Source organism: Oncorhynchus clarkii, chromosome 3, assembly GCF_045791955.1.
Source record: "Oncorhynchus clarkii lewisi isolate Uvic-CL-2024 chromosome 3, UVic_Ocla_1.0, whole genome shotgun sequence".
Taxonomy (NCBI): domain Eukaryota; kingdom Metazoa; phylum Chordata; class Actinopteri; order Salmoniformes; family Salmonidae; genus Oncorhynchus; species Oncorhynchus clarkii.
This window is the reverse complement of record NC_092149.1, coordinates 26,788,744-26,849,691: the sequence shown is the minus strand read 5'-3', so window position 1 is coordinate 26,849,691 and position 60,948 is coordinate 26,788,744. Positions and strand designations below refer to the sequence as shown.

Sequence of the window (60,948 nt, the reverse complement as noted above, 5' to 3'; positions counted from 1 at the left end):
ACAGTTCTGACTTAGAATATGTGGACAACTACAAATACCTAGGTATCTGGCTAGACTGTAAACTCTTTTTCCATACTCATATTAAGCATCTCTAATCCAAAATTAAATCTAGAATTGGATTCCTATTTCACAACAAAGCCTCCTTCACTGACGCTGCCAAACATACCCTCGTAAAACTGACTATCCTACCGATTCTCGATTTTCCTGATGTCATTTACAAAATAGCCTCCAACACTCTACTCAGCAAACTGAATGCAGTCCATCACAGTGCCATCCGTTTTGTCACCAAAGCCCTATATACCACCCACCACTGCGACCTGTATGCTCTCGTCGGCTGGCCCTCGCTACATATTCGTCGCCAGACCCACTTGCTCCAGGTCATCTATAAGTCTTTGCTAGGTAAAGCTCTGCCTTATCTCAGCTCACTGGTCACCATAACAACACCCACCAGTAGCACGCGCTCCAGCAGGTATATCTCACTGGTTGTAGTTCTCCTTGCAGTTCTCTGCTGCTAATGACTGGAACGAATTGCAAAAATCGCTGAAGTTGGAGACTTATATCTCCCTCACTAACTTTAAGCATCAGCTATCTGAGCAGCTCACCGATCGCTGCAGCCTCCTTACTCCATTTCCTTACTCCATTTGCACACACTGTATACAGATAGTTCTATTGTTATTGACTGTACTTTTGTTTATCCCATGTGTAACTCTGTGTTGTTGTTGCACTGCTTTGCTTTATCTTGGCCAGGTCGCAGTTGTAAATCTGAGGAGTAGATAGAAATGTATTTTGACAAGTTGAAACAAAGTTAGGGGTAGATTTTCAGATTCCTTTTTCTGCAAGTTGAACGAGTGGATTACTCAAATTGATGGCACCAAATAAACAGACTTTTTGAGATATAAAGAAGGATTTTATCTAACAAAATGACACTACATGTTATATCTGGTACCCTTTGGATGACAAATCAGAGGAAGATTTTCAAAAAGTAAGTTAATATTTAAACGTTATATGTGAATTTTATTAAACCTGTGCCGGTGGAAAAACATTTTGATGTGGGGCGCCATCCTCAAACAATCGCATGGCATGTTTTCGTTGTAATAGCTACTGTAAATCGGACAGTGCAGTTAGATTAACAATAATTTAATATTTCAGCCGATATACTTATATGTACATAAATGTTTAAAATCCATAATATTTATGATTATTTATTTGAATTGCACGCCCTCCAGTTTCACCAGAAGTTGTCCCGCTAGCAGGACTCCTATCCCTAAGAAGTTTTTAACTTTTAACTGTTTTTACTACATTAATATTTTGTCATATTATCAAATATTAGGGTTGCAAGACTTAATTTATGAAATCCACTTCACAAATAATAGCATCTGTATTTACTATTCCAGCTGCTGTCAATACGAAATATGACGTCATCGCTTTACTCTTCGTGGCAGCTCGACGCGAGACATTACAGCGCGTGTCCTGTCCTGGGCTCGTTTACCACAGATGTTCTTGCTGTAACATACAGTTGAAGAGGAGGATAGTCATCATTATTAAAGTAACTTCAGCTCACGGTCTGTTTCTCATATAGACCAATCATGCTGCCGGAGGGAACTGAGCCGACAAACTGTACTCTGTGTTACTGTGCTCTGACCAACAAGATTTTGATGGTCGTTTTTATGGTTATCTTGATTTTTGCTATCTTGTTCGGCAATTCGGTGACTTTAGCCGTACTGTGCGGGACTAAGCACTTTCATACGCCCCAGGGATATCTGAAAACGTCGCTAGCGGTGGCTGACTTGGCGGTAGGGATATTTGTGGTGCCAGTCTCCGTTTACGCAGAGGTGTCGCTTATGTTGAACAACTCCGCGCCAGAATGGATCGTGAACAATTCACAAGCAACGGCTTTTCACCCGTGCAATTTAATTGGCCCCATTTTCGCTGGCTGCACCTTTGTATCCATTACGACTATATTTTTCCTTACTATCGAACGGAGCATCGCAGTTTTGAGACCGTTGCACAAAGAATCAGTCATTACGCGCAAACGGACCACTATCCTCATACTCTTCTCATGGGTGGGGAGTTTCTTTCTGGCAGTGTCTCCGATGATTTTCAGCAATGAAATTGCCCTCGAATATAACCTTTGTAGTAGAATGTGCAATTACGCACTAGGCACCATCGACACGTTTCCTTCCCAGGCATGGAACATTCTCCTGCTCTTTCCCGCGTTTGATTTCACACTCCTTGGTGGAACCGTGGTGATAAATATAATTTCATTGTCTAGCATACGCCAGAACTCAAAGCAGAGAAAACATCTGGCTGAAAGCGAATGCCAAAGCGGCTCCAGACCCACTTTCTCAGATATCAAGGCTGCCAAAACAATAGGGACCTTAACGCTGGCTTTTACCGCATCATTCACCCCCATTGCTGTCTTTGTCGTGGGAAATGTTCTTGGAAACGAATGGTGCAACTTTTCGCTTTTTGCTTTTTGGATACTGACTACGAATAGCTGTTGGAATGTTATAATATACAGCGTGAGAGACCAGAAGTTTAGGCTGCGCGCGCACAAGCTTTTGATTCCTTCCCAAATCAATAATGTCACCAAGACCTCAAAAACTGTGGACATTTTGTCTTAATTTTATTTCGACATATTTGTACATGTCGAAATGACGGACTTATTACATTGTCTTTGGTACCTTTATCATAACGAAAGAAAAGCATCCTACAGAGAAATGCTAGGTTATGGTATCTCTGTGATCGTTGCTTTACGCACACACATGTTCGGGCAGTGATCATCAACTAGGTTCAGCCGCAGGCAGATTTTTTCTTGAACGTATATGGTTAATTGAACGTAATAAAATAAACCGGTGCGCCTGGCAACAACTACCATTACCCGTTCAAAGGCACTTACATTTGTTGTCTTGTCCTTTCACCCTCTGAATGGCACACACACACAATCCATGTCTCAATTGGGGCGGCAGGGTAGCCTAGTGGTTAGAGCGTTGGACTAGTAACCGGAAGGTTGCAAGTTCAAACCCCCGAGCTGAACAAGGCAGTTAACCCACTGTTCTAGGCCGTCATTGAAAATAAGAATTTGTTCTTAACTGACTTGCCTAGTTAAATAAAGGTAAAAAAAAAAAAAATTGTCTTAAGGCTTAAAAATCCTTCTTTAACTAGTCCCTTCCCCTTCATATACACTGATTGAAGTGGATTTAATATAGTGACATCAATAAACTATCATATCTTTCACCTAGATTTACCTGGTCTGTCTATGTCATGGAATGGGGTGTTCTTAATGCTTTTCTACTCATTGTATATCTCTCAGATTTGTTTTTGAATACTTTGGAACATATTCCAAAAATGAAAATCACTTGGAGCTGCTTTGCTGGTGTTTTTACAGTATTTTATGTCCAACAATAAAAAAATCTAATGACATCATAAAAGCATAACACGTTTACAATATGATGGTATAGCAACTGTGTCTTAGGTTATGTCATCTTCAGCGCACACTTAGCCATTTTGTGAAATGATTGTTTTGTCAGCAACACTTGACTGCGTGTAAACTGCGTGTACTACACTTGCTCAAATATGTGGTATTATTGACACAATGTGTTCTCTGACTATTAAAAATAAATGTATTTTTTTGTTACAAATACAATTTAGGAAGCCTGTTCAGATGGGTGGAAGTTGCACTTTCTATTAACACCATAATCACAAGCGGGCGCTACACCTCACCTCATTCTGATAGGCTACTTTGGGGTAGAGCGGCGTGTGAGGGCGCAGAGGGTCAATCTCACCATTAGCAAGAACATGGCAGCATATTAATTTGTTTTGTGCAGCCATTATAGTAGTTGGATATTAAAATGGTAGCCTAAAATGAATAAATATGATGATGAAGATGTGTAATGCGTCTGTCCTGTTGTAGGTGACCTATAGGCAAGCCGTGTCATCATTGTCACTCTGATTACGCACACACCCACTCGTACAACACGTGCGCACTTGCACGCACATACAGGGAGCAAATATTCAAACGTTGTCAGTGGTAATCTTGAGCATATTTGGGATTTTTGTAAACCTGTCTTTAATTTCGTTTTGAGGATTATGGCTCCGCAGAGCTGCAGTCATGAGTTTCTTCTCTGATATCCAGGCTCTTTGTCGCGGCGGCTGACCATTCACATGAGCGCTATCGCGCAATTTAAAATGCTCGTTGCCTCCCACTAGTGCGCCAGCTGTGCGTTTAAAGGTCTCTGTGAATAATAGCTATTGTAAGGAAAGTTGAGGTTATTTGGAGTTTGTGTCAGATTCCCCTCTCTTTAGACCCATTGTAAACAAAGACAGGTTATTTATTAATTGTTTGTACTACACCTGGAGTAAGGAAGAAAGTCACAATAAAAGACCACTCTAAAATGTGCAGTTTTGTCACACAACACAATGCCGCGGGTGTCTCAAGTTTTGAGGGAGCGTGCTATTGGCATGCTGACTGCAGTAATGTCCACCAGAGCTGTTGCTAGATCATTTAATGTTAATTTCTCTATGTCTAGGATCTTTTATTTCACCTCATGAAACATGGGAACAACACTTTACAACTTTACATGTTGCCTTTATATTTTTGGTTACAACGTTATTTTAGAGAATTTGGCAGTACGTCCAGTCGGCCTCACATCCGCTGATCACGTATAACCACGCCAGCTCAGAACCTCCACATCTGGCTTCTTCACCTGCGGGATCGTCTGAGACCAGCCATCCGGACAGCTGATGAAACTGAGGAGTATTTCTGTCTGTAATAAAGCCCTTTTGTGGGGAAAAACTCATTCTGATTGGCTGGGCTTGGCGCAGATCCATTTTCATTACACTCATAACCTCAGAGCAAATGAAAGGAGCACATCCAGTCATAGGGTATTTCCATTTCTTCATTTGACACTCCTAAATGACAAAATACTGTTAGCATTTCAAGGGACTTGGTGTATGTGTCCAGTGCTTATAAAAAACAATGTACTATATTTCCCCATGTTTCTCTCTATTTACTAACGTAATTGCCTCTAGATATGAACATCTGAGAAGCAAGATGCCATGACTAAGGGGTGTATGATGTTTCTGTCTTTCTCAGCAAGTTGTTATGACATTTTAATGATACTGATTCGGTTGCCGCTTTTTTGACGCGTTTGATTTAGCATGCAGTCTCCTTCAGCGTTATTTACAGTATATTTAGCAGACGGTTGTTGTGATTGTCATTTCTATCTTGTAGGCTACATCAAGTCCATAATGTTAACCAAGTGTTTCCAACCAGTAAACCACGCAACAGTAGAACTTCATGAAATTCCCAAGTTCTTTGAATAAACCCATATAACCCTGAGGTTCTTATGTAACATCACAGTAATAACATAGAATAACATCTACAGTAGGTTGCCATGGAAAATAATAGAAGAGGAGAAATTGCTTTAAGAAGTACCTCAAATCTATGGCTAAAAGGATTGTAGTGTTTTTTTCTGTGCATGTGGGAGGGCTTTTCAGGTGGATTAAGAGTTAGTTCTTTACAGCTCCTCAGTAAACATCTATTGTGGGGGAACCAGGGAGTATTAAGTATTTCCCAGAGATACATTTTGTAATCTCCATAAAAACCGAAGGGCTTATTGAATCGAAACCCGGAACAGTGTGTCCAGCAGGATAAGTCAGAAATATAATTCTTATGCTACATAACATAGGATTCATGTATTCATCAAAATATTATTTACAGAAGGAGACCAGATGTTTTAAACTGCGTTCATGTAAACATGTCTAGGGCCTGAGTATGCAGTTTATTTGGACCTGCTTGAAGCAACAGAACTCCTGTGACTGGTATGGGTGATATGTTCATTATCTCTACCTGCCAGCAATTTCAAAGGCTAAAATGTGAATAGTGGACTTGACGAGAGAAAATATAAACTCAGTTCATTCCATGATCTATTCCCAGCATACTCTTCTCTGATGATTTCCCCTCTCTTGTCTCATTATGCAACCCTGCTGAGGGAATGTGGCAGTAAAAAGGTCTTCAATCTGAAGTTGGCATGAACGTATCTAGCATGACTCTGGATCCGTCGTGAACATTCCAATTAGTTAACCAGTCTGCCCCCACGCGCACACACACAGGGCAGAAGCCATCGTGCATCTTTTCAAGTTGGTAAGCATCAGGAGCCTCCCTACTCACCCACCACTTCCTTTGAAGAAGTTGAACAGAACAGCAGGAGTTGTTTACTAGTTACTCCTAACCCCTTGTTCTTCACACTTTATATGACAGGCACTTTCTCAATGTTGGTTTCAGCAGTCACAATAGATCCCACAGAATTAGATAACTGTCCATGTTTCTGGGTGTGACTGGGCATAATGTTCATATACAGAGGTGTCATGCCCAGAAAGGGCACAGGGGTACCTCAGATTTGTCCTGTTTTAATATTTGATTTTTTTAAAGTGTTGTTTTTCTGTAATACTACTAGCTACCTAGCATTTTATGAAGTTGGCTTTAGCTAGCCCAAAATGGAAACCTATCTGCCAACCTCATAACTAGCTACCAAGAAGCCATTTCAGGCTATCAATCAAGTTACCGTAGCTAGCTTGTCCAATTACAGATAACTGACAAAATAAAGGAAACACTAACAAAGTGTTTTAATAGGGTGTTGGGCCACCAGAACAGCTTCAGTGCACTTTGGCATGGATTCTAGAAGTGTCTGGAACTTTATTGGAGGAATGCAACACCATTCTTCCACGAGAAATTCCATCATTTGGTGTTTTGTTGATGGTGGTGGAAAACGCTGTCTCAGGCACCACTCCAGAATCTCCCTTAAGTGTTCAACTGGGTTGAGATCTGGTGACTGAGACCACAATGGCATATGGTTTACATTGTTTTCATGCTCATCAAACCATTCAGTGACCATTTGTGCCCTGTGGATCGAGGCATTGTCATCCTATGGGTACAGAGCCATGGTAGCCAAAATAATAGCAAAAATAATGGCCTGCCCAGCATTTTTATGCATGACCCTAAGCATGATGGGATGTTAATTGCTTAATTAACTCAGGAACCACACATGTGGAAGCACCTGCTTTCAATATATATTGTAACCCTCATTTACTCAAGTGTTTCCATTATTTTGGCAGTTACCTGTATATTGGCTGGCATGCCTGCTGGCAAGGTTGGTAGACTTTTGAAAAGCAAGCAATTACTAAATAAGTACTAGATAAGACTCACATTCCTTTCAATCTTTTACACAGATATTATCAGAGATGCAGAGAAGCATATTAAGTGTCTTAAATAAAAGAAACACCAGTCAGTAGGATACAGACAGCTCAAGAGATAAATGACAAATGGTAGTCACAACAGATACCTTTTTCTTTTACGGTATCTGTGACCAACCGATGCATATCTGTATTCCCAGTCATCTAAAATCCATAGATTAGAGCCTAATGAATTTATATGAACTGTAACTCAGTAAAACAATTTTAATTGTTGCATGTTGCATTTATATTTTTGTTTATTACGGAATGGATCGAGAGCTTGGATGGACCTATATTTCCTGCAATATGGAATTAGTAGGCTTTTGACTAGACAGGGAACCTTGTAGGGTTCAGCACACAATTTTTATTGAACCGAAATATGTTATGCATCACAGCAATTAATTTAGCTTGACAATCCCGTCAAATGCAATTCTGCATTTAGACACTAAATGGTTATATAACGGTAAAATTGGCATCATGTTGATGCATTTAAATTGTACCTCTAGACCACAGGTCAACATCTCCTGGATTAGTGTGCCTATTTTACTTAGAATAACAATTAACATCGTTAACACAAGTCTTTGTGTTAATCGTTGACACAATTTAGCAGTCTTGGAAAGATGAGCAGGTTTCCATAGCAACAGACCATAATACGACCAATTAATGACGCTTGATCATTAGCATTCTAGTTGGGGACTTGATAACTCATACCTGGTTCTCTCCTCCTTTGAAGTATAACAGGACCAGATGCTTTGTACCAGCAGCAGTGCCATACACCAATCGTTCTAGGTTCACACAGTTCAGTTAGCCTTGAAACACCCCACTGACATTCTAGCAATACTTAGACAAGAAAAGTGGCATCTACTGGAAGAAACATCTTTCCTAAGCATATTATAGGTCACCCTTCAGACTGCAGGTCACTTCCTTTACAACAAAGTCATCATTCCTACATTATTAAACAAACTGTTTTCAAGAGGACACATCGGCACAATGCAGGAAGTCAAACAGCGAGGCGACAATCAAGTTGGTTTAATTCTGACCCACTGGGCACACACTGGTTGAATAAACGTTTCCACAGAATTTCTACGAAATGACGCTGAACCCATGTGGAACAGACGTCTGTGCCCAGTGGGGAGAATCTTCAATTGGATGAGACCAACGTGTTCTCTCTCCGAAAGAGACAGTACTATAGAGAACTGACTGGCCATCACACACTGGTATCTTGGTTCAAAAGAAAAGGTACATTTGATTTGAGTCCTGCCTGTGTGCATGTTTGTATTTTGGCCATCACAGGCTTGGCGACGAAAAACATAAATACATTCTGACGATGCTCGCTCATCTTTGGTGAAGGTTTAAACCAACCTATCAAATATCCTTTGATCCTGGATGTCTCTCTTCTAGTCGCGTTCGCCCTCTCGCCGTCTCTCCCGTTAGAAGTACAAGGCACTTCTCATCAAAACATGGCACTTGTCCAGGACTTCACTGGGTTGCTTCAAGTGAATGATACCAACTTAATTTTATCAGTAGTCCATTGACTGCATCAAGATTGATGTTTCATCCTACCATGGCAATCTAACGAATGGCCACAGGTATTTGCATGTATAAGAAACAACCGTAAGCGGACAGAAGTAGCACAGAGGGTTGCTTGGGAACAGAAAACCCAATGAATCGTTGGAAGGCTACAGCTATTTGCAACATTGAGAACAGGCAGAAAAAGTGGGATGGGAGGACTTTCCCTTCTGTTAAGGGCAGAAGGGCTAGGGTAGCCTAGTCTGAAGAGGGCATCATCAGGGTCTGGAACACACTGACTGTAATGATTCATAACAGGGAGGAAAATACATACTATAATAAATAAAATACATTATTTAAATAAATAATCAAACTAACTTGGGTGAATGACCTGGCCCTCTCTGTGACAATCTTTAATTAGGTGAAGCCTTAGCGTTTCATGGTTTTGAAGAATAAAACCAAATAAGTACATAAACAGTTCAAAATGGCCCTTTTCCTTTCAACTCCACAACCTGGCATCTGGTCCAGATCAAAACAATCAACTGGAGGCGGACATTTTCTGGTAAACTAAGCACTATGCTAATTATACACTTGCATCCTACTTTGGCTGTAAATGGTTGTCAGGAGCAACAGTACCATATCATTTTGTGCTGGTAAAAGCTGTTGTGAATGTATACAGCTTGTGCCGCAAATATGGACAGTGATATTCACACTTAAGTCAAGTAAAAAGCTCTATATTTTCTTAAATGTCATCACAATTCAGAATGATATACATAACTGTTATTATGGTTGTGACATCTTTATTGAAGAGCTTTAAAAAGAGAAAACATTTAGACCATCAACATGGCTACACAATTTATTACTGAAAATATGAAATATATCAGGGCATCAGTTCAGTCTCCAGTACTGTAGTTATTGCTTTGCAATAATCTCTGTCTGTGGTCCTCAGCTGTCTAGTCTACAACAGGGAATAACACAGGTGAACTGGTTTAGATGGCAGAGGTATGTTTTAAATCAGAATCCTTTTCTGGGGATTGCTGACGTCATAGATGGAAGTCTCTTGAAATCCACTGTTGTAGATTGGTCTACTTAGAAACCAACATACGAGAGCAGGACTTTGGGAAATCGGATGTTGAAATCTGGTATAAATTACAATAGGGCTAAAGATAAGGTCCCACCATGCAGGTCAATAGGTCTTCTTCCAGGAGCGGAAATAGAGCTGGATGGGGATCAGTGGGTTTCTTTTCTGTAGGCTGGGATGGAACACATCAAAGTCTACCCGCCGCACCCTTTGAAGGTAGTCCTCCAGCACCACCTAGAACAGCAGCCAGAGAGAGGGAAACAGCATCCACAGCATCAACACACCTGTGTGTGTGTTGTGTGTGTCTGTCAGTCCTTATTCTCTACATGTGGAAGCTAGCGTGAGCGTCATCTCAGAGCTCAGGAATGTGCTTCCTCTTTGCCCTAGATACACAAAGCCAGCCCGGCCTAAAACATATGATATGATTCAGCATCTGAGAGGAAAGAGCCTTTAAGGCATCAGAACAGATTAACATAGTAATAGCACCAGCAGCAATAGAGCATCCTATTTGTGGAAATTGTCCTGGATGGAGAGGATAAAAGAGGAACACAGAATTGAGTGGATTAATGCTCTCTCTTTCTCTAATTACCATCATACCCCTGCTGGTTGGAGCACTCAAGCGTTGTGACCATCCACCCTTCAAAACATAACACACGACGCGGGGCATTTGTCTATCTCGAATTCTTCACCTGGGCCTCATTCTCAAGCCTCTGGTTAATATGTTCTGCCCTTCCTTTCTTGCGCTCTTTCATGCCCCTTCTCTGTGGGAATCAGACTGCTTTTGAGAGTGCCAGTGGTAAGAGCCCATAATGCAGTCCCTTGGTGGTCTGTCAGGTGCGATTTAAATTGGAGCAGTAAAAGGTGTGTCTGAGGCCTGATGGGGAGCATGCTGTGATGAGAGGGAGATTAGGCTAGACAGACAGCCATGTGAGGATATTGGGAGGTGGCTGAGGAAGAGAAAGGATCATTTAAGATGGCTGCTCCTCCTTACCTAGGTTCAGATGAACATGACTGGAGGATTCATTAAAAAACAAATGACAAGAGAACTTGAAGAGAAACTAACACGCAGACCTGGTCTCTTCCCTGGTGCCAGGACTAAAGAAGCCCCGTAGTTCAGTCTTGTCTTTGGTCAACGTTTTAGTAAATTAGACCCTTTTCATGATGTTACATCAGTCACAGTGACCACAACATAACCCAATCATTATTATAATAATAACAACAACCCACTGTCTGGAGGAAGGCAGGGAAAGCGGAAGCTGGTATGTTCTTGCTGAATGATCTGGCCTGTGGAGACAAAAAGGTTCAAACTGAGTAAAATGACTAACACAGGCTAATAAAGCTATAATTCGTTTAACAGAGATGGACGTGCATATAAAAACACCAGTAGCTACTACATTTCAGACTACTTCAGCTTCTCTTTTAAATTCCTTGTGTACAAACAAGCCTTAATTAACTTGAAGCTCACAATAAAACAAAGTTACAAGTATTCATCAACATTAAATGATTATGTATGTGTTGTACAGGTACAAAAAAGGCATTGTGGTAGCCATTCGAGAAAACGACTGAACACACATGAGAATACACTATCAGAGCCCTGCAAATGTAGAAATGTAATTGAATCAAATCAAGCAGTAAATCTGTTCGGCAAGAACAGCCCACCAAATAACATTGGAGGAACACTGTCCTAATGTCATCAGGTTACGTACGTGTTGTAGGTGTACGTGGGCTTGGCTGGCAATGTCATATACCACATCTCTCACATTCTGTTCCCGGCTTCCTCGGATGAAGTCCTCCTGGGAGGCTCTGTGCTGGTGGTGACAGACACACACCTTTGTTCACACCACTTATTCACACAGGAGAGATTTGTTCCTTCAAACCACTATTCTAGCCAAGCCAACCAATTGTTCATGCTGATAGCATATGGCCTCTAATGGGGCGAACAAAGTGAAGCTCTCGATAATTATCTTCATTATTCACGGTATGTATAGCGATTGTCAGATCTCAGTTCTCTCTCCTTTAAAAATTGTTATGGCCTCAGGCTGCCCTGAGGTGTTTACAGCACTGTGGCCGTCAACCCCATGATAGACAGAAGTTGTTTAGAAACTGAGTACAAGTCAGATAGTTTGACAGCAAAAAATATATATAAAACGGTTAATCGTAATCTTATTCCACAAATAAGGAGTTTAGTTTGATATAAACTCAGCAAAAAAAAGAAAAGTCCCCTTTTCAGGATCATGTCTTTCAAAGATAATTCATAAAAATCCAAATAACTTCACAGATCTTCATTGTAAAGGGTTTAAACACGGTTTCCCATGCTTGTTCAATGAACCATGAACAATTAATGAACAAGCACCCGTGGAACGGTCGTTAAGACACTAACAGCTTACAGACGGTAGGCAATTAAGGTCACAGTTACACTAGAGAGGCCTTTCTACTGACTCTGAAAAACAACAAAGAAAGATGCCCAGGGTCCCTGCTCATCTGCGTGAAAGTGCCTTAGGCATGCTGCAAGAAGGCTTGAGGACTGCAGATGTGGCCAGGGCAATAAATTGCAATGTCCGCATTGTGAGACGCCTAAGACAGCGCTACAGGGAGACAGGACAGACAGCTGATCGCAGTGGCAGACCACGTGTAACACCTGCACAGCATCAGTACATTCAAACATCACACCTGCGGGACAGGTACAGGATGGCAACAACAACTGCCTGAGTTACGCCAGGACAATCCCTCCATCAGTGCTCAGACTGTGCGCAATAGGCTGAGAGAGGCTGGACTGAGGGCTTGTAGGCCTGTTGTAAGGCAGGTCCTCCGCAGACGTCACCGGCAACAAAGTCGTCTATGGGCACAAACCCACAGTCACTGGACTAGACAGGCCAGGCAAAAAGTGCTCTTCACTGACAAGTCGCGGTTTTGTCTCACCAGGGGTGATGTTCGGAGTCGTGTTTATCGTTGAAGGAATGAGCGTTACACCGATGCCTGTACTCTGAAGCGGGATCGATTTGGAGGTGGAGGGTCCGCCATGATCTGGGTCGGTGTGTCACAGCATCATCGGACTGAGCTTGTTGTCATTGCAGGCAATCTCAACGCTGTGCATTATACAGGGAAGACATCCTCCTACTCTTCTTGCAGGCTCATCCTGACATGACCCTCCTGCATGACAATGGCACCAGCCATACTGCTCTTTCTGTGAGTGATTTCCTGCAAGACAGGAATGTCAGTGTTCTGCCATTGCCAGCGAAGAGCCCGTATCTCAATCCCATTGAGCACATCTGGGACCTGTTGGATCGGAGGGTGAGGGCTAGGGCCATTCCCCCCAGAAATGTCTGGGAACTTGCAGGTGCCTTGGTGGAAGAGTGGGGTAACATCTCACAGCAAGAACTGGCAAATCTGGTGCAGTCCATGAGGAGGAGATGCACTGGAGTACTTAATGCAGCTGGTGGCCACACCAGATTAGAGGTCGACCGATTAATCGGAATGGCCGATTAATTAGGGCCGATTTGAAGTTTTCATAACAATCGGACATCTGTATTTTTGGACACCGATATGGCCGATTTAAAAAAACATTTATTTAACTAGGCAAGTCAGTTAAGAACACATTCATATTTTCAATGACGGCCTAGGAACGGTGTGTTAACTGCCTTGTTCAGGGGCAGAACGACAGATTTATACCTTGTCACCTTGTAATTGTCATTATTACAAATATTATTATAATATTTGATTTATTATATATATACACCAATAATCGGTATCAGCATTGAAAAATCATAATCGGTCGACCTCTACACCAGATACGGACTTACTTTTGATTTTGACCCCCCTTTGTTTAGGGACACATTATTCCATTTCTGTTAGTCACATGTCTGTGGAACTTATTCAGTTTGTCTCAGTTGTTGAATCTTGTTATGTTCATACAAATATTTACACATGTTAAGTTTGCTGAAAATAAACGCAGCTGACAGTGAGAGGGCGTTTCTTTTTTTGCTGAGTTTAGTTTAACAATAATATGAGGACAATGAGATTTTGTATTGCCCAAAAGCACAAGGCGGTCGGTGTCTGTAGACATGCTGCTACACACATTAGCTTGACAAACTAAACAATCAAGTCAGGTAACTTCAATACTATTTGAATAAAATGAAGCTTGGAATTGCAAGTTATTAGCTAGGCTAGAAGCTGTTGTCAAGCAATGGGAGCAAAACAACAAAACACGAACATACAGAGGGTCCACTGCCAAAGCCTGTATAAATGTAACATCACCACAGACAGAGACTGCAGTAGTTAAACCCCTGGACACCAACAGTCCCTTCCGCTTCCGACCAGAGCAATGAACTTATGACTGGATTAAAATAATTGGCAAATTGCAAAGCACTCACTGTCCCTTAATGACACAGGAAGTGGATAAAACCCACCAGGCTTTAGCAAGCTTCAATTGAGCTCAGGACTAGACCAGGACTAGAGGTCACTACTGTCACACACACTGGACTAGTAGCGGTAAAAACATCTCCTGATGTCACATCATAAATCAGCTGCACACAGTCCCCTGTCACTCCAGCTGTGGCTCAGAGGCCTTGTTGACAGATGATCAGACAAAGGCTGTGAATTTGACTTGTAACTACAGCCAGTGCATTTGTCATGGAGTGTCATTATAACTGTGCCTCTGGCATACTTCATTTGGAGTAGTGACACACTCCCTCACTGTGTTGATAATGCCAAACCGGTCTAGCAGGAATATAATGTCACAAAGGCCTGTGTGTGTGTGTGTGTGTGTGTGTGTGTGTGTGTGTGTGTGTGTATCTGGAATGGCAGTGTAGCATCCATCTGTACAACACGTCACCAGCAGGAAAGTCATCATTTTGATACCTCTGCTGCAGATATGGTCACTCACCAGCATGCAGATGTCCATAGGTAGGTAGACTTTGCGTCTGCTGCTGTGGTAGGGCGTGGCTCTTAGGCACGTCACAATCCCCTGGGCCTTACCAATGTGGCTGGCAGCATGATCAGCATGGACATCTTTCACACCTGGACAAACACACACACACACACACACAAAGGGAATCAGGGAAGAAAGAAAAATAAAAGTTAAATCATTGCACCACTTTTAAAACAAATTACTAAACTCTATTGAATTAAACATGCGCTGTCTAGGTACAAGAAGAATTTGTCTTCTAGTTTACCTCAGAAACCTAGTTACCGTTTTTGATTGACTAGGACCATGCTAAAACCTTAAGCAGACACTGTTCTCTTGTATACATAATTTATAATAATGAAGCGCACCCATTTGATATCAATAACTGGGAAATGCTTTCATGCGGAGTGCCCTGTACTTGAAATAGGTTGAGGCTTTGAGTCAGACATCTCTTCTAGTCAATTAGACTGGAACAAGTGTGACAGGTTCCTTGGCAGAGGGGGGCAAAATAATGACATTCCACAAGAGAAGATGCGAACAAGTCACAGAAATGCAGGTATTTGAAATGCAGAAATTATGGCACTTAATTAATCGCTCAAGTGAATACAGCTTGACCAGCTTCTAAGTCTTCCTCTCATAAAACAATCTGCATGTTCAAGTAATCATTATTTTGTATACGGTGCATTCAGGAAAGTTTACAGACCCCTTGACTTTTCACATTTTGTTACGTTACAGCTTTATTATAAAATTATTTAAATGTTTTTTCCCCCCTCAATTTACAAACAATACCCCATACTGACAAATCAAAAACCGGTTTTTAGGAATATTTGCAAATATTTTAAAAATAAATGTACATAAGTATTCAGACCCTTTACTCAGTACTTTGTTGAAGCACCTTTGGCACCAATCACAGCCTCGAATCTTCTTGGGTATGACACTACAAGCTTGGCACACCTGTATTTGAGGAGTTTATCCCATTCTTCTCTGTAGATCCTCAAGCTCTGTCAGGTTGGATTGGGAGCGTCTCTCCAGAGATGTTCGATCGGGTTCAAGTCCGGGCTAGTCAAGGACATTCGGAGACTTCTCTCGAAGTCATTCCTGCATTGTCTCGGCTGTGTGCTTAGGGTCATTGTCCTGTAGGAAGGTGAACTTTCACCACAGTCTGAGGTCCTGAGTACACTGGAGCAGGTTTTCATAAAGGATCTCTCTGTACTTTGCTCTGTTCGTCTTTCCCTCAATCCTAACTAGTCTCCCAGTCCCTGCTGCTGAAAACATCCACACAACATGATGCTGCCACCACCATGCTTCACTGTAGGGATGGTGTCTGGTTTCCTCCAGATGTGATTCTTGGCATTCAGACCAAAGAGTACAACCTTGGTTTCATCAGACAAGAGAATCTTGTTTCTCATGGTCAGAGTACTTGAGGTGCCTTTTGGCAAAGTCCAAGCGGGCTGTCATGTTCCTTTTACTGGAGGAGTGGCTTCCATCTGGCCCCTCTACCATGAAGGACTGATTGGTGGAGTGTTGCAGAGATGGTTGTCCTTCTGGAAGGTTCTCCCATTTCCACAGAGGAGCTCTGTCATAGTTACCATCAGGTTCTTGATCACCTCCCTAACGAAGGCCCTTCTCCTCCGTTTCCATTTGCTCCGTTTGGCCAGGCGGCCAGCTCTAGGTGGTTCCAAACTTCTTCCATTTAAGAATGATGGAGGCCACTGTGTTCTTGGGGACCTTCAATGCTGCATAAATATGTTGGTACCCTTCCCCAGATCTGTGCCTCAACACAATCCTGTCTCGGAGCTCTACAGAGAATTCCTTCAACCTCATGGCCTGGATTTTGCTCTGACATGCCCTGTCAACTATGGGACCTTTTTATAGACAGGTGTGTGCCTTTCCAAATCATGTCCAATCAATTGAATTTACCACAGGTGGACTACAACCAAGTTGTAGAAACATCTCAAGGATGATCCTGAGGTCAATTTCAAGTCTCATAGCAAAGGGTCTGAATAGTTATGTAAATAAGGTATTTCTGTTTTATTTTTAACAAATGATCAAACAATTCTAAAAACCTGTTTTCACTTTGTCATTATGGGGTATTGTGTGTAGATTGATGAGGAAAATGTTTTATTTAATCCATTTTAAAACAAGGCTGTAACGTAACAAAATGTGGAAAAAGTCAAGGGGTCTGAAAACTTTCAGAATGCACCGTACACACACAGTATAATGTGACTGTTCCTGTCAAGGTTCTTCCAAATAGGGAAGGAGCAGAGTCATTGTCATCCATTTCTTTGGCTCTATGGAATCTATTGAGAATGTGAGAATGTGTTTAATGTAGAGTGGAAATGGGTCATTTCTGTTGTAGATTTTTGCTGAAAGGCTGGACAGGAGATCAGTTACAAAGTTCCCGGCAATGTTCCATTCGCTGGCTGCAATTCTCATCTTTCTCAATTTAGTCAATGTGCTGCATTTGCAAGCACGATTCTCATCATTTCTAAGAGGTACTTGAACACTGGGAAGTTAATTGTGAATATAAAATTAGATGTTTTTTCCCCCTCGGGAACAGAACAATGCACATGCTGTACACTCTCTTCAGTCAGTGGAGTCGAGCACAAAACACAGATACACCTGCTCACCTAAACTCTCCAGAAGAAGGTACAGTAGTGAGGACTGGGTATTCTCTGAATAGGCCTCCAACTCCTGGAGGTTTCTATAAGCTCTGTCTTCCATGTCTTTCTCCTGTTGGCAACAGTAGAGACATACTTCAAATAAATTAAACAGAACTAGAATTGAACCCACCCAAATCCATGACCTAAAATGCAACATTTGCTTACTCTCTCAGAGATTATTCTAAGCATCCACCTCTTTGTCAGGTAGTGTTTCTTCACCGCCTGCAAAAGGAGATATTTGAAGATATTTAAAACAGCTTTTCCAATGCATTTGATATGTACTATGTTTAATGGCAAAGTCCAAACGTTATACTGTAGACTGCGATAGCCGCCAGATGTATTCATGAAAATAAAAACAGAAGATATCTACTCCAGACTGACCCTCCATAGTTCTGCACTGACAGGCTGCACTGGGGGGTCGTCCCTGTAGATTTCCTCCACTGTAGTCTTCCAGAACTGCATCCGCATCAGACCTATGGTCTTCTGAGAAAAAGAGTCCTTCACCTTGGAGAGAAACAAAAAAGCGAGGCTTTTCTCAATTCCTTTCAGAAGACATCTTCAATTAATAAGTTTATACTGTTAGGCATACAGATTTGCATGAAAAATGCCTCGCTTTACTAGACCATTCCCTCACCGTTATCCTTCATATCTAGGTCTATAAGTTGATGTATTATTCTAGACATAACAGCATTATCTTCAACAGCAGGATGCCTGAACATCAACACTTAGCTCTGGACATATGACTACCCCGAGGATTATAGTATCATCATTTCCAATATATGCATATACATATTCATACAGTGCCTTCAGAAAGTATTCACACCCCTCAACTCTTTACACATTTTGTGTTACTGCTTGAATTTAAAATGGATTCAATTGAGATTTTTTATCTCACTGGCTTATACACAATAACCCATGATGTCAAAGTGGAATTGCTTTTCTAAATGTTTACAAATGAATAAAAAATAAAAACCTGAAATGTATTGAGTCATTCAACCCATTTGTTATGGCAAGCCAAAATAAATTCAGGATTAAAGATGTAATAACCAAGTCACATAATAAGTTGCATGGACTCAATCTGTGTGCAATAATAGTGTTTAACATGATTTTTGAATGACTACTTCATCTCTGTACCCCACACATACAATTATCTGTACGGTCCCTTAGTCGAGTAGTGAATTTCAAACAAAGATTCAACCACAAAGACCAGGGAGGTCTTCCAATGCCTCGCAAAGAAGGGCACCTATTGATAGATGGCAACAACAACAAAAATATACAGGCATCATTCCTAACTCAGTTGCCGTAAAGGAAGGAAAACGCTCAGGGATTTCACCATGAGGCCAATGGTGACTAAAACAGTTAGAGTTTAATGGCTGTGATAAGAGAAAATGGAGGATGGATCAACATTGTAGTTATCCCACAATACTAACCTAATTGACAGAGTGAAAAGAAGGACGCCTGTACAGAACACATATTCCAAAACATGCATCCTGTTTGCAAATCAAATCAAATTTTATTTGTCACATACACATGGTTAGCAGATGTTAATGCGAGTGTAGCGAAATGCTTGTGCTTCTAGTTCCGACAATGCAGTAATAACAAGTAATCTAACTAACAATTCCAAAACTACTGTCTTGTACACAGTGTAAGGGGATAAAGAATATGTACATAAGGATATATGAATGAGTGATGGTACAGAGCAGCATAGGCAAGATACAGTAGATGGTATCGGGTACAGTATGTACAAATGAGATGAGTATGTAAACAAAGTGGCATAGTATAGTATAAAGTGGCTAGTGATACATGTATTACATAAGGATACCGTCGATGATATAGAGTACAGTATATACGTATGCGTATGAGATGAATAATGTAGGGTAAGTAACATTTATATAAGGTAGCATTGTTTAAAGTGGCTAGTGATATATTTACATCATTTCCCATCAATTCCCATTATTAAAGTGGCTGGAGTTGAGTCAGTGTCAGTGTGTTGGCAGCAGCCACTCAGTGTTAGTGGTGGCTGTTTAACAGTCTGATGGCCTTGAGATAGAAGCTGTTTTTCAGTCTCTCGGTCCCAGCTTTGATGCACCTGTACTGACCTCGCCTTCTGGATGATAGCGGGGTGAACAGGCAGTGGCTCGGGTGGTTGATGTCCTTGATGATCTTTATGGCCTTCCTGTGACATCGGGTGGTGTAGGTGTCCTGGAGGGCAGGTAGTTTGCCCCCGGTGATGCGTTGTGCAGACCTCACTACCCTCTGGAGAGCCTTACGGTTGAGGGCGGTGCAGTTGCCATACCAGGCGGTGATACAGCCCGCCAGGATGCTCTCGATTGTGCATCTGTAGAAGTTTGTGAGTGCTTTTGGTGACAAGCCGAATTTCTTCAGCCTCCTGAGGTTGAAGAGGCGCTGCTGCGCCTTCTTCACGATGCTGTCTGTGTGAGTGGACCAATTCAGTTTGTCTGTGATGTGTATGCCGAGGAACTTAAAACTTGCTACCCTCTCCACTACTGTTCCATCGATGTGGATAGGGGGGTGTTCCCTCTGCTGTTTCCTGAAGTCCACAATCATCTCCTTAGTTTTGTTGACGTTGAGTGTGAGGTTGTTTTCCTGACACCACACTCCGAGGGCCCTCACCTCCTCCCTGTAGGCCGTCTCATCGTTGTTGGTAATCAAGCCTACCACTGTTGTGTCGTCCGCAAACTTGATGATTGAGTTGGAGGCGTGCGTGGCCACGCAGTCGTGGGTGAACAGGGAGTACAGGAGAGGGCTCAGAACGCAACCTTGTGGGGCCCCAGTGTTGAGGATCAGCGGGGAGGAGATGTTGTTGCCTACCCTCACCACCTGGGGGCGGCCCGTCAGGAAGTCCAGTACCCAGTTGCACAGGGCGGGGTCGAGACCCAGGGTCTCGAGCTTGATGACGAGCTTGGAGGGTACTATGGTGTTGAATGCCGAGCTGTAGTCGATGAACAGCATTCTCACATAGGTATTCCTCTTGTCCAGATGGGTTAGGGCAGTGTGCAGTGTGGTTGAGATTGCATCGTCTGTGGACCTATTTGGGCGGTAGGCAAATTGGAGTGGGTCTAGGGTGTCAGGTAGGGTGGAGGTGATATGGTCCTTGACTAGTCTCTCAAAGCACTTCATGATGACGGATGTGAGTGCTACGGGGCGGTAGTCATTTAGCTCAGTTACCTTAGCTTTCTTGGGAACAGGAACAATGGTGGCCCTCTTGAAGCATGTGGGAACAGCAGACTGGTATAGGGATTGATTGAATATGTCCGTAAACACACCGGCCAGCTGGTCTGCGCATGCTCTGAGGGCGCGGCTGGGGATGCCATCTGGGCCTGCAGCCTTGCGAGGGTTAACACGTTTAAATGTCTTACTCACCTCGGCTGCAGTGAAGGAGAGACCGCATGTTTTCGTTGCAGGCCGTGTCAGTGGCACTGTATTGTCCTCAAAGCGGGCAAAAAAGTTATTTAGTCTGCCTGGGAGCAAGACATCCTGGTCCGTGACTGGGCTGGGTTTCTTCCTGTAGTCCGTGATTGACTGTAGACCCTGCCACATGCCTCTTGTGTCTGAGCCGTTGAATTGAGATTCTACTTTGTCTCTGTACTGGCGCTTAGCTTGTTTGATAGCCTTGCGGAGGGAATAGCTGCACTGTTTGTATTCGGTCATGTTACCAGACACCTTGCCCTGATTAAAAGCAGTGGTTCGCGCTTTCAGTTTCACACGAATGCTGCCATCAATCCACGGTTTCTGGTTAGGGAATGTTTTAATCGTTGCTATGGGAACGACATCTTCAACGCACGTTCTAATGAACTCGCACACCGAATCAGCGTATTCGTCAATGTTGTTATCTGACGCAATACGAAACATCTCCCAGTCCACGTGATGGAAGCAGTCTTGGAGTGTGGAGTCAGCTTGGTCGGACCAGCGTTGGACAGACCTCAGCGTGGGAGCCTCTTGTTTTAGTTTCTGTCTGTAGGCAGGGATCAACAAAATGGAGTCGTGGTCAGCTTTTCCGAAAGGGGGGCGGGGCAGGGCCTTATATGCGTCGCGGAAGTTAGAGTAACAATGGTCCAAGGTCTTTCCTCCCCTGGTTGCGCAATCGATATGCTGATAAAATTTGGGGAGTCTTGTTTTCAGATTAGCCTTGTTAAAATCCCCAGCTACAATGAATGCAGCCTCCGGATAAATTGTTTCCAGTTTGCAGAGAGTTAAATAAAGTTCGTTCAGAGCCATCGATGTGTCTGCTTGGGGGGGGATATATACCGCTGTGATTATAATCGAAGAGAATTCTCTTGGTAGATAATGCGGTCTACATTTGATTGTGAGGAATTCTAAATCAGGTGAACAGAAGGATTTGAGTTCCTGTATGTTTCTTTCATCGCACCATGTCACGTTAGTCATAAGGCATACGCCCCCGCCCCTCTTTTTACCAGAAAGATGTTTTTTCCTGTCTGCGCGATGCGTGGAGAAACCTGTTGGCTGCACCGCTTCGGATTGCGTCTCTCCAGTAAGCCACGTTTCCGTGAAGCAAAGAACGTTACAGTCTCTGATGTCCCTCTGGAATGCTACCCTTGCTCGGATTTCATCAACCTTGTTGTCAAGAGACTGGACATTGGCAAGAAGAATGCTAGGGAGTGGTGCGCGCTGTGCCCGTCTCCGGAGTCTGACCAGAAGACCGCCTCGTTTCCCTCTCTTTCGGAGTCGTTTTTTTGGGTCGCTGCATAGGATCCACTCCGTTGTCCTGTTTGTAAGGCAGAACACAGGATCCGCGTCGCGAAAAACATATTCTTGGTCGTACTGATGGTGAGTTGATGCTGATCTTATATTCAGTAGTTCTTCTCGACTGTATGTAATGAAACCTAAGATGACCTGGGGTACTAATGTAAGAAATAACACGTAAAAAAACAAAAAACTGCATAGTTTCCTAGGAACGCGAAGCGAGGCGGCCATCTCTGTCGGCGCCGGAAGTGTATAAGTAGAACTGCAAAAATGTGGCAAAGAAATTAACTTTATGTCCTGAATAAAAAGCATTATGTTTGGGGATATCCAACACAACACATCAATGAGTACCACTCTTCCTATTTTCAAGCATGGTGATGGCTGTGTCATGTTATGGGTTTGCTTGTCATTGGCAAGGACTAGGGAGTTTTTGGTAATAAAAATAAACATAATAGAGCTAAGCACAGGCAAAATCCTAGAGGAAAAACTGGTTCAGTCTGCTTTCCAACAGACACTGGTAGACACATTCATCTTTCAGCAGGAAAATAACCTAAAACACAAGGTCAAATCTACACTGGAGTTGCTCACCAAGAAGACAGTGAAATGTTCCTGAGTGTCGAGTTCCAGTTTTGACTTAAAAGTGCTTGAAAATATATGGCAAGACTTGAAAGGGATTGTCTAGCAATAATCAACAACCAATGTAACCGAGTGTGAAGAATTCTGAAAATAATAAAATGGCCAATGTTGCACAATCCAGGTGTTCAATGCTCTTAAGAGACTTACCCAGAAAGACTCACAGTTGTAATTGCTGCCAAAGGTGCTTCTACAAAGTATTGACTCAGGGGTGTGAATACTTATGTAAATGAGATATTTCTGTATTTAAATTATTTGCAAAAATGTCTTCACTTTGTCATTTTGCGGTATTGTGCTCAGATGGGTGAGAAAAAAAAAATATATAATTATCAATTTTGAATTAAGGTTGTAACACAAAATGTGGAACAAGTCAAGGGGTATGAATACTTTCTGAAGGCACTCAGTGCTGAACTTTCTGGAATACCTGCCTGAGCCAGCTCGACATTGAAGGCCCTCAGGGCCAGTGAGGAGCGCCGGGCATCCTCAGGGAGAAGCAGGGAGGACACAAAACCGTCATAGTCCCGAGACCTGGGGAAACAAGGCAGTGGACACAGGCAAGTTAATCAAAACAAGTCAAGTGTAATGCTATTGGTGGACTAACTTCTTCAAAATGAAAACATTAGATGCAGTAACACATGTAACAAAAACAAACAACTAGCCAGGGTTGGGGTCAATTCCACTTCAATTCAGTATATGCACTGACATTCCAATTATCTTCAATGCATTTCAACGAGGAACAATTGGAATTGAAATGCATTTGGTTTACTTTCTAAATTAACAGGAATTAAAACCCAACCATGCAACTAGCTGTACAATGTAGCCAGTCAGAGGGGCCCATGCAATTTGTGCTTAGAAGGATGCTTGCTAGTCATACCATTTAGCCATATTTAGCTAGCTAGCAAACTGGCTTACTTACCTCACAATATCGATACAGTATTTTTCGTTATGCCGAGATTCTGCAGTGGAGTTTGTTGAAGCTCGTATACATTTTACTTCGGTAGGTCGTTGAATACAAATAGCGTGTGGCAATATATTTCTTTGGAGTGAGTGAAACACCGAACATTTTGTGGTTAATAATCCATGCTTTGCACTAATGCCAGATGCCATGTTCACAACATACCCTTCAACTTTCACCTTTACCTTGTGTCACAACAAAAGTATTCCTCCCTAGTTCATGTGTTCCGCTTTATGTTGTACTTTTAAATACAGAACACTCGTTTTAGGTAAAGTATTTATCACAAGGAAGACAATTAGTTCTAATTTAGCGAAAAATATGTAGCAGCTACAACTGTGCATTTCAGAGTTTCATTTATAGTAGACCTTTGCAGCAGGCAAAGTAAACAGAACTTGACGTGCTCTTGTCCTGGACAGGGTCATATGACTTCCCTCGCTATGATTATGGGAGCTTAAAAGTAGAGTGAGCCAGTTACACACTTTCAATGTCGATGCTGTCATATGGCAACAGTTTCAATTAATTGTCACTTTGCATTGGTCCTGATATGGCATGGTATTTGGATTTCGGAGTGCAACAATATTGGGTAAGGGCCGTCGTGTCTAGTTCGGAAGCAAAACTTTCACAATCAGACTCAGAAGTTAACAAGCTAGCCTGCTCGCTAGCTAGATTGCTTGGGCTGCTGTCTCAGGGAGGCAGACCGGAATCTTGTTAGGACAGCTTGTGAGGACACCGCACCCATCTGACGTGGTAGTCCCGTGTAGTTCAGTTGGCAGAACATGGAGCTTGCAATGTCATGGTTTTAGGTTCTATTTCCAATGGTGACCAGTATGAAAATGTATTGAGTAAAGTGCATCAGGGTAAATTATTCCCTGCCTATGTTCAGCCAGGTTTTGGGAATTAATAAACTAATTAATAAATATTTTGATCAGTTAAAGCCAGGCACTTGCTTGATTTATGTTTATCTAGTGCAGTGGCAGCAGTAAAGAGCAAAGTCATTCTTGTCTCTGACAACAGTATGTTTTCCCTGCGTGACTGTACTAGGCTGTGTGAATAGGCTATTTAATTAACGCAAACATGTTCAGTCAAGTGAAGAAGTCTTTCGTACACTTAGCGTCACTGCAAGCGGAGGACCTATCTGAAATAAACATATACAGTTGAAGTTGGAAGTTTACATATACTTAGGTTGGAGTCATTAAAACTTGTTTTTCAACCACTCCACAAATGTCTTGTTAACACACTAGTTTTGGCAAGTCTGCTAGGCAGCCATCATACCGTTCCTGATGCGTTCTGTCTCCTAGAGGTGAACTTACTTTGGTGCAAAAAGTGCAAATCAATCACAGAACAGCAAAGGACCTTGTGAAGATGCTGGAGGAAACGGGTACAAAAGTATCTATATCCACAGTAAAACGAGTCATATATCGACTAACCTGAAAGGCTGCTCAGCAAGGAGGAAGCCACAAAAAAACCTCCATGAAAAAGCCAGACTACGGTTTGCATCTTTACATGGGGTCAAAGATTGTACTTTTTGGAGAAATGTCCTCTTGTCTGATGAAACAAAAATAGAACCGTTTGGCCATAATGACCATCATTATGTTTGGAGGAAAAAGGGGGAGGCTTGCAAGCGAAAGAACCCCATCCCAACTGTGAAGCACAGGGGTGGCAGCATCATGGTGTGGGGGTGCTTTGCTGCAGGATGAACTGGTGCACTTCACAAAATAGATGGCATCATGAGGTAGGAAAATTGTGGATATATTGAAGCAACATCTCAAGACATCAGTCAGGAAGTTAAAGCTTTGTCTCAAATGGGCCTTCCAAATGAACAATGACCCCAAGCATACTTCCAAAGTTGTGGCAAAATGGCTTAAGGACAAGAAAGTAAATTTATTGGAGTGGCCATCACAAAGCCCTGACCTCAATCCTATAGAAAATTTGTGGGCAGAACTGTAAAAGTGTGTTCGAGCAAGGAGGCCAACAAACCTGACTCAGTTACACCAGCTCTGTCAGGAGGAATGGGCCAAAATTCACCAAACTTATTGTGGGAAGCTTGTGGAAGGCTACCCACAATTATTGACCCAAGTTAAACAATTTAAAGGCAATGCTACCAAATACTAATTGAGTGTATGTAAACTTCTGACCCACTGGGAATGTGGTGAAAGAAATAAAAGCTGAAAACATTCTCCGTACTATTATTCTGACACTTCACATTCTTAAAATAAAGTGATCCTAACTGACCTAAGACAGGGAATTTTTACTTGGATTAAATGTTAGGAATTGTGAAAACTGAGTTTAAATGTATTTGGCTAAGGTGTATGTAAACTTCTGTCTTCAACTGTACATTGTACTTATCATTGCTAATGTGAAATATGAGCTTTTTTTTATGCTTGAAATAACTCCTCCCATATTCTTTACAAATGTTATATTATCTAAAGTACACATGTAATTTCATTGAGGCAGAGATGTTTCTTCTCAGCATTTAAGCACAACTCATCTTGAAGGTTCCGGCAGTTGCATTTCATCAACACTAGAGGGCAGTGTTGTATAGTCCTGTGCTTGTATCTCAAATTATGTAAATCAAATCCTAGTAATCGATTCTCAACTCAAGTTTGTCTGGTTTTACAGACCCTGTCTTTACTTTGTTACTACAACCTCTCCAGCGTTTCTCTCATCTTGTCAAGTAGCATAAGCTGCCATATGTTGTCTAATGGTATAGAAGACCCATTCTCATTGAAAAGCAAGTCTAGGACGCAGGTGATGTGGTCTATGTGCCCTATTTATATGCTTTCCGTTTTAGTTTAATTTTTACGTCTTTCAGTTTTGTACACCAAGCTTCAAATGGCTAAAAATACAATATTTTTGGTTATGGAAAATATATTTCACAGCGGTTTAAATGGTACAATGATACTATACTTGCTTGTTTTATTACTGAGACTGAAATAAGGTGCGATTTCTGCGTAGTGCATCTTTATTAACACTTATCTTAACCATTTCAAATTCAATGGGGTGACATGAGCGTTGAGACGTACCAAGGATGGTTGGATGTGGCCAGAGGCTTTTTCTTATTTGTTTTCTTCACATGACTAACAATCTATGGACACTGATAATAAGTCAATTGTTTGAGATTAAAGTGTTTTGGACATAACTCAAATGTGTGACGGGTGCTTTTACTTTAAAGAAAAACGTTCTAAACAGTTTTGCTGCAGATCTTGATTTCTTTGAATGCAGTTTGTCTATTTTGCTTAACGTTTAATGCAATATGAATTCAAGATAAGTGTATCATGAGTAAATAAAGTTGAAACAACCAGGTATTTGCTCTTCAGTCCCTCATTGGATGATGACCCATCTCTGTACTCCTACGGCCATAACCATGGACCCTCATACTCCCACCGTCATGTCCGAGACTGCCAGCCCGTTGTCCATGGCAACGTCGCCCACCAGACCTGGCCCGCCAGCAACCACACTGGGGTGCCCGCTGCTGAGTCCAAAGTCTTCATCTCTGACGTCCCTGGCACAACCCGATGGGTCACAGGTCAGTGGAGGAAATATACATTTGGAAAATACCCCTACAATTACCCCATTTTAATTCTTTATGGCAAAATGTACTATTTTTGTTTCCATATCTATTCAACAGTTTTAAACACCATACCATTACAATATTAGGCTTTTGTCATGAAAAGATTTCCTCCCTGCCACAGGTCACATTGCAGTGGTCCACGACCCACTGAGGACGGTGTCTGTGCTGGAGCCGAGGGGGTGCGGGGTGAACCAGCGGGAGGCGGTGGAGGAAACGTCTAACGCTGCCAGGTGTCTCTATGCCCAGAATGGAGGGTTCTTTGGTACTAGGACTGGGGAGTGTTTGGGGAATGTAGTCAGTGACGTGGTGCAAGTGAGGGACAGCCGAGGGGAGCAGAATGCCCAGTTTGGCATCAGGAGGGACGGTACACTGTTTTTTGGGAAAGAGCTGCCGGTCTTGTAAAATTTCCTTCTCAATCTCTCTCTACTCAATTTGAGCTCCATTTGTGGTTTTAATTTTTTTAAATTTGCACTTCATGACTTTTTCTAGACAAATGCTGTCAAGGCTTGTAGTTGAGTTTGTGGAACACTGATCCTGTTATCATAAAATATGAAGTTCTTATGTTTATAACCCTATCGCGTAATATGACGTCACCTTTGGAACATAACCAATTAGATTAGAACGGGACTCCCTGTTCCCTGGAGAAGTGTTGTGTTGACCTGTCAGTCATTCTGTGTAGAGTAATGGCTCTAACTTGGAATGTTCCTGTTACCCAGATAAGGGTGTTTACGTTCATGCACGTTTGATGGGAAAAATAAGAGCAGTGAAAAAAGCAGTGGTCCCTGAACCAATAAAACCAGCCACCTGGAACAGACGGCTGCTTGGTTGTTGTGGCGTGGTTGATGTAATATTGTATGGGCAGACTCACCAAAGCATTCAATGTGTCCAATGTGCCCCCCCCCCTCCTAGCTAGCCAGGCGAAAAAATAAATACTTTACCTTTACTTAACTAGGCAAGTCAGTTAAGAACAAATTCTTACTTTCAATGACAGCCCACTGTTCCTAGGCTAACTGCCTGTTCAGGGGCAGAACGACAGATTTGTACCATGTCAGCTCGGGGATTTGAACTTGCAACCTTTTGGTTACTAGTCCAACGCTCTAACCACTAGGCTACCCCGATGTGTACGGAGATTTAGGATGCACTTGAACTTATTTTATCTCACTAGATTGCTGAATGTACCCTTTTTAACATGAGTATCGAAGTATGTGCTCTCATGAGCACATTGTTCCACAGTTGGTTATTCCTTTCTTGAGATGGCACTGGATGATGTTATTTACTTTTTCCTCATTTTTGTCCCTGATTTTCCCTCTTTACATCCCTGTTTCTCTACTTCTTTCCCTCAAGTTATCTCTCTGATGAGGCCAACCCCATTGTGCAGTTGGTCAGTGGGGTGGTGTGGCTGCTCCGAGACAGCCAGGTCTACATTAACCAGAGCATAGATGCTGAGTGAGCAAGGAGACAGGTCGCTACTGAAGGATACTGAGGATGTCTTCAACTTAGCCATACTTACTTAAAATGCTAGAGGTATGTAGTTAGTTAGTATTGACATCTTTTAATATTACTTTAGGTAAAGTCTCCCATTAAGTGCAGGTCTAGCATCGGCTTCCTCAACCATTAGATTAGGAAGTAAAAAGCAGGACTGGCCTTACGTTAGCACTTAGCGGTAACTTTGTCCTAGACTTGATGTAGAAATCTGTTTTTGGCTTCACATCACTCATATAACATGGCCATTTAAAACAGAGTTGTCATAATACACAATAAAAAATACATTTAGAAATATGAAGAGAAATTTCCTGTGGCACAATTCACTAAGGCGTATGGTGAAACACTGTTTGCCCATTCTGGCTAAGTTAAAACAACAATGATGTATTCTATCAAATTCAGCCAGAATGCTTCAATTACATTTTCATGCATTTGATTCCGCAGGTAATTTCCGCCATTTTGTGGACATGATGTCGGCCAGGACAGCGGTTGGTCACGATGAGGAGGGGAAACGGATCCTGTCTTTTATTTAACTAGGCAAGTCAGTTAAGAACAAATTCATATTTTCAATGACGGCCTACGAACAGTGGGTTAACTGCCTGTTCAGGGGCAGAACGACAGATTTGCCCCCACATCTCATTCCCCCCCCCCCCCCAATAGATTTTTCATAGACCAGAGCCTGAGGGCTGTCAACACTAAGATATTTAACTGTCACAAACTGAAGTATAAACATTTCTTGTGGAAGCCAACAAAGCTAGCCAGGTGAAAAAATAAATATTTGACCTTTTATTTAACTAGGCAAGTCAGTTAAGAACAAATTCTTACTTTCAATGATGGCCTAGGAACAGTGGGCTAACTGCCTGTTCAGGGGCAGAACAACAGATTTGTACCTTGTCAGCTCGGGGATTTGAACTTGCAACCTTCTGGTTACTAGTCCAACGCTCTAACCACTAGACTACCCTGCCTGTTCCACATAGAGGGACCGCAGAGGGTAAAAATGTAAAAGAGATGGGGCTGGGGGGGAGAAAAAGGGTGGAAAATAATACCGGTGTAACTGGTTGAGGGGGAAGTGGAAAGAGGATTGTGGGAGACAAAGGGAATACAGTGGGAGGGAGAGAAAATGCGTGGTCAAAGTGAAACAATGCAGGTTGGACAATGCAGGTTTGATAGGAGACAGGTGGGGTCATTTAGGCATATGAAAGGAGATAGGGCTAAGTAATAAGGCTCTGATCAATTCTATTGATCTGGCTTTCTCTGCACCGGTGCAATGAACAAATGACCTCATTGACCTAGAGATTCATGAGTTTGTTAAAGAAATGGCTTTGAAAAGACCACAAGGGGACATGTCTGTTCATGTCCATGGCCTCTCCACTCAATATCAGGCCATATAAAGTCAATAAATCGTATCTAGTCAGCACAGTCTCTCGGTGCATATCAGACCAACCACTGACCTTCTCCAATGAATTGACCTTATTTTTCACCCAATCGACATTGCTTCAGAAATCCTTATGGATTTGTTTTGCATGAAATGCATGCACCTTTCTCCTATATGGCCTTATGGTACTGTACTACTAGTGGTGTTGTACCAACTGTTCATTCCTCTCTAGCATGACTCTTTGGGAGTTGGCACATTTTCTGAAAGGTCAGGGGGTCATCAACGCCATCAACCTGGATGGGGGTGGTTCCTCCACTTACGTGGCAAATGGCTCATTGACCAGCTACCCCTCAGACCACTGGTAAGCCAAACAGAGAGCTTAGGTCACATGTTCATTGCAATAACATTACAAGGTTTATGTAGCTGCTTATTGTGACTTTTATTTTAGTCAAATGTTGTTGCTGTTTGACACACTGCAATTTCTATTCATGATATTCATTCTCTCACCTGCTTTCTTTGTCTCCATGTTCCCCATCTCGCCTATCGGTTCCCTCCTTCAGTGTCTCAGACCCCATGTGGCGCTGCCCTCGGCGGGTCTCCACCATCCTGTGTGTCCACCATCCTGTGTGTCCACCATCCCCAGTGCCAGCCTGAGGACTGCAGCGGTCACGGGATGTACATCGATGGGCACTGCCAATGCCAGGAGGGCTGGAGTGGGACTGGCTGTGACAACCTGGTGTGCCAACCGTCCGCCTGCGGTGCCCACGGTGTCTGTACACAGGGTGAGTGATGACTGGTGAGGAGTGGGTACAGTTGTTCTCTCTTGTGTTCTGAACAAGCTCTGAGGTCACAATGAAATGCCTCTTGCCTCTTTCTTTATCTATTCTTTCTCCTCTTTCTTATCTCATCTCTCTCCTGGTGCAGATGGCTGTGCGTGTGATGCTGGATGGAGAGGGGAGAACTGCGGCCAGCGGCTCTCTCTCTCTTTCTGGCTTGGTTTATTTACACAACAAGTCTGTAATTTCTACTGGAGTGAAACATGTTGCTTGTCCCCAAGACCCTATGATTTGTGAAGAATGTACTCTGTCGAGCTTTGGCAATTACGATTGGTAGTTATAACGTCCACATTCCAGGGCAGTACTTTAACACCTCCTAGCCCTCACATTTTATTTCACTCTTAGCACCCTCTCCCAACCCCATGGTCCTATAATACACTCCTTACTTTCCTGACCAAACCTGTATCCTACCTAAAACTTTATACAGTGAGGTCATAGGTCATGTCCTCATCCTGTAATACTCCCTCCAAAATCTACAGTATCTGACCGTCCACCGATAACAGCTTACTTGTGTCTTAACTTATTTTATCTCTCTCTAAGTGTGTGATTTGGGTTTCTATGGTGATGGCTGCAGCTGCCCCATTGGTTTCCATGGTGAATCCTGTGAACAAGGTGTGTTTATACATGGGTGTGTGTACTGCTAGTAGTGTGGCAGGATAAGTGTGTAACCCTGCTTGATTGGTGTACACCTAACAACCTTTTATGATCCTCCAAAGCAAATTCGTAATCCCCTCTCAATCTCTAATTTCTCTTTCCCATTCCCCGACATTCCCTCACCTGTTTCGATAATGGCACCTTGGCACACTTCCAATGTTATGCCTTATTCCCAGTCTCACAAGGATAACGGTGATCAACAAAAGCTTTCCCAGTGGTCCGGCTAGAACATTCCCTCTCTGTACGAGTTTTGCCAATAGTCTCGCTTCAAATCTCTGAATGAACAGCTGGAACGCATTAGCCCTAATAGGCTAAGCCTACGTTACATCACTTCCTTGGTCCTCTGATGACCAAATCCTGGACTGGATACCTTTTGCTTTGGAGATTAAATGAAGCTATTGTTGAAGTCGTATTGTCTGTCAGAGCCTTTTCACTCTTCATGAACATCATTGCTGTAGTTCCCATGTATTATGGACTAGTATGTGTGACAATTACATATGGTGAACAGTATCTTCAAATCCCTTAGAAGGTCTAGGAAACCAAAACATTGGTACTAACCCCTGATGTTGCAAGCTAGAGCAGTGGTTTTCAGGAAGGAAGTTTCTTAACTTTAAAGCTTTTTTGTATTTTCCAGTGACATCTCATCCTGTTTCCTTGGTGTCTCTTACATCCCTTCCTGTGTTCCCCTCCCCGCACAGTGGTATGGGACTACCCGTAACACCCGCTCCTGCTCTGAGCACTATTAGTTGCAGTAAACGGATCACAACAGACTGCATAAAGAGGTTACAAGCCTCTTCATGATGTCTGCACCTCAATCTCTAAAGAGTACTAATAGTTTCATAGTTGTCATCCTGTAAAGTGTCTTGTACAGTATGTGGACCACTTCATTCAAAGCCTGCTAGCATAGGTTTTCTGTTTTATTGGTTCCCCATCATTACATGGTACAGACATTCAGGATATGTTTCAGTTGGCTGTATGTAGTCTAGGGCTGCCCCCAACAACAACAAAAATATTGTTTGACCGACGTCGTCTGTACCTTCGACCAATCGATTGGTTCGATATTTTTAAACGTGTATTTTTCCATATAGACACATCCTATGTATTTTGATAAAATCAACTGTATGCATTGAGCTTGTCTGACACTTTAAGCTCACTGTTTGATTAAATAAGACGCAAATGACTCTAGAGGGAGCCAGAGATCTAGATGACCAGGAGAAAAACCTTAAAGAAAAACCTTAACCTGACCTTTTTCAGATTCTGCCATTGTTCTCCTGAAGTTGCCGGTAATAGGCTGCACGAGGAGTCGGCAACCTTTTTTTCATGTGGAATGCCAATTTATCTTACCATATCTACCGATCTGTGTGACAGTTATGGTTTTCATATGCACATTTATAATAACGTTTTATTTCAATCATTGTCATGTGGTTAATCAAAATTATATCTAAATTAAAATGATACCAACCTTAAAAGTAACTTCTATTGCCATTGGTCAACTATGCAATGAACTTGAAACATTGTATTAATTTGGGTCTGGTCTGAAGCTTGCTCTAGCAAACTTGCAACATTGTATAAAATATTCTGGGCCCTCTGTTTCAGGCTCCTGTGAGCTCTGGACAGACACAGCTGTAGGCTATTTGCGCAAGTGATAGGAAGCAGTGCTTGACTTGGGCAGGAGCTCACTGGAGCTGAGTACCGACACCTCAAATTTCCTACTGCTTGAGCTCCAGCACCCAGAATGAGACCAGGACCTATTTCAGTCCAAGTCCAACCACTGATGAGAAGTGATCGGGTAGGCCTATTCAATTACGTTTCCACTGGATCAGAGCATGACATTTTTCCATTCACACTGAGTTGTATTCAGAAGGGAGAGAGCTGGAAAGATTTTTCAAATATATTGAGGGACTATAGTCATTCTCAATGCATGTAAAAATACTTTGTTTGCTTGCTGTTCGAGGTGAAAACATTACTTTGAGAAGCTCCACCACAGTGGTGGTTAAGCCAATCAGAAATACTATCAGATCCCAAAATGGGCACATTTATATGCTTAAAGTTGTCCGCAGGCCAGGTAGCCTATAGGTCTACTTCTAAGCGTAATCAGGTGCACGTCCTTACTCAACATTGACAGGAGCGCTCCAAACAAAAGACAGTGACTAAATTGACCGAACTTGTAAATGGGTTGAAATAAACCAAAACTTGTTCCTCACAAGTGTTGCATAGGTTGTGCGCTCTGCAAACAATGTGTCCACTCCGACAATGAGAACGCTAAAAGGAATAATATATTGAATGCATTAACAGAAATTACCGTAGCCGAACAAACATTGTAGATTAGCAATTAATGGCAAATGTACAAATGGTGATCTATGTAATGAGAAATTGATATACACTAACAATCAAACACAAACGATTCACACAATGAAGTTATGAAACAATGAATGTGCACAAATTGGTGGAAGAGCGCATTCTGGAGAGAGAAGTGCATCTGGGTGCTTCGTGGTCAATCCGAAGTCTGCATTGGCCATGCAGTATTTACGGAGATACGGCCTCTGCAGAAGTCAGGGCATTCATACTACTTCCAATTCGCGGTGAGTTTGTGTTTAGACCATCAACCGTCAACCAATCATGTCAATGTGGAGCTATACAGAGCCCTCCACATTGTTACATTTGTCAGGTACGTGGCCTCTACGTGCCCCCGGAGGCACCGTAAATTGCCTCACACCCTCCATACGGAGTCTCCGACCACATTTTCGGATCAAACATAAATTGACTTAGTCTAAGCTACCTTTTAGTCTAGTCTTAGTCGACCAACAGCTTGTCGACTAATTGGGGTCAGCCCTAATGTAGTCGTCCTGTGTGTCTAGTGTTATGTTTTTTGTTGTAGTACAAATCAGGAAGGTTTATCTCTGAGATGATCTCAACTGTCCCAGCACACCCAGACTCATTTCCCTTCCATGTATTACCTCATTTCATCTCTTCCCCTCTCTTGTTCCTGTCTGTCATTTTACCTCCCTCCTTGTTCGTTACTTGTTGGCCTTGCTTTCTCAATTCAAAGGGCTTTATTGGCATGGGAAACATGTTAACATTGCCAAAGAAAGTGAAATAGATCATCAAAAATTAACACTGAACATTACACTCTCAAAAGTTCCAAAGGAATAGACATTTCAAATGTCATATGACTACATACAGTTGTAACAATATGCAAATTTGGTGAAGTACAAAAGGGGCCTTACTCAATAGCAAGGCTATGCTCACATAGTCAAAGCTTTCCTTCATTTTGGGTCTGTCACGGGGGTCAGGTATTTTGCCACCAGGTATTCTGCCATTCTAGTTTGTGCTTTTTATTTTTTATTACTTGACACATTGGAAATGTATTTTTGTTTTCTCATGTGGTTGGGTCTGATTGTGTTGGACCAACTTGCTTAGGGGACTCGTGTTCATTTCTCTGTAGGTGATTGCTTCGTTATGGAAGGTTTGGGAATCACTCACTGTCGGTCTCCCCCTCCCTTACTCTGCTGGTTGTATCGCAATGTAGGGCATAGCAGGGATGTGTTCATGAGCTCTCGTCAACTCTGATGTATGACAGGCACGTGCAGACTGGAATCTCACTCCTCAGCACACCACATTGTTTATCTCAGTGCATCACACAGAGATAGTGGATCACACTATCTCTGCTATTTACTCTAGTTCTATGTTGGTGGTGTTTTTATGTGTGGGGGTTGGAACATATCAACGCAACACTACACTGACTCATTCCCTCTGACTTTCTCGTGTGTTATAACTCACCCCCTCCCGCAGTCCTTCATCCCATGTCCTCTAAGGTTGATCGCCCCTTTCAGGCTCAATGTAGCCCAGCACAGTGCTCCTTATCAGGATGATGAGCTGACTGGCCCTCACCATCTACTGATTGCCTGGCTGCCACTCACAGCACACGTGCAGGAGTTTAAAATATTTAGACCCCTGTGAAAGAGGTGGGGGGCTTAGTCTGGTCATGTTGGGATGTATGTCACAAACTAGAGTAACCCTAAAAAATCCCCAGTCCTCTACATATGTATATGTCAAGTTGAATTTCTTAATAGCTTGTTTACACTAGTATGTAAATGTACAGTGCCTTCAGAAAGTATTCATACCCCTTAACTTATTCCATATTTTGTTGTTATAGCCTGACTTCAAACAGGGTTGAATATATTTTTTTGGTGACCCATCTACACCCAATCCCCCATAATGACAAAGTGAAAACTTGTTTTTAGACATTTTTGCAAACAATGTTTTTGTTAAATTCAGAAATATTTCATTTACATAAGTATTCACACCTGTGAGTCAATACTTTGTAGAAGCATCTTAGTCTCTAAGCTTTCCACACCTGGATTGTACAACATTTGCCATTTTAATTTCAAAAGTGTAAGTCAGCCACATTCACCATCTTCTTCATAAGCAACTCCTGTGTAGAATTGGCATTGTGTTTTAGGTTATTGTCCTGTTGAAAGGAGAATTAATCTTCCAAGTGACGCTGCGGTCTAAGACACTGCGTCTCAGTGCAAGAGGTGTCACTACAGTCCCTGGTTCGAATCAAGGGTGTATCACATCTGGCCGTGATTGGGAGTCCCATAGGGTGGCGCGTAATTGGTCCACTGGTTTGGCCAGGGCAGGCCGTCATTGAAAATAAGAATTTGTGCTTAACTGACTTGCCTAGTTTAATTGAAAAAATATATCTCGCTCTACCGGTCAAAAGTTTTAGAACGTCTACTCATTCAAGGGCTTTCCTTTATTTGTACTATTTTCTACATTGTGGAATAATAGTGAAGACATCAAAACTATGAAAAAACACATACGGAATCATGTAGTAACCAAAAGTGCCACACAAATCAAAATATATTTGAGATGCTTCAAATAGCCACCCTTTGCCTTGACAGCTTTGCACACTCTTGGCATTCTCTCAACCAGCTTAATCTGGAATGCTTTTTCTATCGTCTTGAAGGAGTTCCCACATATGCTGAGCACTTGTTGGCTGCTTTTCCTTCACTCTGTTGTCCAACTCATCAATCTCAACTTGGTTGAGGTCGGGGGATTGTGGAGGCCAGGTCATCTGATGCAGCTCTCCTTCTTGGTAAAATAGCCCTTACACTGCTAGGAGGTGTGTCATTGTCCTGTTGAAAAACAAATGATAGTCCCATTAAGGCCAAACCAGATGGGATGGAGTATCGCTGTGGTAGCCATGCTGGTTAAGTGTGTCTTGAATTCAAAATAAATCAGTGTCACCAGCAAAGCACCATCACACCATAACACCTCCTCCCATGCTTTACTGTGGTAAAATACACATGCGGAGATCGCCTGTTCACCCACACCGCGTTTCACAAAGACACAGCGTTTGGAACCAAAAATCTCCCATTTGTACTCCAGACCAAAGGACAGATTTTCACCAGTAATGTCCATTGCTCGTGTTTATTGGCCCAAGCAAGTCTCTTCTTCTTATTGGTGTCCTTTAGTAGTGGTTTCTTTGCAGCAATTTGACCATGAAGCCCTGGTTCACAGTCTCCTTTGAACACTTGATGTTGAGATGTCTGTTACTTGAACTCTGTGAAGCATTTATTTGGGCTGAAATTTCTGAGGCTGGTAAGTCTAATGAATGTAACCTCTGCAGCAGAGGTAACTCTGGGTCTTCCATTCCTTTGGCGGTCCTCATGGCGCTTGACGGTTTTTGCGACTGCACTTGAAATTTTACGTACTGACTTACCTCCATGTCTTAAAGTAATAATGGGACTGTCATTTCTCTTCGCTTATTTGAGCTGGACTTGGTATTTTACCAAATAGGGCTATCTTCTATATACCCCCCTTGTCACAACACAAATGATTGGCTCAAATGCATTGAGAAGGAAAGAAATTCCACAAATGAGCTGTCAATTAACAGGCAGCTGTTAATTGAAATGCATTCCAGGTGACTACCCCATGAAGCTGGTTGAGAGAAAGCTTTTCGCGCTCTTGGCAGTCAAGGCAAAGGCTGGCTATTTTGAAGAATCTCAAATATAAAATATATTTTGAATTAACACTTATTTTTGGTTACTACATGATTCCGTATGTGTTACTTCATACTTTTGATGTCTTCACTTTTCTACAATGTAGAAAATAATAAAAAGATAAAGAAAAACCCTTGAATGAGTAGGAGTTCTAAAACTTTTGACTGATATTTGAGAAAGAAAATTGTCTGGTGGAAAGCCTTTGCCTGTGCTAAGCTCCATTCTGTTTTTAATTTATTTTTATTTTTATCCTGAACAAGTCCCCCAGTCCTTAACTATTACAAGCATACCAATAAATTCATGCAGCCACATGTATGCTTAAATGGAGTGGTGCTCAATGTGTTGTATTGGATTTGCCCCAAACATAACTATATTCAATACAAAAGTTAATTGCTTTTCCACATATTCTGCAGGATTACTTTAGTGCCTTGTTGCAAACAGGATGCATGTTTTGGAATATTTTTATTCTGTACAGGCTTCATTCTTCTCACTCTGTCATTTAGGTTAGTATAGTGGAGTAACTACAATGTTGTTGATCCATCCTCAGTTTTCTCCTATCACAGCCATTCCACTCAACTGTGTTTTAAAGTCACCATTGGCCTCATGGTGAAATTCCTTAGCGGTTTCCTTCCTCTCCGGTAACTTAGGAAGGCACCTGTATATTTGTAGACTGGGTGTATTGATACGCAATCCAAAGTATAATTAATAGCTTCACCATGCTCAATGGGATATTCAATATGTACCTACCAATAGGTGCCCTTTGCGAGGCATTAGAAAACCTCTCCGGTCTTTGTGGGTGAATCTGTTTGAAATTCACTGCTCAACTGAGGGACCAAATATCTGTATGTGTTGAGGTAGTCATTCAAAAATAATGTTAAACACTTATTGCACAGAGTGAGTCCATGCAGCGTATGTGACTTGTTAAGCAAATCTTTACTGACCTTTAGGCTTGCCATAACAAAGGGGTCAAATACTTATTGACTCAAGACATTTCAGCTTTTCATTTGTAACAATTTCAAGAAGTGTCATTTCACTTTGAAATTGTGTGTGTAGGCCAGTGACCATCTAATTGTCATCCATTTTAAATTCAGGCTGTAACACAACACTGTGTAAAAAGTTAAGTGGCTTGTATTTGCTTGAGGCCATGTTGAGGAATAACAAATAGTTGCATTTGTACTTTGATGGCTGTTTTTTTTTTTTTACATCCTCTTTGCATTTTATTCATTTTCTCTGTCCTCCATTTCAGCTGAGAGTCACAGCTAGTGCATTCAAACAAGGAAGCTGAAGTGACCATCTATAGTTGGTATGATAATGTGAGTATCGTAGTGGTGTGTGAGGATGAAACTTTAGACATGGAGAGTGGTTTCTGTAATTGCTGTTTATACTGTTTCCACAGCTGGCCATTGTCTTGCCAATCAGATGTTTGCAGCATGAAGAGAGGAGGAGACACACAAATCCAAGCCTTATCTCTGAGTAAGTGCCGAAGGTCATATCAGCTGAACCCCCTCCCTGCTGTTAACCACCTACAAATCAATCTAACTGCCCTCCTCGCATGCACAGCCACGCTCCCTCCTTCGAATCCCTCCGTCGCTCTCCTATTGTAAATCAATGCAGATGACCATTGTGCAAAACACAACCATGCTATTTTTCACAGCTTGGCTCTGACAGAAATTCATAGTCATTTAATCAATAATATGTTATGCCTCGATGGTGTGACTAACAACGTGTCCACTGCTATGTTTGATGTTCTAATATTTGAATGGACAAACAGTGCAGGGGCCATACGCATTTAACCCCTTACCTTTCATACACTAGTGAGGGATTGTTTTGAGTTGCTATGGTTTCTGCCAAGTGCTCTGTGGAGGGTTTTTCTCCACAATTGGAGTGGGAGGTTCAAGTTTGTTTATTCATTGCTCATCTTTCTCTGCCTTATTGCTCTTCAATTCCTCCTCCCGTTTTCACTCATCGTCCTACAAATGTTCCTTTTTGGGGAACATATCAATGAATCCTCTTCTGATAATGATAATAAAAGTGGGTTGGATTGGATTGAATATGTACATTTTCCAAGCGCTCTACATGCCGCAAATACACAACTTCCAATGCTTAGCGCCCAACGTTTTCCATTTCCCATCTCCCCTGTTCTCGCTTCTCATCCCTCATCTCTCCCCAGGCAGCGCTTGCTCATTGTCACTGGCCTGTGGACCTTTCTGCTGTTGGCCAGCCTGGTGGGTCACCTGATCAAGATGTGTCGGGGGTCCGCGGCTCACCACCCCGGCCGTGTGGACAACTCCTACGTTTCTCCGACAGAGATCAATGGTGGTGTGTGCGGTTCAGGGGTCAGAGGGAAAGGGTCGCAGCCCAACAGAGGAGTATTCGGGATGGAGGACTGACTCCCAGGATGAACTGTGGTCGTGTGCGCGCTGAGGGAGGGTGATGGGGGATGGGTGGGAGTGAGCCTACCCTGTTAGGACTGTCTGGAGAAGCTCTCTCTAACATACTGTAAAGAGGGGAGAAAGGTTTAAATAGAGAATGGGTTGCAATCAATAAAGGAGAGGAAGAGATGGAGCCAGGGATAGAGAAGGGCATAAAGAGGTCAGGGAGGGAGGGAGGGAGCGCTGACAAGGCCCTCGGATGTTTCACACTCTATCCCGATTTGAAAGAGGGCTATTTGTATTTTCCCTCCGGCTCATCACTCACCATCTCGTTATCCAGAGTGGATGTAAAGAAAGAGAAAACAGCCTGAAAAGAAAAGCATAAAGTAAAAGGAGGAAGAAAATAACTTATTTCACCCTTTGTACTTTTTTATACTAAATTACTTTTATTGTCCTCCACTATTGATTTTTCTAAGTGACAAAAAAGAAACAATATGCCAACATATTTGATTGTGCCTAATATCAACAGTAGACCATTTGTTTACCAACTAGGATGTATGTGTCCCTATAAGAATAGGTATTTTAAGGGGACATAAACAGAGAAGAGGATTCTGGTCCTTTTATTGTTGGCCACCCTGATGTTTGCAATCCTGTTCCACAAACATGGGATGAATTTATCCACCTGTTGCCATGAGAACAAACAAGTTAAGAACTTTGAACCCTAGCCAGGAAATCCCCAACGCTCCAACCCACTGAACCTTGTATTTATGGAGTCCACTTGATCAAATTATTCAATGTGAATGCACCGGGGTTCACTGGGATTGTTTTTAAGATTTCCAAACTATTTTTTTCTGTCTGAAGTCATGTTTCCACCAGCCCTGTGAAGCACCTATTTTTGTAACCGTTCAGATAAACTGTTGAAATCCTGTTTTAAATTATGTCTGGGTGCCAAGTGTGCTTCTGGTTCAGCAAAATTGTCTTAGGCAGCAGCAGTAGGGGGTTTGAATGCATGTACCCAAACTAGTTTGACAGTTTAATTATTTTTACTTTTTTTAAACTTTCTGACAGTAAGTTTGTTGACCGCTCCTTGACCCCAATCTCAATTATTTAACAGAAAGCTTATTCTCGTTATTTTTCAGTTGAGTCCTCTCACAGAGACAAGGAAATTCTTTATGGCCTTTATTTATTTTCCATATGAGAATTGTGTGGCGGCTTGGTGAGGTAGGGGGACAATGAGACTATTTGGGTAGTATATGGTCATAGTGGGGGGTGTAAGGGAATGGTGTGATTATGTTGGGAGAGGGGATGTAAAGAGGGATGATCAACTTTAATAAAACTGTGTGTGTGTGTGTGTGTATATATATATATATATATATATAATATATATATATATATATAATATATACACACACACACACACACACACACACACACACACACACACACACACACACACATATCTCAGGTTAGGATTCACTGAGACATTCCAGGGGTGGTTATATTGCAAGGCTGTGGGAGAACACTTTATGGGAAATGTGTTTGATGGTGTTGTTACATGTGTATTTAACATGCAGGTTACCAAATTGTGGTCTATATGGAGGCTGTTAGGGAGTTGGGTTGTCCCACTGAGACGGCTAATGACTTGTGCTCAAAAACATTGAAAGGACTTTATACAGTGATAACGATGCTGTTGTGTTTGTATAGTTACCTATCTTGACTCGCATTTCCTTGAACTGGTGAAGAGAATGGAGGAATTTCATTTGCGTTCTCACCATTGAACTTCAGGCAAGGCAAAATGCAAATCAAGGTGGTTGCTTGAGTAGAAGTTTGTTTCAATACATTTGCCTGTTGGAGAGTTGCGAGACTGGTTTTGTTTGGTAAATTGTAGACATTTTATGCTGCTTCTGAGCTAGATGGCCAACAAGAGGTACCCGGCCTCACTACCCTGGAACATATAGGTGGCAGGTAGCCTAATGGTTGGAGCATTGGGCCAGTAACCGAAAGTTCCCTAGTTCAAATCTACGAGCCATCAAGGTGAAAAATCTGTCTGTGCCCTTGAGCAAGGCACTTAAGCGTAATTGCTCCAGGGTCACCCTGAGGGTGTCTTGGGAAGATTAGGGATATGCAAAAAACACATTTCCAATTCCCACGTGTATTTACTTGGATAAATATAAGCACCCACTGAATTTTCACACCGGTAGCGTTTGCCGGCCAAGAGTACTTACCAACTCTGAACAGCGTGCCGGACATAATTTGCAAACCGATTCTACATGTAGAATCAAGATACATTTTGTCAGAGGTCCACCAGTGGGTGGTCCCTAAAACGTACCGAACCTAGCATAATGCCAAATAATTGGGGGTTGATTTAGTCTAGTTTTGAACAAATGTATATTATCTCTTTTTGTTTTACTCAGGCAAGGAAATAATTGTTTAGTTCCCATCCCATAAGGGACAGGAATTGCTACTTCAATATTTATACGTTTGATAATATGTTAATATTTGTCAAGGAATGTATTTGATGCACTTAAGTCACGTATAGTGTTAATCACAAACTAAAGTCAATGAACTAAAACTGGTGTAAATGTTTCTCATGCTTGTGCCTCCTTTACAGTCATTGCTGTGAATGACAACTCGCATATCTTGTCTACTTGAAACGTATTGCCGTTAATATGCAAATGCAAGAATTGAGAACAACAAACTGCAGTTTAAGGTGGTTGGCATGTCACTGCTGAGTTTGTGAAGATTCTTTTTCACCAATAAAGCCATTTTTTTCAGTATCAATGTCTTGTCTGGGATAGGTTGGTGCTATTTAGGACTTAATTCATACACCTCATTCACCAGTGGTTTATTTTGGTGGACAAAGTAGCCATGTCCGTAGTCTGCCTCCACAACCGTAATTAACTCATTTGATTTATTTTTAGCGTCTCGTGAGTCCATTACATGTTGGTGCTCAACAGTCAAGGTTATTTTCCATGGGAGTGACTGACTGGATGGCCCACCCAATCACTTGCTGACTCGCACATGTCAGCCCTGTCTTCTCTGTCCTGTTCAGCTGATGCAATTCTTAAGAGTGATGCCACTCCCTCCCTGCATCTCTTTGCTCCTTATCCTGCTTGTTCCCTGTCCACCTCTTTTCCTCTCTAAGTTGTCCTATCATGTTCTTACTCACACTTATCTCCATTCATGACATACCTTTTCCACATTACTTAGAGTGTCCGTGACTGTTCTTCAAAACAATAATTTAAGCATTCATTGTAAATATTGAATTTCTGTGTGCCTTAGCTTGAGCGAGTATGTTTGTCTTTTAAGGTAGACAGACTGGCAGGAAAGATTGCCCTCCCACTTGTCTGTCTTGTATTGGTTAACAGGCAAACAAGTGAAGTTTAACTGTCACACCCTGGGTCAATGTTAATCAAACAGGACCAGACGCAAATTTCATGTTTCACCTAATCATCGATCCTATCACAAGTTATTATGGGTGTCAAACATACTGTAGGTTATGGGCGTCTGTTGTATATTTTTGTCCATTCAAAAGGGACTGCAAGAAAAACAATGTTTGAACCTATTTCACCAGTTTTGATTTAATTTAATTTTTTTACCCATAGTTCCATATGAATCTTTCCTAGTGATGTGATTTTACTTGACATAATAGTTGTTGAGGGCTGGAAATGTCACCCTCTGCCTATCAATGGACAGAAAGTGTCAATCCAACCATAGAATGTGGCTGAATGAAGTAGCCTACCACACTTACATGAGACCTTAACTTTGCAGTGAATGCATGCATGCTCCTGTGTTTTCACAGCCTTCTCTTTACCCCACAGCTTGAATACACAGCTGTTTTTTTCCCCAAATTCCCAAAACTCTTTCACATGACCTTTGACATAGGTTTCCTTTTGTTGATTTTGATTATTTATTTTATTTTTTTCTATTTCTGAACTGTCCCTCAAGGAATAGCTGTCCCCTTGAATGTACTTTAACTGGACTACTCTGAGTAGATTCTGTGATGTTCTTTTCTGTCACATGCACAGTTTCAATTCACCATGTTAAATATCAGAGAAAATACAAATTAGTCTGTTCTGTAAAAAAAAATGTATGTTATTGATTTATTAAACCGCTGAAATGACAAGTCTTCAGTGAACTGTCACCTAGTAGGTATTGCCCACTTTGAAACAAACATTAACAACATTATGTAAAGATGCGGTGTCTTTGTATAAAATGAGGATGGCCCATTTAAATTACACATTTTTTTGTTGTTGTTAAAAGCACTTGATTTATTGACAGGGTGAGGTATCAGAGAAAGTCTACTTGATGTTCGGCAGATTGACATTACCTACACCTGATGGTAATTTAACATTTTTATCAAAAATAAATTTCACTCTTAATCCTTATTTGTTTGCTGTTTCTGAATAACACAAATATTTGACTTCCATAATGTAAACATTTGAATGTTCTTAATAGAAACACCATAGTAGGTTTTAATTTGTTTATCCAAGTTAAATTGGAACTCAAGTTATGTAGGTCAAGAACACACTTTGAGTGATGTAACACTGTTGTGGCAAAAAGGAAACGGAGTTGAGCTGAAAGCCACATCTTCAGTGTTGCAATAGTAGCCAACTAAAACAGCACCGGTGTGGCTGGAAAATTACAGAAATGGCTGGTTAGATTTTTCTTTACATGGACACGTATGACTGATTCCCACTTTGATAACCTCACCTCTGAAAGGTGGGGGGGGATTTGCCTTCCAGGAAGAGTTTGTCCCGCTACTCGGTGCTTACACAAACACACGACTGTGCCCTATGGTTCAGTGTAGAGAAACCAGACTGCCCTAATGGGAGAGGGCAGGGTGGCTGTGGCATAAGACAACACATACTCAGTTTATGGCCTCCACATTTTTATGATGGCCTCATCCTACCCACCTCTCAGCCCTCTGACAAGAGACTTCCTCATTTCAACATGGATCTTTGTTTTGTGGGTTAGGATATATTTAGAAACACTATTTCAATCTACATACTTGCCATGTTATTTTTCTTGCCGCCTCAAACTATTTGGTATTGGTATTTCTTACATATTAGTTGTGGATGGCTGACTGAGACATGTCGTAACTTCCTATGTCTGTCTTTAGGCCCACTGTGAAATGTTGTTCCATTTTCACCCCAATGGAATACTTGGCCAGCAGTCCAGGGGCAGATTGCACCAGTTGGGTGTAAAAAATAAAGTTGGTATAAAATGCTAGGTTGCACCAACCAAAAATAAGATTAGTCGTAGCTAAATCCGATGTAAACAATGTGCCTTCATGAGATTTGATGCTTCCTCATTATGGTTGGTCAGTCATGGCAGATCTATACAATGATTTATATAAAGCCTGGATTGATAACGCGATTGAGAGGCTTGGAAGCCACCTGTCGGCCATATTGGCACTCCGGATTAGGAGCAGTCCTCCATAGGATGAATGGAATTCTACACTATTTCAATTAAATGTTTTGAGGGACTCGGGGACTGACAAAATGACATGCATTTAACTATTTGTTGTTTGTTATAGTGGGGACAGTAACAGTACTCTCAACAACAAAAAATACTTTAAGGAAAATGTCTTTGCTCACAATATAATTTAAAAGTATGCATTAAGGTGTCTATAATAGAAAACGAATGTAGACATGAATAAACACATTTTTATAGCTTCCAAAATATGTTTTAGAATTGAGTGCCTCGATGGCTGCGAGCAGGGTTCAATGCAGCGCCCCCTGTTAGTCATCCAGGGTTTAAACACATCATTGATTGATTCTAAACTTTGCAAGGTATGTTCGTCACATCACAAAGCCCACCACTACGCATGCAAATTTGTCTCAACCACAACTGAATGGATAATTACTCTGGGAATGAATATCACTGAATGACGGGAATATTCGAGTAAAGTAGGCTAATGCCATTAATCATATTGTTACAGAAACTCCCAGTCATCCAACCGTTTTAAATAGCGATAGGTGTGTGTGGTCAGCTATAATTTCGACGTTTATTTTTTTTATTTAACCTTTTAACTAGGCACGTCAGTTAATAACACATTCTTATTTACAATGGCAGACAAACTCGGGCGACGCCCTATGGGACTCCCAATTAGGGCCGGATGTGATACAGCCTGGATTCGAACCAGGGACTGCAGATGTGAACAGCAAAGGACGGATATGCAGTGCCTTAGACCGCTGCGCCACTCGGTAGCCCCAACTGCGCTTCTTGGATACAATTGTGGGGATAAATCAATCAGTACTTTTTTTGTGTTTTCACAGAATGTCCGTTTTGGATAGCCAAATTGAGGTGAGTGTTTTTCTAGCCTCAAAAATTATTTGCTATTGGTATTTTATTACATGTTAGTTGTGTATGGCTTACTTAGGAAATTAACAAAGACACTTCTATGTCTGTCTTTTTGCCCACTGTGAAATGCAGACCCATTTTCACCCTAATGGAATACTGGGCCAGCAATCCAGCACATTTTACATCGGACGTAGAGTTACGACCCATTTACAACCAACTGGTGCAACCAGCCCCAGGAGGTCCTTTGTCCGAAGTGTCCTTAATCTGGTTTATGTATGGGGGTTGGTGTACCATTGGATCAGGCCCCTTTTCCCAATTTGCACCGCTTGAGGGAAGGGGTGCTTTGTTGTACCCCTCACCGGGTGACCGACACTCTGTATTGAGTGCATTGTCATCTTTTTGTCCCCTCTTCCTTTGTCTGGATTCTTTTTGTTTGTGAAGCCAATGGCCCATTCTGTCCCGATAGAGGAGACATACATACATCTCATTTTTGTGATTGCAACAAAAAAAACTTGGTGTAATGTTACAATAATGAAACATATAGATTTTATGTTTCCTTTTCGGGAGGGGGCCGAGCTGTTATTGCTTTGTAACATGGTCCCACACTCCTAAATGTACTTTTTTGGGGTCAATTCTAATGCATGGGTGCTGAATAGTGTTTTGGTACTTTTGATAATGTCACCTTCACATTATTAGAGCATTTGACTGTCACTGGGCTACAGGGCGATGTTTTATTGAGCGAAGGAAATAATGTTACAGGATGGCTTCATTTACCCTTTATGGACAGTTATATAACAGGGTTATAACGCATATTATAATATTGCTAATTTATAGCCTGCTATCCATAAAGCTTGATAAATTAAGCCGGGAAATAATAAAAATACATTAGGAAACATATGGGCTCTATTTTACCCATCACAGGAAATAAGGGTGCTTTGTCAAATATGTTGACAAGTTTGAAGAAAGACTTTAAAAATCAATCCCAAAAACTTGTGGGCTGGGTTTAGCCCAGTCTTGTCTTTCTCTGGGGTGGTCACGTGCGTTGGTGACTGTTTGTCAGAGTCAACGGCAGTGTATGATTGGCTTACAGATTTAATACAGGGCCCTCCCATAGGCTGTTGAAACTACGTATCTCGGATCAGCTGTTAGTGTGCCTCAACAATAACAAAGGGAACAGTTGGGACCTCGGAAAGGCTCGGACAAAGTAACGAACTGTGTTGCTCCGAATACAAAGGTCCATGTACTTAATTTCTTCTGCGAAGGAAACTTTTTTATATATATTTTCTAAAAGATACAATCTACCTCAAAGTCTTAAGGATTTAATCACTAAATATCCGTCCTTTGTTGTTCACATCTTTTCTTGCCGCAGGTGAGTTTTTTGGGGGTCTCTTTGTTGTCTGTTGTTCAAAGAACACGCAGTATTCTTTTGCAATTCAATTGTAGGCCATTGTTGACATGACATTATTTTCACAAGAACGGTTTAGCACAAACACAGCCTATTTCCACTGTTTTTATGCACCAACAATGTTTTGTGTAGCAAAAATAAGATTCTCGGCCTATTTTTGCCAAATAAGAGGCAGACGGCAGTCTACTGAAAATGTATTATCATGGCAAGGTCTATATGTCTCCCGATCTATTGAAGGAGGTGCTATTTATATGCACAAAACAGAATTGTACTTTGCTGGCAGATTAAGATTGTAAGAGCTGCCTGCGACCCGCCCAAGAGGTGTAGGGTTACGCTCTACACCCTCTGCTTGTATGCTAGTCAACAAACCATCCTGCAATCAAGACAGCCTACCACGATTTGAAGTTGTTATTGAACCTAAAATGTGCCGTATTTTGTTACTTTTGATGTAGTAACTTAACATTTATTTATATTTTCAGTGATTTATTTGTTTTATTACAGAACCAATATCAGGCATTTTGATCTGAGTAGAAACCTCATGGAGAATATCCATATGACGTAATCGTTACGGTACTAACGTTCTCTGTTCCAAGGTGTCGACGACAGGCCTCCAACCAACCATCCAAACACCATAGGACAAGAAAGTGAGCTCTCACACAACCTACCGTTTCATTTCGTTACTAATAATATACTGCCATTTTAATGGGCCCAATATCACCCCCTCCTTGTGTTCTATCTGAATAGAGCCAGCGTTCTCGGGTAGGAAACAATGCATGCAAGCGATATTTTGTTGAGGATGAACAGGTGCAGGAGATTATAACCCAGTTGCCTATTGGACATACTGTAGATTAAGTCTCATAGAAAAGCCCTCAGTCCCTTGACCTCATTGCACAGCTGTTCATTTTCGCTGAATCTTAGAAATAAGAGGATATTGAATCAAAGAACGAAGTGTTTGCATTCGCTTGCAGCCTACACATCTTCTGACGAAGATGTCTGATGTTAAGTAATACATAGCCTGCCTGGCAGACCAGGTTTCAGTTTCCAAGTTTCAGTTTGGTGTCTACCAAACAGCGATCTTGTCCTTTTTTGAAAATTATCACAAAGAAGCCAAATAAGAAGCTACTGCATTTCTCAGCTTTTCAGATCTTACAAAACCACAGATCTCTAATTATTGTCTGCACTGCTCTGTATTTGTTTTCCATAAATGTGTACATGCATACAACTCATAGTTTACAATTGCACTGACAAATGTGGCTTCACAGCAGGAATTTAATGTTGTCTGGCAGAATAATGGTTGTTGTGTATCAGTAATCCTGCTTCAGGTCAGGGGTCATAATCTATGACCTGAAGTGAGTGTAAAGGCTGTGCTGTATCCCTGGTGTGTCCGTGTGGGGGTAGTAGTTCACTTTATCAGCAGAGGAAAATGCTGTCTGGCTTTTTACACTCTAGTCAGTGGGACTGGAGGTCTAATTGCAAAGAAAGGTCAGGCCTTTACCACCAATACTGGGCTGTATGGTCACAGAGAGTTGACCCCTAGGTGAAGATACAGCACTATAGTGTGTGTTCTATAAAGGACCACCCCTATCAGTGAACAAGCTGCTAGGTTACAGGTCTATTAAGCCCACACATATTTGGCCAGTGTGTCTATGTCAGTTGGCAGCTAGGTGGTGATGATGGGTCTATTTCCATAATTGCCTTTATGAGGGATGTCTGGTAGATAGGCAAATGATACCCACACCTGTAAACATTTACGACCACATGCGGTGCATCTTTGAAGTTTGTGACAGTTTGTGAATGATCTGGCTACCCTTTTATATGTTTAATTATCGAGTATTAGAAATATAGAAAATCTGGTTTTGGCAGAGAGTGTTAATATTGGACTGTCCTCTCAAACTAGTAACCCAGAAATAAACACAGATGTCCTTCCAGTTCAGTCTGACCCATGTTTTCCTCCTGCCAATTGCCCAAAAGCCAAAGGATATTTGCATGCATCTCCCCCCTCCTTTTTTCACACAGATCTTTATAAGCTCATGTATATGGTCTCAAATGTGTCACTCAAGATCACAACAAATTATTCTCTCTCTTTCTCCCCCTCCCCTTTTGTCTCTCAGGTCCTTTGTAATTTTGCACACGTCGAGGTGAGCTATGACCAGACTTTGCACGGCTCCCCTCAGATGATAGACATCCGTACCTTATTGAAGCACTTTAGCACCTGCAGCTGATGACCAAAGTGCCTGTTCCTCACCCCGGTCCTCGCACCACTCAGCCCCCCCTTGGTCCTGCCGTACCCCCCCAAGGAGTCCCAGTATGTTCCAGAGGCTCACCAGCGTCCTGTTTGGGGACGATGTGGAGGAGGTGAGTGGGGGAGGCCCTGGAGAACAGGGCTTTGGCCAGAAGGAGGAGGATGAAGAGTGGATCCTGGTGGACTATCTGGGTGAGTTTCAGAACATACACAGACACACACAGAGGAAACCTTCATAAACAGTCAAATACACACTCTAAACACAAACAACCCCTCACACACCATAACCTCCTGGTATTCATGTACAAAAGGTTTCAGATGGGTTCAACAGTGAGCATCATTTCCATACAGTCACGTGGTGGGAACTTCACTGCCTTTTAAAAGTCAACACTGATTATTTGCCGCTGCTGCGTTTGTTTTTCCATGTGAGCATATTATCAGATATATACATATCATCAGCATCTAAGAACTGACCTTACTAAACTGCTTGGCTATGCAATCCTTGGGTGCCTTATTGTCTCCATAAACCACAGTTTTGTGCCAACACAACCTAAGTTCACCTGCATTCACAAATGCAGACACAAGGATGCTACTCTAAGCCCTGGCAAGGTTCCCAGTATCCATACGCACAAAAACACATACACGTGTGCCCAGACACACATGGTTCTACACATATACAGTATATAAATGCCGCTCAATAACACACACACACACTTGTTCATTGGGGAGAAGGGAGTGCATCCACCCCGTCTGTCCCTGATACATCACATCTCATATTCCACAAGTGTGTGAATATTCAAGGTGTGAGAGACTGAATCCTGCTGGCCCACTTCTGTACGGGGGAGGGGAGGGTGGTGGAAGGGATATGGGGCAGTATATGGGCAATATGTCTGTAAACGGGTCAAACAAAAGCATGAGGGGAGGAAGATAAAAATAGGCCCGGTAGAGTTACCCTTCTAGGCTCTGAGGAGTGAGACGTGTGGGCAGACAGCCCAGCAGAATTCCCCCCCAGAATTGCCACCAGTCGGTAACGCAGTCTATGACCCAAACCACCTGGGACTAATGCATTCATAGCGTTGTCTATCATGTCCATTATTCGTTATAGGACTTGTATTACATATGTAGCTCATGGCCTCTTACCATGAAATGCTTTGGAAATGCATTAAGGCTGAGAATGTGTTCGTAATCCATTTTACACATCATTCATTACAGGTGTTCCAGGTAAATGCTTAAATGCCTATAAAAGCATTCATAATGCTTTACAAACAGGTGGTTGATATATTACCCTATAGTCCAGCACTCTGTAGCCTTATCAGATGATACATGGAATCATAAACCCTTTATTACGTGTCTGTTTTATAGAACTGTTAGAGTGAATGCAGTAAGCAGAGGTCAGATGTTTTGTCTCTGAAAGCGTTGAATAATTCTTTCCTGCACAGACTGCAGTACCATGACCTATTTTGCAGTAGGGATTGATTCCACATGCTTAAAGTGTGTGCTATTTAGTGTGTACCCGCTGTATTCCTAGAACACTTTAACAGCTCAAGTTGCGCTAGTCTCCTACTTCTTCTAAACTGCCAATCTATTATATCAATAGCGTAGACTGCTTTCCTTCCCCCGTCCTACGTGAGCACACACATACAGTATACACACGCACACAAACACGAGGTGGATGGTGGGGTGAGAGGATTACAGGTTCTAATTGGCCTTACAGAGACAGTGATGAGGGATGTAAGCTGTTTTAGGGTTCTGCTGCATTGCTTGGCAGCTAAGCGTGCGGATCACCCTGAAGGTGTGTGTGTGTGTGTCAGCATGGATGAGATTTACTATTTGTATTTTTTTGAGTTAACAAGGTGGCTGCACTGCCGCTAACACGCGTGACAGAGAAAGATGATGGAAACTGAAGTGTCCTTGGGAGTGGGTGTATTTCTATCACACACAGACACCGTAACACAGCCACACACTCAGAAATTAACACGCTCTGAGGAACACAACACATCTGTACACACTACATCTGAAAAGGAAAGAGAGGAAACCTTTCATGATCATACACACACAGGAACACATCCAATACACACACACACAGTTACACACAAAGAACACAGTTACACACAAAGAACACAGTTACACACAAAGAACACAGTTACACACAAACATGTACATGCACACACTCAGCTGTTTGTCAGAGATTCTGTCCAAAAAAAGACAGACAGTCAGGTTTAAACTTTGGCCAGGAATGAAGTTTTGGCCAGACGTCCGTGCAGGCTATTTTTAGTATAATGGGAACCCAAACAGCAATCTGCTTGCTTTGATTCCCATCTGGTATCAAGTTGCTTTTTCCATCATACTTCCCATATGGCAGTGTATTATTCTGACTTATTAGTGCACTATTTACAGTAACACCACCAAGTCTCAAAGCAAGACATGCTGTATTGCCCAGGGATGCAGTGAATACAACTTCTCGCTCCAGCCAAACCACCTCATTTAACTTGATTAGATTTATTCAATTGAAACTTAGTTTCTCTCCTAACCTTTTAAGCAGCATCACGAGTTGAGTTAGTTAGCTAGTGGAAAAACATGTTTTGGTGCATTCTAGAGACTGTAAAGCATTTGGCAAAAGTTTGTTAGAGGGAGTTGCTGATGCTGCTTGATCCTATGAGTGACAGCTCTTGCGCACACACACACACACTATAGTATTTTGGGTCAGGCATGTTATTCTGACCGATATAACACTGCTCTGTGCCTGTAGGGCTTTGACACCTATACGTCAGGGGAAAATATGTTTTTGTTTTGATCGCTAAAGCCATTCTCTCTGTGCCACATTGCCCCCTAAAGTCATGTCAGGGTATTGCATATGAGTTGTCATCCCACCCAGGTTGGCCTCAAGACCATCATATTGCATATTTTTACACCTTTTTTATCACCAATTATAAAAGTCAATGGTTGTAAAAAAACATTTTCACACATACCCTACATGCTTTTGTTGCAAACAAACTTTCCATTTCTTATTTAAATGTAAATTGTGCCGATGTATCCTAACCAATCCCTGCCTTTCTCCTCAGCCGAGGCCTGCTCCAGCCCCTGTGGTGATGGCCTGTCTGAGGTGGAACTGACTTCGGAGGAGGAAGGGGACCTTGTGGTCGTCCCCTCTCCCATCGCCAGCTCCCCCATCCGCTATGCCTCCTGCACCTCCCTGGACTCCACCGCCGACACCGAGGATGGGGGTCCCGAGGAGGAAGAGGGGGGTTTCCAGCGCCTGGAGGCCTGTTCTCTAGAGGAGAGCTGGTTCGTTACTCCCCCACCCTGCTTCGGCGGGGGGAGGAGGGGCAAGCCTATGGTACTGGAGACCAGCCCCCTGGAGAACCTGCTGATAGAACACCCCAGCATGTCTGTGTACACCACCCACTGTCCCCCACGACTCTCCCTCAACCTCCCCCTCCCCCTCTCCCTCAACCTCAATCTCTGCCTCCCCCCCGTTGACACACCTGCCGCTGTGGGCATGGAACCGGGACGACGGTCGCTTGACACCCCCTGCCACAGGTAGGACTTGTTGCTACAAAAATACTGGCAGTAGTGTTACAGCACCTACATTTTGTGAATTTCCCATGTCTTCTTATATGGGCAGAAAACGTACATTCTTGTTAATCTAACTGCACTGTCCAACTTACAGTAGCTATTACAGTGAAAAAATACCATGCTATTGTTGAGTGCACAACAACAATATTTTATCACGGCAACTGGTTTGATACATTCACCTCTGAAGGTAAATAATGTACTTACATTCAGTAATCTTGCTCTGAGGGTCCCAGAGATAAAATGTAGCATCATTTTGTTTGATAAAATCAATTTTTATATTCAAATGTAGGAACTGGGTTCTACAGTTTGAACCCCTGCTGTCTGTGTAAAAGTTAGTGTGTAAGCTAATGATCCATCATGTATGACATTCCTGGGAGTGTGTAAACAAAAATGTTGTATTACCATATAATTTTGTATGTTCTCTATAGTTACAGTGGGGCAAAAAAGTATTTAGTCAGTCACCAATTGTGCAAGTTCTCCCACTTAAAAAGATGAGAGAGGCCTGTAATACACTTCAACTATGACAGACAAAATGAGAAAAAAATCCAGAAAATCACATTGTAGGATTTTAAATGGATTTATTTGCAAATTATGGTGGAAAATAAGTATTTGGTCAATACTTTGTCATTGCCAACAAAGGGTATATAACAGAGGTCAAACCTTTTCTGTAAGTCTTCACAAGGTTTTCACACACTGCTGGTATTTTGGCCCATTCCTCCATGCAGATCTCCTCTAGAGCAGTGATGTTTTGGGGCTGTTGCTAGGCAACACGGACTTTCAACTCCCTCCAAAGATTTTCTATGGGTTAGAGATCTGGAGACTGGCTAGGCCACTCCAGGACCTTGAAATGCTTCTTACGAAGCCACTCCTTCGTTGCCCGGGCGGTGTGTTTGGGATCATTGTCATGCTGAAAGACCCAGCCACGTTTCATCTTCAATGCCCTTGCTGATGGAAGGAGGTTTTCACTCAAAATCTCACGATACATGGCCCCATTTATTCTTTCCTTTAGACGGATCAGTCGTCCTGGTCCCTTTGCAGAAAAACAGCCCCAAAGCATGATGTTTCCACCCCCATGCTTCACAGTAGTGTTCTTTGGATGCAACTCAGCATTCTTTGTCCTCCAAACACGACGAGTTGAGTTTTTACCAAAAAGTTATATTTTGGTTTCATCTGACCATATGACATTCTCCCAATCTTCTTCTGGATCATCCAAATGCTCTCTAGCAAACTTCAGATGGGCCTGGACATGTACTGGCTTAAGCAGGGGGACACGTCTGGCACTGCAGGATTTGAGTCCCTGGCGGCGTAGTATGTTACTGATGGTAGGCTTTGTTACTTTGGTCCCAGCTCTCTGCAGGTCATTCACTAGGTCCCCCCGTGTGGTTCTGGGATTTTTGCTCACCGTTCTTGTGATCATTTTGACCCCACGGGTGAGATCTTGCGTGGAGCCCCAGATCGAGGGAGATTATCAGTGGACTTGTATGTCTTCCATTTCCTAATAATTGCTCCCACAGTTGATTTCTTCAAACCAAGCTGCTTACCTATTGCAGATTCAGTTTTCCCAGCTTGGTACAGGTCTACAATTTTGTTTATGGTGTCCTTTGACAGCTCTTTGGTCATGGCCATAGTGGAGTTTGGAGTGTGACTGTTTGAGGTTGTGGACAGGTGTCTTATATACTGATAACAAGTTCAAACAGGTGCCATTAATACAGGTAACGAGTGGAGAACAGAGGAGCCTCTTAAAGAAGAAGTTACAGGTCTGTGAGAGCCAGAAATCTTGCTTGTTTGTAGGTGACCAAATACTTATTTTTCTGATTTTTTTTTTCTTCTCATTTTATCTGTCATAGTTGAAGTGTACCTATGATGAAAATGACAGGCCTCATCTTTTTAAGTGGGAGAACTTGCACAATTGGTGGCTGACTAAATACTTTTTTTGCCCACTGTATTTACTTGAAAATGTATCATTTGACAAATTCGGCACATTTGGGCAGACTTGATACAAAATATTGTCCAGTATTGCAATGCTTCACTGGATCAATCGGAAACGTTGCGCACACACTGCTGACATCTAGTGGCCAAAATCTAAACCGTGCCTAAACTGCAATATTATATGATGGCCTTTCTCTTGCATTTCAAAGATGGAGTTTTTTTTATTATTATCTTTTACCAGATCTGATGTGTTATATTTGTTAGATGTTAGATCTAATATGTTGTATAATATTATATTTTGGGGGTGGCAGGTAGCTTAGTGGTTAGAGCGTTGGGCCAGTAACCGAAAGGTTGCTGGATCGAATCCCCGAGCAAGGCACTGTTCTCCCGGTAGGCTGGGTTTTTGTTCTTATCTGACTTGCCTATTTTAAATAAAGGTTCATTTTAAAATTGACATTAAAAAAAATATTATCCTACATTAATTTCACATTTCCACAAACTTCAAAGTGTTTCTTTTAAAATGATATCAAGAATATGCATATCCTTGCTTCAGGTCCTGACAAGTAGTTAGATTTGGGTATTTCATTTTAGGCGCAAATTGAAAAAAGAACATGGATTAACCAATCCAGCCCCCTTCCTGTCTCCCCATATAGGCCAGAGACGGTAGTGCAGTGCAGAGCCGGCCTCCATGCTGTCTGCTATGCGGCTGCCGTCCCAGGCCTCCTAGACCAGGCACAGCAGCATGGACGACTGGCCCAAAGGGTACGTGGCGCCGCCCAGCACCAGCTCCTCTCCCGCAATGCCCTGCGCCGCCTCAACCTGCTGCGTACTGGAGGGGCCAAGCAGGTCAAGACCACCACCACCTATCTACACCAGCCTGGCCAGAGGCATCTCAACTACTGAGGTCCTGGCCCTATCCCTTACCCTCCAACCATCAATTCATCCATCTGTCTCAACCTGGATCCACGAAAAGAGTTAATCCTGCAACATGCTCTCCATCTTCCCTCCATCCACCGATCCTCCACTCTGGAATGAAGAGACGTGATGAGGACTCCTTTAGAATAAATGCCATAGGTCACTTTACTCCGCCGCAGGTCCCCACCACCACATGGTAACTGGGAGAGACTGGTTCAATTAGATATTACACCTGTGGCGACACTCTCCGCTTTCACCCACTCTGCAATGGTTGTGTGGTGTCATAGTGTGGCTGTATATGCTGCCATAGAATGGTTGTGTGATGTCATTGATTGACATCGTGGAGTTGCTTATATGCTGTCGTAGTGACATTGTAAGTGATGTCATTGAGTTGTTGTATGCTGTCATAGAGTGGTTGTGTGCTATCAGAAGAGGGTTTGTGGCTTAATAGAATGACTGTGATGTCTTTTAGAGTAGGAGTAGGCATTTAGAAAAGGAGCATGTCTTTCACTTGAAATTAGGACAGTTTAACAAGGTTGTTTCTCATGCCCCTCCAATGAAATTGCTTCCTCTCTCACTTCATGGCAAACTAATGTAATTTGTCATTCTGATGGCCACAACTTACTTTTCAAAATCATCACCTCCCCTCTCTTGACTATGGGTGAACCTGCCTTGAACTTAGTAATTCAGTACTTTCACAATATTGTTTGAGAAAATGATGGTCAAATACTGGGTTAAATATCACTAAACGCCTTGTTATAATAGTAGAATTTAAGATAAAAATAAATAAATGTATTTAAAAAAAATTCCATAATATTTTTTAAAAGAAAAAAAACGTATATTACATATCAGTATGAAGTTAGTATGAGTGTTTATCTACATAGGTATGTTTGTAAGCAGCGGTTTGACTATGTTAGTGTGTGATTTGTTGCATGGTTGTATAGCGCTAGTCTCCAGATGTTGAGAAAACAGAAGAAAAAAAATGTTTTTGTATCTTCTCATATTGTTTGTTCTAAATCTGCAGTCCACTTCTCAGGGTCATAGCCAATCACCTTTACACTTTACTAAAATGCAGATTACTTGACGGATGTTAATTGTCTTTGTACATACTGGAGCCCTTCCAAATGTGTCATAGTGTGCTTTGCCTTGTGGTAATGTTTGTGATCAATGATTGACCTTTTAAAAGAATTGTGTGCGTCTCGATAAAATAGAATTTGAACGTTTGCTTGTCCAAGGACTGTGAAAATGAACTCCTACTCTCTCAATCGACTGTTATAACCCACCAAGATGGAGTGAAACTATTAGTCTTTTTCATTTTAGTTTTTTTTTTTTTTCTGTGTACTTTCCATTGTTTTGAGTTAGATTTTTGACCTGTTCTTTATTTGCTTAGTTACATAACTTAGTAATATTATGTTAAAATGTCAACCAAAAAGGTAGCAGCAAACTCTAACCTTGCAATAGTTTATATTACTATTGTTTTTGCTTTTACAGTATATTCTTCTTTACTTTAACAATGTTTGCAAATTGAAGACTTTTGTGTTCTGAAATGGTCAAGTTTGTGACAACATGAATCTGTGCACTGTAGTGGTAAGAAAGCACAGAGACAACTCAAACACCCAAATAGCCTATTTTAGTTTCACAGAACCTCTAAAAGTCAAGTATCCAGGGCAAACTCAATCATTTACATTACCTAATATTACGATAACCTGATATTATGACCTAATATCACCTGTTTCTTTGTACTTATTGGGGAAAATACACAGTACATACATACATACTCAGATGTATTTAGCATGGTAGCATTAAGAAGCAGTAAGGTGGTTTTGTTTGGTTTTGTCTCTATCATTGTAAACTGATTTATAGTGAAGTGATTTAAGCCTAGCCATTGTATTTGTGTCTTTAAAAAAAAAAAAAATCAAATTTCTCCGATTGCAAATCATTTGACGTGTCAATTTTTGTACTGCATTGTTGTGACACGGTCAACAGAACGAAGGGAATGGAGGAGATGGCTAAGTCCTCATTTTTGATGTGTGAAGCTGGAAGGAGCCATTTTGTTTTGTCCTCGGCTGTCTGTCTGAGCTCTTTGATAATAACAGGGATTTGTATTTTGTTTTATGCCTTGAATTTGTTGTGGATCACGTGCCTTCCAGGTTAAACAGTATAATGACAATGCATTAATGAAGAACTTGAACTGTTGTCCAAAGGGACAACACATACAAAAGAAAATCAGCTATGCACACAGGAGGTAGCTTATCTTCGTGAACCACCCAGCCCATGTACAGCTTTTATACACAAATGTAGCAAACCCGTTTTCTCGTGTGCGAAGAAAATTTGGTGGCATTTTTTTTTTACTACGTGTTAGACTTCTGCTTTGGTTTAGTTTACTGGAATAATACAGCACTTTGCCAAAAAAAGTGTAGGAATTTGAGCGTTAACTGTTATTTATCTACTTAACTGATTGCATTATTTGTATTTTGGACGTATGAGAGATCAATTCACTCTGTTTTTATGGTCAGCAAAATTTGCAAATGAGAATGTGGTAGTCTGTTCTAAAACTGTAATACATGATCTATTGTCATGATGTAAGCCACAGTCTACAATAAATGTTTTCATACACATACTCTTCCGTTTCTGTCCATTTGATCCATTTAACCTTTATTCTACCAGGTTTATTCAACTAAGATGACATGTCTTTTGCAAGAAAGACCCACAGCCAGGCTGGACTTAATTTCCAAACCTAGCCCTTTATGGCACTGAGCTGAGATGTTACTTTCAGTATGACATTATCATGAGTTCTGAATGAAGAGTACATAACTGCTTTGCACAGCAATATTAAAGCATAATAAAACGATTAAAAGATGGGCTTCATCAAACAATTGAGAACGAGTTATCACAAATGTTTGACCAATCACAACAGAGCAAAGTAGTTGCCAGGAAGATCTTCAATAACTATTACAAACAAACAACTGATTCAACACTTCAGAAAATAAACAGTGACCCAGAAAACAATAACTCTGATAAAATAATCCTATACACTTGTTTTAAAGGCTACAACATTGAATAATGATTGTTTATTGTGTGTTGAAATCGGAGGGGTATGCTACAAAGTGGAATCCAAATGTTGATTTTCTGATTCATTAAAAAAGCTCAACTTTATGCTTTTGGTTGTTGCAAGCTTATATATTTAAAAAAAAATGCCATGTAATTCCTTGATCCTTCTTTACTATATACGGTATAGGCAAACATGGTTTAGTAAGAAACTGTGGTATAGGTAGGTATACAGTGGGGCAAAAAAGTATTTAGTCAGCCACCAATTGTGCAAGTTCTCCCACTTAAAAAGATGAGAGGCCTGTAATTTTCATCATAGGTACACTTCAACTATGACAGACAAAATTAGAAGAAAAAAAATCCAGAAAATCACATTATAGGATTTTTAATGAATTTATTTGCAAATTATGGTGGAAAATAAGTATTTGGTCACCTACAAACAAGCAGGATTTCTGTCTCTCACAGACCTGTAACTTCTTTAAGAGGCTCCTCTGTCCTCCACTCATTACCTGTATTAATGGCACCTGTTTGAACTTGTTATCAGTATAAAAGACACATGTCCACAACCTCAAACAGTCACACTCCAAACTCCACTATGGCCAAGACCAAAGAGCTGTCAAAGGACACCAGAAACAAAATTGTAGACCTGCACCAGGCTGGGAAGACTGAATCTGCAATAGGTAAGCAGCTTGGTTTGAAGAAATCAACTGTGGGAGCAATTATTAGGAAATGGAAGACATACAAGACCACTGATAATCTCCCTCGATCTGGGGCTCCACGCAAGATCTCACCCGTGGGGTCAAAATGATCACAAGAACGGTGAGCAAAAATCCCAGAACCACACGGGGGGACCTAGTGAATGACCTGCAGAGAGCTGGGACCAAAGTAACAAAGCCTACCATCAGTAACACACTACGCCGCCAGGGACTCAAATCCTGCAGTGCCAGATGTGTCCCCCTGCTTAAGCCAGTACATGTCCAGGCCCGTCTGAAGTTTGCTAGAGAGCATTTGGATTATCCAGAAGAAGATTGGGAGAATGTCATATGGTCAGATGAAACCAAAATATAACTTTTTGGTTGGTAAAAACTCAACTCGTTGTGTTTGGAGGACAAAGAATACTGAGTTTTATCCAAAGAACACCATACCTACTGTGAAGCATGGGGGTGGAAACATCATGCTTTGGGGCTGTTTTTCTGCAAAGGGACCAGGACGACTGATCCGTCTAAAGGAAAGAATAAATGGGGCCATGTATCGTGAGATTTTGAGTGAAAACCTCCTTCCATCAGCAAGGGCATTGAAGATGAAACGTGGCTGGGTCTTTCAGCATGACAATGATCCCAAACACACCGCCCGGGCAACGAAGGAGTGGCTTCGTAAGAAGCATTTCAAGGTCCTGGAGTGGCCTAGCCAGTCTCCAGATCTCTAACCCATAGAAAATCTTTGGAGGGAGTTGAAAGTCCGTGTTGCCTAGCAACAGCCCCAAAACATCACTGCTCTAGAGGAGATCTGCATGGAGGAATGGGCCAA

At 41.9% G+C, this 60,948-nt stretch overlaps 3 protein-coding genes, 1 long non-coding RNA gene and 1 pseudogene across 6 annotated transcripts; 4 read left to right on the top strand and 1 right to left on the bottom strand.

Annotated features, from left to right (window-relative positions):
* Positions 1–1,548: 1,548 nt before the first annotated feature.
* LOC139385310 (beta-2 adrenergic receptor-like) lies at positions 1,549–2,624 on the top strand. The gene has a single exon (XM_071130459.1). The coding sequence runs from the start codon at positions 1,587–1,589 to the stop codon at positions 2,622–2,624; it is 1,038 nt and encodes a 345-aa protein (XP_070986560.1). The 5' UTR covers positions 1,549–1,586.
* Positions 2,625–9,528: 6,904 nt separating this feature from the next.
* LOC139392021 (NADH dehydrogenase (ubiquinone) complex I, assembly factor 6-like) lies at positions 9,529–24,115 on the bottom strand. 2 transcript variants are annotated; one of them, XM_071139668.1, is made up of 9 exons: positions 23,664–24,115; positions 23,176–23,275; positions 17,771–17,893; positions 17,555–17,611; positions 17,357–17,459; positions 14,706–14,839; positions 11,530–11,631; positions 11,051–11,107; positions 9,529–10,057 (listed from the first exon to the last, which is right to left on the bottom strand). In XM_071139668.1, exons 1-9 carry the CDS (start codon positions 23,852–23,854, stop codon positions 9,929–9,931), a joined length of 996 nt encoding a protein of 331 aa, XP_070995769.1. In that variant the 5' UTR covers positions 23,855–24,115; the 3' UTR covers positions 9,529–9,928. The 2 variants fall into 2 exon arrangements, with proteins under 2 accessions (XP_070995769.1, XP_070995777.1); XM_071139676.1 differs by having other exon boundaries at positions 23,172–23,275; positions 23,664–23,906.
* A 2-nt stretch (positions 24,116–24,117) lies between these two features.
* On the top strand, positions 24,118–31,477 carry LOC139392035 (N-acetylglucosamine-1-phosphodiester alpha-N-acetylglucosaminidase-like; annotated as a pseudogene).
* Positions 31,478–31,531: 54 nt separating this feature from the next.
* Positions 31,532–40,176, top strand: LOC139392043 (uncharacterized). The gene is made up of 4 exons (XR_011629634.1): positions 31,532–31,578; positions 38,875–38,941; positions 39,025–39,101; positions 39,799–40,176. It is a non-coding gene; the product is annotated as an uncharacterized lncRNA (long non-coding RNA).
* Positions 40,177–47,446: 7,270 nt separating this feature from the next.
* Positions 47,447–58,993, top strand: LOC139392008 (tumor protein p53-inducible nuclear protein 1-like). 2 transcript variants are annotated; one of them, XM_071139648.1, is made up of 5 exons: positions 47,447–47,675; positions 48,305–48,355; positions 49,823–50,145; positions 53,016–53,493; positions 56,112–58,993. In XM_071139648.1, the coding sequence occupies exons 3-5, from the start codon at positions 50,019–50,021 to the stop codon at positions 56,359–56,361; spliced, it is 855 nt and encodes a 284-aa protein (XP_070995749.1). In that variant the 5' UTR covers positions 47,447–47,675; positions 48,305–48,355; positions 49,823–50,018; the 3' UTR covers positions 56,362–58,993. The 2 variants fall into 2 exon arrangements, with proteins under 2 accessions (XP_070995749.1, XP_070995757.1); XM_071139656.1 differs by lacking the exon at positions 48,305–48,355 and having other exon boundaries at positions 47,454–47,675.
* Positions 58,994–60,948: the final 1,955 nt, after the last annotated feature.

Excerpts from the sequence above, each read along its gene's own strand:
- LOC139392008 (XM_071139648.1), top strand. The coding sequence starts at position 50,019 with ATGTTCCAGAGGCTCACCAGCGTCCTGTTTGGGGACGATGTGGAGGAG. Across the intron at positions 50,146-53,015 it reads GATCCTGGTGGACTATCTGG|CCGAGGCCTGCTCCAGCCCC; the intron begins GTGAGTTTCAGA and ends CTTTCTCCTCAG. Across the intron at positions 53,494-56,111 it reads CTTGACACCCCCTGCCACAG|GCCAGAGACGGTAGTGCAGT; the intron begins GTAGGACTTGTT and ends CTCCCCATATAG.
- LOC139385310 (XM_071130459.1), top strand. The coding sequence starts at position 1,587 with ATGCTGCCGGAGGGAACTGAGCCGACAAACTGTACTCTGTGTTACTGT.
- LOC139392021 (XM_071139668.1), bottom strand. The coding sequence starts at position 23,854 with ATGGCATCTGGCATTAGTGCAAAGCATGGATTATTAACCACAAAATGT. Across the intron at positions 17,894-23,175 it reads TCAATGTCGAGCTGGCTCAG|GTGAAGGACTCTTTTTCTCA; the intron begins GCAGGTATTCCA and ends TTTCTCTCCAAG. Across the intron at positions 10,058-11,050 it reads TCCCTGCCTTCCTCCAGACA|GTGGTGCTGGAGGACTACCT; the intron begins GTGGGTTGTTGT and ends CTGCTGTTCTAG.